At 37.6% G+C, this 72,089-nt stretch overlaps 1 long non-coding RNA gene across 1 annotated transcript; it reads right to left on the bottom strand.

The window, feature by feature from the left end:
* Nucleotides 1-29,966: 29,966 nt before the first annotated feature.
* On the bottom strand, nt 29,967-61,246 carry LOC134624425 (uncharacterized). Its single transcript, XR_010093531.1, has 6 exons — nt 61,236-61,246; nt 59,647-59,678; nt 58,662-58,693; nt 57,454-57,480; nt 55,083-55,113; nt 29,967-29,982 (listed from the first exon to the last, which is right to left on the bottom strand). It is a non-coding gene; the product is annotated as an uncharacterized LOC134624425 (long non-coding RNA).
* Between the last annotated feature and the right edge of the window lie 10,843 nt (nt 61,247-72,089).

The following is a 72,089-nucleotide window of genomic DNA, read 5'->3' as shown; positions in this document are numbered from 1 at the left end:
TGTATTTAGCACAAATCTCATAAAATAGCAGAGATAGTATGATTTAGCAGAGAAGCTATATTTAGCACAAATCTCATAAAATAGCAGAAAAAGTATGATTTAGAAGAAATGCTGTATTTAGCACAAATGCTGAAAAGCAGCAGCAATGCTATGACTTAGCACAATAGTAATAACTTAAATAGAAACATTGGAAAAGCAAAATGGACAGCTGAACAAATCCTGAACATGCTAAGGGTCCCTCAAATGTAATTGTTAAATGAAAAAAGAATCAGCAAAAAAAGGATAACAGTCACACAATCGCAAATATGGAGACATATGGAAACACACAAGCACAGAGAGACATACAGGATCAAATTCAGTCAACAAGTCTAAATATATCAAATTAAAATCATACAATAAGATGCTCCAATAGAAATTCTCTCTCGCCCTCTCTATCTCTCTGTCTTTGTCACACACACACACACACACACACACACACACACACACACACACACACACACACACACACACACAGGAAGAGAACAGCACGTTCGTAGGTCATTCAAGCAGCCTGGGAGCTACTAAATTTGAATCCACCAATCAGAGAGGCTGTGTACTTTTTCCCGCCAAAACAGGTGCAACTGCTTACACATACGCAGCATAGAGAGAGCCAAACACACAGGGTCTATGCCAGTCAACCAGTCTGAATATATTAAATTTCTATCCACCAATGAGATGCTGCCTTAAAAAGGTCTTTGTGGGTCTTTCTTTCTCTCTCTCTCTCTCTCTCTCTCTCTCTCCCTCCCTCCCTGTCTCTCTCTCTCTCTCTCTCTCTCTCACACACACACACACACACACTCACACACACACACACAGCAGCAGCAAGTGAACAGCATGTTTCTAGGTCAGTAAAACAGCTGTGAGCTTCTCAATTTGAATCCACCAATCAGAGAGGCTGTGTGCTTTTTCCCGCCAAAACTGGAGCACCAAATGCAGGCTTTTACACATGCAGCACAGAGAGAGAAAGGATTTTTGCAGTCTATTTCTCATAGTAAGGACTCCCCTCAAACAAACAGCCATAAATTCCTAACCATAGGGGCTAAAACAGTCATTCTTAGACCGTTTTGTTCAGAAGACATGGGGGAATCTTGAAATGTTGACCATTTAAAATACAAATATGAAATATTAAAGATATATGATATAGATGATTGGTTGTCTTAGAAGCCATGAATGACCCAATATGCAAATTTGAATGTGCCAGGGCTCTGATATGATTGGTTGTCTTAGAAGCCATGAAGGCCCCAATATGCAAATTTGAATGTGCCAGGGCTCAGATATGATTGGCTGGCTGGGAAGCTGTCCAGGTCCTGATAGGTAAGTTTGAATATTACAGTCCTTACAGAGGACTGACTCCCTGGGGACCTGGCAGAAATATATAGAAATACAATGATTACCCAGAAATACTGCATTTAGTAGAAATACTATGTTTTAGCACAAATACTATAAAATGGCAGAAATACTATAATTAAGCAGAAATATTATATTAAGTACAAATCCTATAAAATAGCAGAAATAGTATGATTTAGCACAAATGCTGTATTTAGCACAAATACTGTAAATCAGCAGAAATGCTATGACTTAGCACAATAGTAATAAGTTAAATACAAAAATTGGAAAAGCAAAATGGACAGCTGAAAAAATCCTGAACATGCTAAGGGTCCCTCAAATGTAATTGTTAAATGAAAAAAAATCAGCCAAAAAAAAAAGTATAACAGTCACACAATCACAAATATGAACACATATGGAAACACACAAGCACAGAGAGACACACAGGATCAAATTCAGTCAACCAGTCTAAATATATTGAATTTGAATCATACAATAAGATGCTCCCATAAAAAGTCTCTCTCTCTCTCTCTCTCTCTCTCTCTCTGTCTCACACACACACACACACACACACACACACACACACACACAGGGAGAGAAAATCAAGTTTCTAGGTCAGTCAAGCAGCCTGGGAGCTGCTAAATTTGAATCCACCAATCAGAGAGGCTGTGCACTTTTTCCCGCCAAAACAGGTGCACCTCTTTTTACACACACGCAGCACAGAGACAGGATTTGTGCTGTCTATTTTTCATAGTCAGGATTCCCCTCAAACAAACAGCCATAAATTCCTAACCGTAGGGGCTAGAACAGTCATTCTTACACCCTTTAGTTCAGAAGAGATGGGGGAATCTTCAAGTGTTGACAATTTATCATTAAAAAATGAATTATTAAAGATATTTGACTTGCAATGCACCATAACTGAGTAGAGGCGAAGAGAAAACTGCCTTGACTTGCCCTCAAACAACTCTTTGTAACTCTAAATCTATTTGGAGTCTCTATATCATTCTTTCACCGTAAGACACAGCAGGCTTTGGTGAACAGTCAGGAAATTTTCAGGTCTCAGGTCTAACATTTTTTTGTTCAGAAGAGATGGGGGAATCGTCAAGTGTTTTCTTTTTTAAAAAAAAATATGAATAATTAATAACAATAATAATATTAATAATGCATTGGATTTATATAGCGCTTTTCAAGGCACCCAAAGCGCTTTACAATGACATTCATTCACGCTCACATTCATACACTGGTGGAGGCAAGCTACGGTTGTAGCCACAGCTGCCCTGGGGCAGACTGACAGAAGCGAGGCTGCCATATCGCGCCATCGGCCCCTCTGGCCAACACCAGTAGGCGGTAGGGTAAAGTGTATTGCCCAAGGACACAACGACCAGGACAGAGAGGCCGGGGATCGAACCGGCAACCTTCCGGTTACAGGTGCCCTATGATTTAGCAGAAATGCTGTATTTAGCACAAATCTCATAAAAAAGCAGAAAATAGTATGATTTAGCAGAAATACTGTATTTAGCACAACTCTCATAAAAAAGCAGAAAAAGTATTATTTAGCAGAAATGCTGTATTTAGCACAACTCTCATAAAAAAGCAGAAAAGTATGATTTAGCAGAAATGCTGTATTTAGCACAAATCTCATGAAAAAGCAGAAATAGTATGATTTAGCAGAAATGAAGTATTTAGCACAAATCTCATAAAATAGCAGAAAAAGTATGATTTAGCAGAAATGCTGTATTTAGCACAAATGCTGAAAAGCAGCAGAAATGCTATGACTTAGCACAATAGTAATAAGTTAAATAGAAAAATTGGAAAAGCAAAATGGACAGCTGAACAAATGCTGAACATGCTAAGGGTCCCTCAAATGTAATTGTTAAATGAAACAAAATCTGTAAAAAAGGTATAACAGTAATACAATCACAAAGATGGACAAATATAGAAACACACAAGCACAGAGAGACACACACAGGATCAAATTCAGTCAACCAGTCTAAATATATTGAATTAAAATCATACAATAAGATGCTCCCATAAAAAGGCTCTCTCTTTCTCTGTGTCTCACACACACACAGGGAGAGAAAACCAAGTTTCTAGGTCAGTCAAGCAGCCTGGGAGCTGCTAAATTTGAATCCACCAATCAGAGAGGCTCTGTGCTTTTTCCCGCCAAAATAGGTGCACCTGTTTTTACACACACGCAGCACAGAGACAGGATTTCTGCAGTCTATTTCTCATAGTCAGGACTCCCCTCAAACAAATGGCCATAATTTCCTAACCATAGGGGCTAGAACAGTCATTCTTACACCGTTTTGTTCAGAAGAGATGGGGGAATCTTTCAGTGTTGACAATTTATCATTAAAATATGAATTATTAAAGATATTTGACTTGTAATGCACATAACTGAGTAGAGGCGAAGAGAAAACTGCCCTGACGTGCCCTCCAACAAAGCTTTGTAACTTTAAATCTCTTTGGAGTATCGATATCATTCTTTCACCGTAAGAGACAGCAGGCTTTGGTGAACAGTCATGGAAATTTTCAGGTCTCTGTGGAAATCCAACAAAAAGTTATGACGAGAGAAAAAAGTGGTTCATTTCCAGAGTTTGAAATCTGAAGAAATCTAAGCGAAGGACGAATTTCCTACCCTCAAACAAGTCTAACTGATTTCAGAACAGTAATAGGTGAGAAACAAATTCTTGAATTGTGAGCATCAGGAGTGTCTGAAGATATACTGGGACAAGCCTCATGTTTTAACTTCGCTTCGTTAAGGAGATATGACGATTCGAATATGCCTCTCATGACAGAAATCCAGCGGTGATTTTGAACAAACTCTCCATTGACTTTGTATGGAGACTTTTCCGAGCTTGTGTTGGTCTGAGGGGATTTGGCAAAATCCTATAAATCCCACAACAATGACAGTGACATTTTCTGAAAGCCAGCAAAAATACCTACGTTTTGATGTATAATTTGTGTGAGTTGAGTGAAAATTGAGCGAGTAGCAAGAAGTTGTTCGGACATAAAGAGAAGACTGCAAAACCTTCAGTGGCACACTGGAAGCCAAGACCATAGCAACCATAACAACGCATGTATTTTGTGAAAAATCACAAAAATTAAACTCAAAACTTTAAGAGGCATAAAAGTAAAACGGTAAAAGATTTGAAAAAGCTGACTTATACCTGAATAGCCCAATAATTTGAGAACATTTTAAAGTTTGAATGGTTGTTCTACGTGTAAATATGAGGAAGTAGTTAAGTTTCAAAAACAAGCAAAGTTTAGCAAAATTGCGGAAGTTTCCCATTCATTTCAATGGGACAAATTAAAGGAAAAAAGCTTAATATTTGAAAAAGTATAATAGCAAAAAATACCAAAAGTCATAGCACACATTAGCAGAAATAGCAGAATAGTTTAAAATTTGAACGGTGAAAATCGGCTGAAAATTGTGGAAGTAGAAAAGTGCCAAAAAAAGTGCAAAAGTGGCAACTAGAATAATAATAATAAAGAACTAGAAAAATTTGCATTTCCTGCGAAAATGCAGTGTGGATGCTTTAAAGCTGAAGCTGTCTGCAGAAACTAACTGAAAAAGCTGAAAAGTTGCAGAATTTGTAAAAACTTTGCTGAATCAAACGAACTTTGCTAAACTGTAATAACTGTAAATAAATGTAATAATAATGTAATAACTTAGCAGAACCGCAATATCTTAGAGGAAACATAATACTTGGCAGAAATTCAATAGCATAGCAGAACTTAGCAGAAATATTGTAACTTACCAGAAACATGATAACTTCTCAAAAATATAAGAATTTAGGAGAAATAGTATAAGATAACAGAAAGAATATATTTAGCCAAAAATACTTAAACATTACAGATTTAGAAAAATACTACAACATAGCAGAAATACTGTGATTTGCCAGAGACACTGTGATGAACTATGAATATTGTAATTTTAAATTAATACTATGTTTTAGAACAAATACTATAATTTGACAGAAATACTATTATTTTGCAGAAATACTATGTTTCAGCACAAATACTCTGGTTTTGCACAAATATTATAACATAGCAGAAATACAAGTATATAGCAGAAATGCTATATTTAGAAAGAAAAATATAATATAGCAGAAATACTATGATTTAGCAGAAATACTACAATATAGCATAATAACAACAGCTGAAAACAGCTGAAGAAGCTGAAGCCATTATTTGAAAAGTAGTTGAACTTTTAATCATTTTGCAAAAGCATAACAACTTAGCAAAAATGTAAAAACTTAGCTGAAATGCAACTTGTCAGAAATATTGTAACTTTGCAGAAATAGTATAATATACCAGAAGTATTGTAATTGTCAGCTGTAATGATAACATTTAGCACAAACATAACAACTTGGAAGAAATGATTTAACAGAATAGCTTATATACTGTATACCATGGCTATTCAACTGAGAAGTTAATTTGGCCAGATTTCAAACCGAGGAATTTATCTGGGCCAGATATTTTTTTGCAGCCAGTAAGCAGCAGATCATGATCAATTTCAAACTCACACAACTGTATTTAAAAACAAGTAATTTTTTTATTCCTTTTCCCCTGTAAATCTGGTGACCTCTCACAAATGCACACCAAAAGGTCCATTTAAAAAAAGGGAGCTATAACTAAACTATTTTTTGTACATTTGAAATAATAATTAAAAAAACATTTTGATAATTCCCTTTCAAATTAAAATAAATATTTTGCTGACCACTCATTTTTCCTGCCATGGATGGAGCCCCATCCGTGTACAGACACGCTTCATATCCAGACCATTTTCTTAAAAAGAGCTGAAATCTTCTCAAACATTATTTCGCCTGCTGTGTGTCCCTCTAACAGTAGTAAGCCGAGCAATTTCCCATCCAAAAATCGGACATATATGCACAACTGTGCATTATCAGTTCTGGCTGTGAACCCATCTGCTGCTATAGACATCAGTGTTCTTCAGGTCATCTAACAGCATTTCAAACTCGTTTGAAGCCAGAACTTCAACTCTACGAATATTTGAACTGTCTGACAGGGGCACGTTTTTAAATAGCAGATGTCACACTTACTTTAATTTTTTCGTCACTTATCACCGCATCCACCACGGCCAGCATGCAGTATTTCACTGTTTCAGAATCTGTGAAAGGCCTTTTCTTCTTCGCCAAGAAGCAAACACGAAGGGAAGCTGCTGCAGCTCTCTCTTGGGCTGTACAGGAGCCTCACCATGGTAGTACAACTCCGGCTGAAAGATTATTAAACTCGCAATTAAACTGTGCTTTTGCAGCCCTCTCCTGAGATTGCTCTGGAAAGTTTGTGTAGAAAGTCTGGTATTTGTCATTGTGGTGCCTGCGTAAGTACCGCAGCACACTCTCTGCAAATTAAACACATAGGTTTGGCATTTGGCGGTAAAATGAATAAGTATTTGTCAGTCCAGGCAGGGTTAAACCGACGGTTTTCATTGTCAAATTTACGCGTTTGGACTGAGAAAGACACGCTGTTGTCGCATCATATATTACGATTATTGTTTAATATGTTTACATCACGATGCATTGTGGGTTAAATATTGCTAGGCTACTAGGAGTGTTGCATTCACAGTCTACACTACGCTGTAGGAATTTTTTTTTAATTAGTTAATTAATTTTTTGCGTTTTCTCTGTGTTTCTGCCAGGACCACAGGCAGGGCCACTCGCAGGTTGCTTCTGGGCCGCATGTGGCCCGCGGTCCGCCATTTGAATAGGCTTGCTGTATACAATGGTGTAATAGCATAGTAGCAGAATAATAACATAGTAGCAGAAATAATATAATTTACCAGAAAGGTAATAACTTAAGCAAAAATACAAAAATTTAGCACAAACAACACATAATGAAATTGATCCACCTTACTCCATGTAATTGGGATATGCATTTCTCCTGAGATGATTGGAACCATGATTCCAATTTGTTTCCAATGTTCTGACACCAACGTCTGAATACTGGGACAAAATGCTTTATCACCACACACTATTCACTTGCAGTGCAAACGTCTCCTTCCTAAGTATTATCAAAACAAACCCCTGGCTAAGATAACAGCAGCTTACTATCTCACCTGATTCCTTCTTGCATGACTTGATTGAGCCTTGGTCTGGTGATGACCATTTTAATAACTAGCACTAGTTCCAACTCCTGCAAAAAAGCAATAAAAAAAAACATATCAAACAAGCATTTAACATATTATTTATAGCAGGTCAGTCCTGAATATGAATCTCAGCACTTAGTGCTGTTCGGTTTTGTGTCACTGTTGCTCTGTCTTGGTGCAGGTGTGAAGAGTCAACCAGCAGCTTTAGTTATAATTAATGTGCTGTTTGAGAGAGCAAAGCAACTGTGTGCTTAGACAACACATTGCCAGTTAGACTCAAACACCAATCAGAAATGAGGACAACAGGTTACTGAAGCTCTGTCTGCACTAAAGCATAAAGAGGCAGTCTTACCCACACTGACAATGGCTAGACACTTATTCAGAGGCAGAGCCTGTGATATCCACCAGGTAACAAGAAGACTAGATGATGGCACTGAAGATGGAGCTGGATTTAAGAGTCCGAGTCATTTATAATTTATAATCTTTTTACAAGTAGACAAACAGTAACACTGAACTGAATTGAACAACCATGAATGCATTGTTTACCAAGTCTCTCAGAATATAATCTCTCTGTCCTTTCTCAGTGTCCTACAGAGTACCCAAACAGCATATCTTTATTAAAATGTTACTGTGATAAAAGTATAACTAATTTTAATAAATAGCACTAAATACAAGTAACTGATAATAAATTTACATAAGTATCAAAGGTTTCTGGAATTTCTGAAAATAAATTTACTTACTGTGGCATTTTGTGTATGATTTATAAGAAAACAAATTTCTGCCAGTTTAATAAAAACAATATGGTAAGCTTTAGGCTTGAGGGGAAAAAATGGCATGGTTTGTGAGAAAGTGTCAATAATGGGACCTCTCATAATCACTGAGTGCTTTATTTTTCTCCCCCGAGAGGCTTAATGTCCTTGAATAGGAACTGGTGAGAACTGAACACCCAGCCCAGCCCACTTGCATAAACCTATGCAAGCGCATTATGTTTATGTGTGTGTGTGTGTGTGTGTGTGTAAGTGTGTGTGTGTGTGTGTGTGTATAGTATATGTAAAGATGCCTCCACCAAACAAAACAAGTCACAGCAAGCCTTACTATTATCATTGCTTATTAGCATGGATAACTGAAAGGTTTGCTTCATTTATGACAACTGACTATTAATCAGTGTTGAAACTACAATAAAATATACCGCAATCAAGATGTGCAGATATTTCAAATACTCATCAGTCTGATCTAAGAGGTCCAAACAAGAGAGGAAAAGAGGTGAACACACACTATATATACACAAAGAGGGAAATGAGGAAATGGCACACAGGAGAGAGACACAGCTGACACTGAACAGAGAGGAGACAGGCAGGAAGCAGAACAGATTACACTGAAGCACAGGGTGCACGACTCTCCAAAGTAAAACAGGAAACATTATTATAGAACCAACAACACTAGACACAATACAAGGAACACAAGGGATGCACAGAGAACACATAAACACTGCAAACATAACCAGTATCCATGAAGCTAATTAAATCAAAGAATATTAACAATGACAAAACATAGACATTGAGTCACCAGACTCCAGACAACGGAAGTGAGCTCTTTCGTCCGTTCTGTTTTCAGGCGACATGAAAGTGATTCACTGAAAACGTGTTATTTCACCTGCAGCTTATCTTACAAATGTAACTGCACTGCAAATACAGTCAGTGCAACATACGTGTCATTGCTGTTTCGCTGCTCACCAGATTCAGATTAAGAAAACTTTATTTATCCCCGAGGGGCAATTGAGATGGCTCACTATAAACTCATAAAACCCTACATCCCGAATTTCTGCTGTGTCTCTATAGAATTAAATTTTTATCCAAAACAAACCATGATATTATTGTTGTTGTTGTTTTTTTATTCATGGTTGCAAAAACTCATCTGGTGTAAACTCTCTCACTGTCACTGCCCCCATGGGTAAGCTGGCCAGACCAGCACACCTTGCTCGCTCCCTCATCCGGTGCATTCTGGGAGTTGTAGTTATACTTGTTTGGAAGATTTTCTTCACATCAACGCTGTTTATGATACATTTAAAGTCATACTAACTTTGACATATATCTTCATAGAGTTGCTGAATTAAATGGTTATATGAACTGAAAACTGTCTGTCTGGGCAAAATCCCGACAGATTTTAAAGAGTCTTTAAGAGTCATCTAGCCAAAACTCCAACAATGCTAACAAGCTTTTATGTGCTTGAATTTCTCCATTTCATAATGACGCAACTACACAACTATAGAACGCTGCACGTTATAGTTTAAATCTGCCCGGTTTTTTTTATCTGCCAGCAGAAAATGAACCTAAAGTTAAAAAAGTAAAGTATAAAACTAAAGATCTATTTTAGTTACACAGCACAAAAGTACAGAAGCGTGTATGAAGGATTATTTATAATAAATATGAATTCATTAGTGCAATTTCTTTAACCATAGAGAATGACTAGATCCTTCAGGACAATGTCACATCAATGCACTGAACTCACTATGTTATCCACCTAACAGAGCCTCCACTTGTTTTCACTTCAATTTCCCCTCATGGATAAATTTATGCTTGCACTAATCTGAATGTTTGGGGGAAAATCAAACGCATTTTACTCACAGTACTCGAGCTGACTTACCTTTGTTTGAATGACGGCGTATTTACAACGTGGAGTCTTAAAAATAGCCACCATTGGTGTATTGGATATGCCCCTCCAGACATTTATAATGCAAAACTGGTTCGATGTGTATGCGCTGACTCCACATGTACGAAAACATATCAGGCTAAGTCGGTTGGTCTTCACGGTTTCTTCTCCACTGCTGTAATTTCATCCATTTCCAATACACGCTATTTTTTGCAAGTACGTCTCTTTGCATCCGGACCCAATCGTACTCTATAAAGTCCTTTTTCTTTTGAGATGCCTTTAAGTATGGTTCGTAGCAATCTTCCTTCCATTACAGTGTTTCTTTTGATTCGTGGCCTGCGAAAATGATGCCACGCTCCCACAATGCATTGCGGCCTGACGTATTCTCCAAAGCCCTATAACTGATATTATAAGTCTCAAATTTTACGTTTGAGACGTATAAAACAGTAATGATAAATCCATAATTAAAATTAGAGGAGTTCACCCAAAAAAACAATAACAAAAAAAAAAAAAAATGTGAATCGAGCACAAAACCAACACAGGGTAGTCCAATCACGAAACACAACAATTGTAGTTAGCCAATCGGGGCGGGTGGTAACAGATTACATCACAAGTTGTATCGGCGGGAACCCAAGTTGATCTTTCTGAAGAGACTTCGAGAGACCCCGACACCTCTTATTGCTCTTAGGAACTTTATAAAACGTAAGTATTGAATTTTGAGTTTTTTACTGCCTTTATAGTATGTACAATACAATATAATATAGGACAAGGCACAAGATATAGCCATTTAACTTGCTGTCAATATAAAGACTGTCAAATTACCCAAATGTTTAGCCTGACTTTTCTTTTTCCTATGTTAATTTTTCTGTTGAAGAGAAATTCATTATTGATAAATTCGGATTTACTATTGATAGTAATGTGGGTGTCATAGTTTGATGAACTTGTTTCATGGGTATTTAATTGAAAAAATATCTAAATGTATTAATGAAAAATAATTTCAGTCCTAATTTGTTATATGAAATATTAAGATCTTATAGAATCTGACAAATCTGCAAGATCTATAGGAGTTTTATAAACTTTAAGATGTTAAGTTTGAGCTGTGAGTATCTAAAATTGCTTAAGGCTGGCACTCTGCCCAGACTTTCTAGCACTTTCTCAATTAAGCTATACAAAAAACTGAATAACCAATAGGAGTTAAAGAGCTTAACTCCTAATGGAAACCATATTCTGAATAACTTCATCTCCCACAGAGGCATTTCTCATTAAAAAAAAAGTCGTTTTCAGCATAGTTACAGAGGGTGGGACTGACATGAAAGCAGAGTACATTACTGTCATTCTATTGGCTCAAATGATTAACAAGGGGGACCAATAGAAAGACCCATAGCCACAGAGCATATGCAAGTGCATTATGCTTATGTATGTGTGTGTATGGGTGTATATGTGTGTGTGTGTGTGTGTGTGTGTGTGTTGGGGGGGGGGGGGGGGGGGGGGCACAAATTTAATGAAACAGCGAACATTTTAGGCATTTAAATAAAGTTTAATCATTTCTGCTGTTTACACATTCACAGCCACAGACTGCCAAATTGACTGAATTGTGAATAGAACAATGATTTCAGTGTGTTTCACATATCTCTGCTGTAATATTTGTATTTATTCAATGAAGTCTCAGAACTGTTAACTTTATTTTAAAACCAACACTGTATTTAAAATTAGAAAAATACTTGCCATACCTGTCATTTTCAAGCAGGTACCTCATAAAGGTGTTTATGAGCTTTCTTTGAATCTACAAAAGCTACAGGTGTTACCATATTATATGACCATTGGATATAGCAGTATGTATTAACTTCATAATGTTTTTGTGTTGCTTTTTTTCCAGAATGGCATTAACGAAACTTCTTAACAACCGCCCGGACACTCCATACTTCCGGCCACCCCCACTGCATTTCAGGATTTTGAATTCCTGTGACCAGCAGAAGGTGATCAGCTGGGACTTTAAAGATGAGACCGCTAAAGCTCTCATAACAAAACAAAACAAAGTCATAGCTATCACTGATGGGGAAAGTGTGACCAAGGTCACAATTTTTGAGGAATTTGCCTCAAAGGTCCAGCAGGGGGGGTCCTTTATAATGAGAGGCTATGAACTCAGGGGCACAGTGCCCCCTTTCTCCATTAATGTTACAGGTCAGACCCAGTTTTTTAGGGCTCCCACACTGAATGTAAAGGAAGACCTTTACAAACAAGCTGATGAACTCCTCCATCCTCCTGCTCCCCTCACGCCTCTGAAGATGAGTTCAGCCAGGTGCGGCCTCATCACAGCACAAGGGGAGGTGGTGGAGGTAAGTATTTGTGGTTCCATCAGAATTTACATAGCTTTAGGTTTTCAAATAACTCATTACTGCTTGTATTATTTACACTTAAAATGATCATTTTTGTTTTTGCTGTCAAGCAGACACTTAATTATGTTGTTATTAACCACAATTTAGAAAAATATATATTTTCCTCAAACCTTTCTGCTGTTTATGCAGATTTAAAATCCATTTGCATCATGTCTACATGCACTTGTATTGTATGCACTCTAGAATTGCTAGATTCTCTAAACAGATGACTGAAAAAATAAAAACCGATCACAGATCACTACACTGACTATTACTGAACTAAATTGAAATTTCAATTTACTTTTCAGTTTTCTGCTGTAAAGCAAGTGAAGGTGGGGAAACATTATGTTCCCCTTAAACATATCCAGCTGAAGGAGGTAATGTTGAAATTTAAGTTTTATATTGAAAATAGTGAAACTAATGTAATAAATTTGACATTGCTCTTACAGAATGTATGAGGCTGTGGGCTTCCCCCCTATTTACTGGAGTTGTTATTATTTAATTAATAAATCTTTAATTCTGTCATGTTTGTGATTTCAGGATGGTTTTACGATGACAGTCTGCCTCTGGAGGGAGGCAGCCATTTGCAACTTCAACGTGGGAGACCACATCACTCTCTCCCACTTGAAGCGGAGTCAGTCCTCTTATGGCATACAGCTGCAAAGCACGGCACTGACAAAGATTGAGGTATGAAGAAGCTAAACAAACAAATGTTTAGAACTAGGTTTTCAAATTTGACATAATATTAAGATAAGAGAGATAAGATAAGATAAGATGAAACTTTATTAATCCCTCGGGTGGGTACCTCCAGGAAATTCAGTTTCCAGTAGCAAAACACCGAAAGAAGTTGCATGTTACAGATACATTAAGGGGAATGAGAGTAAGGACATAAGCATAAATACACCATATATACACATATATAGATACAGAATATACAGTATGGATAAATAGGATTGCTCATTTGAGTGAGTATATTGCACAGTGATTATTGCACAGTCGAGTATAAGAAAAAAAAAGACAAACAAAAAACAAATATTGCACAGTGTAAAAAGGCACCTACAGCTCAGTTGTTCCCGCCCTCCCTCTTCCCCCTGTTTCTCCTCCCTCTCCCCTCCAGTGAGGAGTTAAACAGTTTGATGGCGTGTGGGACAAAGGAATTTTTGAGTCTGTTGGTTTTTGACTTCGGGAGAAGCAACCTGTTGCTGAATAGGCTCCTCTGATTGTTTACAACTGTGTCCAGAGGATGCCCAGCATTGTTCGTAATGTCCATCAGTTTCTTTAAGGTCTTCTCTGCCACTGTCACCAGAGTGTCCAGCTTCATGCCAACCACACAGCTAGCCTTCCTGATTAGTTTCTCCAGCCTGGATGAGTCCTTCTTTGCTGTGCTGCTCCCCCAGCAGACCACGCCACTCCAGCAACCACTGACTGGTAAAACATCATCAGGAGCCTCCTGCAGATGTTGAAAGACCTCAGCCTCCTGAGGAAGTACAGTCGGCTTTGGCCTTTTTTATACAGGTGCTGCGTGTTGCACGTCCAGTCCAGTTTGTTGTCCACCCACAGCCCGAGTATGTGTTGACCACCTCCACCTCCTCTCCCCCTATCTGTACTGGCCGTGGATCTGGTCTGGACCTCCCGAAAGTTCCTCACCAGACTTCTGTACTCCTCTTCCTGATCATCCCAGATACACCCCATGATGGCCGTGTCATCTGCAAACTTCTGAATATGGCATAATTCAGAGTTATAGCAGAAGTCAGAGGTGTACAGGGTGAAGAGAAGAGGGGACAGCACAGTTCCCTGTGGCGCTACTGTGCTGCTGACCACAGTGTCCGACGTGATGTCCCTCAGCCTGACGTACTGTGGTCTGTCAGTGAGGTAGTCGGAGATCCAAGAGACCAGGCAGGGGTCCACCTGCATCCTGTTTAGTTTCTCCTGGAGTAGACAGGGCCGGATTGTATTGAAGGCACTGGAAAAGTCAAGAAACAGGATCCTGACCGTGCCTTTACCCTTGTCCAGGTGTGAGTGGGCTCTGTGTAGGAGGTAGAGGATGGCATCCTCCACTCCGACATCTGCCTTGTAGGCGAACTGTAGTGGGTCCTGGGCATGTTGTACCTGTGGCCGGAGGAGGTTGAGGAAAAGCCGCTCTAGAGTTTTCATAAGGTGTGACGTCAGTGCCACTGGTCGGAAGTCATTCAGCTCATTGGACCGGTTCTTTTTGGGGACCGGGACGATGCAGGATGTCTTCCATAGGGCGGGCACTCTCCCCAGTCGCAGGCTGAGATTGAAGACTTGTTGTAGCGGCTCCCCCAGTTCAGCAGCACACGCCTTTAGCATCCTAGGACACGCCTTGTCTGGGCCTGCTGCCTTCCTGGGGCGAAGCTTATAATTATATATATTATCTTACACACACACACACACACACATATATATATATATATATATATATATATATATATATATATATATATATATATATATATATATATATATATATCCAGATGAACATAATTAACTATTCTGGAATTTACTTACCTGGATAATTGCGCATGCATCAAGACATAATGTGTATGTATGTGTCTTGGCGACTTAATGAAACCACTTGATGACCACAGCTTTTCTTTTTTTTTCTTGGATAAAAAAAAACTAAAGTTTTCTAAATGTGTGCCTATGCTGTCTCAACAGGCAAAAGTTGAGGAGACGGCTGACATCCTTATCATTGGCGTGGCCATAACAGACGTGCAGAACCAGCTGGAGGTGTTGCTGGAGGATGGAAAGAGCCTATACATTCAAAGTGAGCTGTGGAGTCCCTTTGACAAGGAACTGGAGGAGGCAGCAATCAAAGTTACTGTTAAAATAAAGGGAAAGGAAATTGTACATATTCAAAAATATCAGTGCGAATAATTTGTACAGTACAGTCCCTTTGTTCAATTTGTTCAAAAATGTGAGAGATTGTATTTTATAAGTTAAAAAGAATGATTTTTTTTCCTATGAGTATTTATAATTTTTGATGACATTTTGTTCTGTACTATAGTTCACAGTTTTAGTATTTTCCAGTGGTAAGTATTTATATATTAAAAATTATACATAATAATCTTATATTTGTGTTTGTTTTTAATTTTTAGAAGACTGGAAGGCTATAAAATGTTGTTTTTTAAAAAAGAAGAGTAACAGAACAGATCAAGGTTTAATGTTGAATTTTGTAGATAATAAAAGCAGCAGGTCTATCAATAATATTTGATTTCTACCTTTAGCCAACAAATTCTTTTCATTATTGATTTTAACATTCCTGCTCTTTTAATTTGTAATTCAAATAATTGTGGAAGGGCAAAATGATTAACTCTAGGTTTCTGGGTGGATATGATATCAATTAGAATAGAATAGAATAGAATAGAATAGAATAGATTAGAGTAATCATTTAATTGTCCCACAAGGGGAAATGTGGTCATATCAGCAGCACAAAACCCCCCACATATACAAGCAGAACAGTACACAGAACAGAAACACAATTGTTACATATTTACATCATGGACAATATTTAACAAAGCAGAGTACAGTACAGTTGTTAAAATTTGAGCAAAGATCGGGTGCAAACAGAGCAGGATACTGAAAAATGTTTAAATAGTTAGGAATATTTACAATAATTAGAAAACTGCAGATTGTGTATCATACTTGTGCATTAAAAAGTAGACATGTAATTCCCAATAAGTTGTCTGTACTCTCAGTATGGACAGTGGACTCCGTACAGACCTGTGATGTGATGAGACATGTGATGTGTCTCTGATACACTTATCAGAGACACAGCCCAGTGACCTCACATACTGTGTTCTGTGAGGTAGTCCAGGATCCACTGGGACATGTGGTGGTCACTCCCGATAGCTCCAGCTTGTCCCTCAGAAGTCGTGGCTGGATGGTGTTGAAAGCACTGGAGAAATCAAAGAACATATTCCTCACAGTGCATCCAGGCTTTTTAAGGTGAGTCAGAGCTTGGTGCAGGAGTTAGATGATGTCATACTCCACCCCAAAGCCAGGCTGGTAAGCAAACTGCAGAGGATCCAATAAAGACCTCACCAAGTGGCACAGATGGTTTAGAACCAACCTCCCGAGGGTCTTCATCAGATGTGATGTCAGGGAGGACAGGGAGATGTGATTAAATTGCCAGAGTTCATGAAAAGGGAGGGAGGGTGCTGTGTTTGGAGTATGCTGGTTACAGTGTGCAGCTAATGTTGGGTCATAGCTGCCAATTCATCCACTTTGTCAGGGAGAGATCTCACGTTCCCCATAATAACAGATGGAATTGCTGGCCGGTACCTCCTAACCTTGCTGCGACGCCCAATCCCGGCCCAAGTACTGTGTCTCTCCCTTCTCACCTCATGGGGGATGTTGGCTTGCTCAGTGGTAGGCAGAACAGCAGAAGCGCCGAGGGCTAACAGCTGCTGACTAACAACAGATCCCTGCTGTAAAGAATGCAAGGTTGGATCTCCACACGCTCTCCGGACACAGATGCCGTAAAAAATGCAATAAGAAAAACGATTTTCCGTAAAATTCTGAGCTCCATTGCAGGAGATCAGTCCACAATAGAAAAGCTCAGTCCACAGTCCTAAGTGGGAGCTCAGTCCACCGTCCACAATAGAAAAACAAAAACAAGATTCACAAAAACAACAAAGAAACATATATTAAATTGGAAAAAGGACTCTGTCAGGCTGGAGCTGCTGATACTGGCTGCCAGCTCGGAGCGGCGCCTGAAGCTTTTTTTAAAGGCATTCACAGGCAGTGAATTAAAACAGGCATTCACATGTGCATATTTAAAGAAACAGGAAAAAAAATAAAGAATGTTAAAGTTGTGGAATAAATAACATTGAAAATTAATTAAATAATAATTAATAAATAATTGAAAAAACTGCCCCGTGTTAGAGAGTGACTTATGATAAGTTATTGCTTGGTTTAACTTTACTACTAACAGCTTTATGGTTCTAGTCTGATCAAAACTCAAGTCAGCTGTGTCACTCAAAAGTAATGATAAACAGAAAGACATATCACTGAATGTGACCGTCATGAACTTTTCAAGGCATTCTTATCAACACTCTGATAACCACAGTTTCAAACAGATGTTTGACCAAATTAATCTAAAATCTATACAAGCAATTTAAGCATCCATTGGAATTTTGAATATATCCTTGTTTGCAATGTTTATGTTCACAGGCTATTAATTAGAAAATTTATACATATACATATATATTTATACATAGCAAGTGAGAGACAAAATATGTTCTCTGATTTGTTGGATTTTTGCCCATACTGTGTGGCAAGCATAAACAACATATTCAAATGCCACATTAAAATTTTCAAAAGCTTCTTTTTTCAATTAGTTTACAGTTTCCTGATTTGATGATAAATGTGGTACCAAACTAAGGAATACTGTTGAAATGAAGTTCACATGTGATATATTTCAGGTATGGAGAGTCACAGAGCTGAACAATTGAAAAATAATCAATGTTAGAAAGTGACTTATGATCAGATATTATTTGGGTTAACTTTACCTCTTACAGCTTTTCACATAGTACTGTGTCCAGGATGAAAGTCATCATGAAGTAGCTGTAAACAGTAGACTCATTAACATGAATATTATGGTTCTACTGTGACTCACGTCAGCTGTGTGACCTCATAAAATGATAAACAGAAACACATAGCACTGGATGACACCTTCATGAACTTTTCAAACAGACTTAATAGGTCAAACTATATGTCTGACCCATTATCTATATATATTAGAGCAGTCTAAGCACAGATGTGGAAAACCACTGTTACACCTATTCTATACTCATGTACTTACTGACCCCCCATACTAAGACAATATTCATACAAACACACTTTGAGCTTTCTTTACTTATCCTCTTAAACACTTTCTCTTTTTTGAGATTGTGTAATCTCTATAAAGAATATGTGTCTGGTTCAATAGATTCTGATTTAAATGTCCATAATAATCAAATGATCTTTATTGTGCATCCTACAATTCAAGATTTAGAGCTGTGTGTTTGTATGAATTCAGGCTGCTATACTTATAGACTAAAAGTACAGTAATCCAACCCAAACAAGTTATGTTGTTTGGGTAAATAGATTGGGTTTTTTCTACAACATAATTATTCAACAATCAAAAATTACAAAACAATATATGTGCACTTTAATCCAAAGTTTAGTTTTATATGTCCGATATTGTTTCTTAAATCTAGTGACACAAACAGAGTCAAAAATTCATTGTTGGTGTGACATGTGGCTCTATTTACCTTTGAACAATGATGTGCTGCTAAAAAAATAATATGTTATTTAAAAATGTTTTTGTTTAGTAAAAGGACTAAAATCACAAGGACACTGTTACCTTAAAGCCTCATTTTGAATACCATCACAAACAGATGTTTTCCACACAGTTAACAAAGCTCCAGCACATTGCATCACTACATCTAAATCTAAAAGAAGACAAAAACAAATAAAAATACAATAAAATTAACACAAGGGAAGACTTTTGATTTAATAACTAAGCTCAAAATAAGTGTTACCTTTGATTATTTGTGGGAAAAATCTGATGCTACCCCAAGAATACAAAGCCACACTGGAAACAATGACTTGCAGCCCTCTGTCTTCCTGAAGTAAGGTGCCTGATCAGTAGCAGTGAGTTGACAGAAGTCGGTGTCTGTAAGAGTGGTCAAACACTGATACTCTGTCCATTTGCGTAGAGTCTAAGAAGCTGGAATGCAGGCACACTGTACGAGCTTGTTCTAAAAGAAATACAGAAAAGGGAACATTTTATTTGTGTTAAGGCCTAAAAACTACAACTAAGTTATACAATGAACAATGTTGAAATACCTTATAGGTGCTGCAGGCCACATAACCAGAATCCAGAGCAATCTCACACTCACATGATGGTGAGGGGAAAGACATGAGCTCTGCAATGAGGTTTGAATGTCTCAGTTGGGACACTGAAGAACTCAGAAGACAGCAATACCTGCACAGAGAGACAGAGTAGAAAAAGCATAGATTTGTAATCCATAATGTGAATTAAAACTCAAAAAGTGTCAACAAGTATAATCATTTGAGTGTGTAATTCTTTATGCAATAAACAGGATTTTAATTAATTAATTGAATTAAAAGCACTGACATTTTTTTAATCAAAGATAAAGAATCATACCTCTCTCTGCTCTGACGATCACTGAGCATCTCTGACAGGAAATACAGTTTCCTCAGTATGAGTCATCATTGATGGTCTCAGAGGTGTGTAGTGTATCAGCATGATGATGGTCTCCAGATCAGGCAGGAGGTCAGGTGATGGGTGTGTCATCTTCTCCATTGAAGACGCACTGGTATGGCAGTTCATAACACAGCAGTCTCCTTGTGGCATGTAGTTATCTGTGCAGTCCAGCACTGATGGATCAGGTTTGGCTCAGCAGTTCATGAAGATGGTGTTAAGATGTTGTTGTTTCAGCTGAGGATGGTGAAGCTTGAAGGTTTTCCCACAAAGGAAACAGGACTGTGTGTGCCCTGTCTGAAAAAATACATCTACAAAACATAAAGTGCTTTTAACACCACCCACCCTCCCCACCCACCCATCTCAGCCCCCAAGTGTCTATGTAATGCTGGTATGGGGTGTCAGTTACTAAATCTAATTAGTGAATCAGAAAGCGTGGGCTACACCTAAAGCCCCGCTTTCTGATGTCTTTGTTTATTAGCAGCTTTTTCCAGCTGCTCAGAGAATTCTGACTTGGCCTTTATCCACCCAAACCCAAACCCACCCGGATAAAGGCCAAGTCAGAAAATGGATGCAGAAACTTTCCATGTACTTCTAAATCAGATTTAGTATATATTCTTTAAGCTGCAAAAATGTTTTTCTCTACGTAATGTATCATTATAGACATCTCTGGTAGCCTAAAGATAGTTGAAAACTTTTAACATTTTTTACCTGTAAAACATGATAAGCAAAACCTCATTCATCCCAAAAACATTTGATTCTCCAAAATTTACTATAATCAAGAAAATATAATTGTCTGTTATTATTCATGTGACCCATAATAAATACCTGCATTTATCTGGGATTTATTTATTTACTATTTCATATTTGAAAGCACTTTGAGGGGAAGATCTCGTTTGTTGAGATACATACGTCAGAGTAAAAAAAGTATCAAAAAAGGAGATGACAATTAACATCCATGAAAAAATGCATTAGTAGATTTAGTCATTTAAAACATGAGAATAAAAAATAAATTATGTCCGTTTAATACTTTTCGCAGCATATTTCAGATCTGAGGTGCATGATAACAGAAAGCAGATCTCCCGGCTCTGCATGAAGTACAGCCATGATTTGGTTGATTAATAATATTGCAATAAGAAAGGGTCTTCTTACAGACAGAGTAGGGAAGACAATATGAAGAAATATGATTTTTCAATGAAAAATCTTTTTCATGCTCTACAATCAGTAAACTCTGTAACAAACATGATCTATAATTGTTTGAAAACTCACCAGACGACTTCATGATTGGCTGGAGGACAGGACACAAAACACAGGGTTGTGGTAACTGTAATATGTCCTCAGGACACCTGAATGAAGATTCTTCTGTGGCTGAGAAATAAAAATGAGATCAAGCAGGGTGTTCTTGTCTGTAGTGGCAGAAGTGATCAGCTGTGAATACCCTCTCGACTGAAACTGCTCCAGAATCTGTTTCCTTCCACTCTGTAACTGGTTCTCATTAAAATCTCCACACACAATTATTGGGTGACAGTCCATTATTTCAAGTGAATCTAAAAGACTTACCAGGTTTTGCATGAATGGTGTCAAACTGTAGTCTGGAGGTCTGTACACAACCGCAATGAGCGCAGGGAATGGAGCCTGAACCTTTAACACTAAGTACTCAAGATCAGTGACATTGTGCAGATACTGTTTTACCTGAACCTGAAAATGATTCCTCAAATACACAACAACTCCACCACCACTTCTGCTGGCCATGTGAGGAAAGTTTGTGTAGGACAGATGTCTGTTGCGTTTGAACATGGTGTAGCCATCCAAATGAAGACTGTCTGCAACAAAGGAGCCTTGGAGGTGAGACTCTGTGAGACACAAAACATCTGCTAAGCACATTTCATGATGACTCTTGATGTCACTGATGTGAGATGGCAAGCCCTCCGTATTGTGATGGATCAGTGTAAGAGTGTCAGGTCTGCTGGCTGTTTCTCTGACCTGAAGAAGAGGCATCATTTCCTCAACACTGGCTTGTCTCATGGTTTGGAGCGCTGCAGTTACCTCAGGATTGGCATAAATCTTTTTCTCATCCAAGTCCTGTAAATAGAGTCCACTGAGAGACGTCACCCTGCTGAGAGCAACATAAGCCATACCTGGTTCGAAAATGTTCTTCATTGAAACTACAGCTGTCTGTGTTGTAAGACCCTGAGTTTTGTGGATTGTGCAGGCAAATGCTAGCTTTACAGGAAACTGTCTGCGTACCGCTCCTTTAAACTTCAGACTCTCCTCTGCTCTCTCAATGTAAACCAGATCATCAGATGCTGCATTAGCACTGTGGGTGTTTCTTACAGACTGCCGGTTGTCCATTCTGAGCCCCAGTTTAATTATGTGTCCATCATTTTCAGATCTCACCACCTTTATCAGTATACCAAAAGCACCATTGACCAAACCGTTTAGTGTGTCCAAGTTTCTGGTCAGCATCACTCGAGCTCCTTCAGCAACATTCAGGGTGTCAGGTAAATCATTTCTCCCACCTGTAAATGGTCTGTCTCTTCGTGCCATTCTGCCTGTACATTTATCCTTCTGGAAATCGTCTGCATTGATGATTATAATGTTTGAATGAAGCTTCTTTAGTGTATCTGTGTTGTGGGATTCCACATTCTTGTTGGTGGCATACATGTGTAAGACCTCAATTGGACATTGTTCTGGTACAGTCACGGCCTGTGACAACATATCTCGGTCGCACTGAGAAAGCTCATCTGTCTTTTCTTTCACTCTAATCCTGTTCAACATCTCTGCAAAGGCAACATCATCTTTCTGACGCATGATCTCGGTTAGAGTGATCATCTGAAAATGCTCCTGCCATAGGTCAATCTGTTCTGGATCGTAAACACAGAGAGGTTTAGACTGTCGCACTGGTGGCAGCTGGTAAAAATCTCCAACAGCTAAAACTGACATTCCACCAAAAGGTCTCTGAGTGCCTTTGATTTGTTTCAGTCTTGCATCCACATAGGCGAAAAGGGGTTTTGAAACCATCGAAATCTCATCAATAACAATAATTTCAGCATTTATAAGCTCACATCTGACTTCATCCAGTTGGTTACCAAGTCCTTGAATGGGTGGTTTCAGACTCCTGGGTAGTTTCAGTAGAGAATGTAATGTAGAGCCATTGATAGAAAAAGCTGCTGTCCCAGTAAATGACGTCAGTAAAACAGTTGGATTTGATATGTCAGCTTCTTCTGCATTAGCAGGCAGTCTGCTCAGGATCTTTGATGCTTCAGAGTGAATACATTTAATCAGATGTGACTTTCCAGTTCCTGCACCACCGTTGATATAGAAGAAAAACGGATCTGGGTTCAAACCACAAACGCGCTGAATACACCAGTCTCTTATAGCATAGAACACGCAGGCCTGCTTCTGGTTCAGATTCTGATACATTACACGTACCACAGCTGGATCGACTGCAGGTTGTTCTCTGATGGCTCTGATCTCTGTTACAGCATCAGACTGACGATTGTAGTCAGGGACATTTTCCTGTTCGTTCTCATCATCAGAATGTCTCTCAGGAAGATTCTCATCACATTGCAACCTCACAACTTCAGATTCAGGAGCAAGATTACACCATTCATCAATCACAACATCCCGATTTTGTTCAAACTCTTCCAGTGCACTCTCAATATCCTCAGAGTTCTTCTCATACTTGTCTTTATTTCTCTTCACAACCCCTTTCACAGACTCACTGTGGTCTGAACATGGAAGTCGTACAAAACCCGAGTTGTAGAAGGACTGATAGGTTTGGAACCCTTGTGGTTTCAGTTCCTGCTCTGATCTGTGTGGAAGGTAAAGTCTCAACAGTCGACCATAATATTGCTCAGGATCTTTTTCCTGTGAACAGTGGTAATACCTGATTATAGCTGGTTTATCATTCTTTCGCCTTTGTACAAATCCAAGCTGGTTTAGAAGAGGAAGCACATCTTTTCCTTCATTTGGACCACTCACCAACCGGCACAAGGCAGCAAAATCAGCCAGTGACATTTCCTCGTATTCTGGTGTCTCAGGTCTGCATTTGTATTTATCACTCAAACTTGTCATCCAAATACTACAACTGTCATGTGTTGTGGTTTCCAGATAGCTCATCGGGCGACTCATTTTTATTGGGTTATCATCTGTTGGTACAAATACAACACTGCGGGAACACTTTTTCATTTTTAGGCCACAGACTCGAGTCACACACTCCTGTGCGCTGATTTCTCTCTTTTTTGAATAAGCCTGCATCACAGCTCTCATTTCATCACATTCATTGACCGTGTTCTTATCAGAGTTGTCAATAACTGTCTTCAGGTATTCAGAGAGGCCAGATTCTTTCTTCGTTATATATTTACAGAGGTATTCTATACATGAATAGGCATTCAATATTAACGAGACATCTAAATTAGAGTTCCAGGCTTCAAGCAGGTCTGGGTTGTAATTGTTGATCCAACAGTCATTTGGGTCACGTTTCAGAATCAGCGCTGTTTTCTTGTTTATGTCTTGGAGGCATTGTTCATACTCATTCATTGTCAAGTTGCATCGTGACAGAATCTGCTCTATGGTGAGGGAAGCAGCTTCAGGTTCCTTCAGCAGGTTTAACAAAGGTCTGAGTTTGGCTTTTGCAGCTTCAGTGTCTGAATCCTCATCCTGTCTCACAATCATTGTTCTTGTGGATGGTGGTTTTGGAAACCCAAATCTACAACCAGAGTTCACACTCTTAAAGCATGTTTTTGTGTGGTTTTTGCTGTGCTTTTGTAGTTCAGCGACTTTTTTGTGCAGTTCAGGTTGTTTTTCTGGATCAGGGAGTTGAGCTGAGATGTATCTGTCCACAAAGTCACAGACAGTTTGGTCATCGTCCACATCTACTTCTACCTTTTCTCTAATCCACAGCAACATGTGTATATGCGGACTACCTCTGTGCTGGAACTCAACTCTGTAAAAGTAATCAATGATCTCACCAAGGGGCTGTGCAGGAGAAAAAAGCAAATCTCTGAACAAAGCCTCAACATGCTTATCAAACATTCGCATGGTGGTTACTGGATTTGATCTTAAAATTTCACACTTTTCTGACCAGTCCAGGGCTTCAAAATCAACCTCTTCACCTTGCTGTCTCTTTATTGCTTGAATCACTTCAGGCCATCTCATCTCAGCAGCAGAGAAAGTGACAAAGAACTGAGGTGTTCCTATTTGACGGACCATACTGAATAGATCTTTGGTGGTTTTCTGCCAGTAAGCTGGAGTTCCTCTGAGTGGCTGCATAAATCTGATTGCATCTTTATTTCTTACCAGCTTCTCTACTTCTGTCTTACTTTGTAACATTCCTGATGTTATTTTGCGTCCATCTTTGGTCATAGTTTTACCTTTCCTTAACTGTATTGTCATGCTGGAATTAGCCAGGTGTATTTCAGTGACAAACTGTGAGAAAAACAGGTAATTTGTATCTTTAGCAAATCTTGCATCAATGTTGAAAAGCCTTGACTTGAAGTAAGCACTTGGTGTGAGTTTAAGATGTCTCTTTTCATCCAGTGTATTCTGACCAGTAGGAAACTGCACAGGAAATGCCATGGCTTCCAAATGAGGAGTTCTGAAGAAGCTAACAGGATTGTTTCTTTCTGCAGGCGCCACACAATATGTGTTATCAGTGAAAGAGAGAATCTCTTCTGAAATGTCTACAGGCTGCAGGCAACTTTCTAGAGCAAAACCTCCATTGTTCAAATCACTTTCTGGTTCCTCAGGATTTTGTTCTTCTGGTTGTTCATCACAAGATTGCATATTAACATCTTGTTCACTTTCAGACTCACTTTCACACAAAAGGGCATCTTTTTCATAGTTGTCAATTTCCATTAAATCTTCTTCATCATAATCATCACTTCCCATGCTGGCTTCATCACTGCTGTCATCATCAGGTAACGTGGGATCACAAAGCAATGCATCATCTCTGATAACAATATCTGTGTACTGTGGATGAATCTGTTTCAGTTTACGCAGGGCTTGGATCAGTTTAGACCAGGTGACAGTCTGGAACAGCTGATGGCCTTTGTAGCACAGTCGTCTTTTCAACTTGATCCTCATTATCTGTGATTGGTTTCTGAGCCTAGGTAAAGAGTCAACTGTTTGTTGGACTTCAGATGGTACACACACAACATTACCACGTATGAGTCTTTGTCTGCCCTTTGGAAGTGGAATAATCTTTGCAAATGGTATGCATTTGGCAATCAGATGTCTCTCCAGAATGTTGAGATCACACAGTTCAGCTGGAATATCCTGCAGATCTAAACCATTGACAGCAGCGAGCCTTGGCATGCATCCACTTTTGAGGGAACTGTGACACGTGTGACAGATATACTCCTTTTTTCTCTCAACAGGAAAGCTGCAGTGATCATGACATGCTTCATCACACACATGAACAAATTTACCAGTTAGACACTGTTGAGCTACAGTTTGGTGTTTTGAGTAATTGTTTCTTTTGCAGATTTTCACCTGATTAGGAAAAGAAGCTTTTAGACAAACAGTACAAACATAAGATGGTGCTGACTTAATGTTTGATCTGAAACGAGCTATGGCCTCATTCATTAAACTGTTATCTGGATGAGACTGTAAACTTTCAGCTGGCCGATGCATCTGACGATATTTTCTTTTTATGTTCATTGCACATCTGATATTATGCATCTGTCTGAAAGAAAAACTGTTCCAATATTTTACTTTCATTCGTTCTCTCATATTGTCCTTGTGTTTCTGCTGAAATTGTCTCTCTTCTCCATAACGTTTAGTGACGTAAGATCGTTTTTTCTGTTTAAATTCTTCACTTTCTTTATAGAGTTTAGAAACATATGACCTCATGTAAGCTTTATGTTTCTCTCTGAATCCAGCACAAGTTCTGTAATTTCTTCTTATACGTTCCTTCTGCTGTTCTTTGAACATAGGAGATTGTCTATAAGATTCTTTATATGTTTTTCTCATACGTTCCTTCTGCTTTTCTCGGAAAATGGGAGATTCTCTATATGTTCTTGTTATACGCTCCTTCTGCTTTTCTCGGAAAATGGGAGATTCTCTATATGTTCTTGTTATACGTTCCTTCTGCTTTTCTCGGAAAATGGGAGATTCTCTATATGTTCTTGTTATACGTTCCTTCTGCTTTTCTCGGAAAATGGGAGATTCTCTATATGTTCTTGTTATACGCTCTTTCTGCTTTTCTCGGAATAAAGAATCTTCTTTATACATCCTTATCACACGTTCTCTTTTTCTCTCTCTAATTTTAGCACTATCTCTATAGATTTTTCTAAAATGTTCTCTCTGTTTCTCTCTATATGTAGCATTGAGTTTATACAGATTATTTTTGTACACACTCTTTTTCTTACTGTGATCAGAATCATGAGACTTTCTACTAGAATCTTTTTTCTTTGCCTTAAAGCTTTCATCAAAAGTGCACGTCTGTCTCTCTTTCTTTTTCTCATTTTCCTTTCTCTGTGGTAGTTTTTCTTGGACCAATAATCGTCTCCTAATCTTTCTCCTTTGCTGTTTATTATGCTTCAACAGTTTATGTGAGAGTTCCTCTGTTGTCTTAGTTAAACAGGAGGCAGTGTTTAAATCATTCTGAGGAACAGATTCTTTTGTTACCTGAGTGTCTCTTACAGAAGATGCAGAGGTTTCTATTTCTAAATAATCAGAAGGACGATTGTTCAGCTCAGCAGCTGGCTCATTTGAATAATCCACTCTGGATGACATCACTTCAGTGGCTAAAGTGTCGGTCACAGTTTTCTGTGTCTGCTCAGTGGATTTTGGGGTTTCAAATTCAGGTTCATTAAAAGCTGGTGCTGGAACAGTTGTAGCTGTTTGTCTGTTTTCATCAGCATCTCTTTGGTCAGCAGCATTTTCACTGTGAAACTCGACAGGCTGTAGCTCATAAGTGCAGGTTGGCGCGATGCTAAGCATTCGGTACAAGCGTTTGAGCCTGTCAATCATGTCGTTAAGACATGTGAATTTCAGCATAACTGCAGTTCCACCACTTACAGCTAGCGACAATGGCATTCCTGTAGACTTACGTGGGTGAGGGTCAAAATATGCGTATTCACCTGAAGTCAGCCGGCAAACTGCAATGACGTTTCCTCCCATGACTAGCAAAGCGTAGCGAACCGCTGAAGCCAAACACTGTAGTCCTTGTTCAAGGCTCAGAAGATGATCTGTACCATCGAATGTGCCGTAATGAGCAAACTGAGACATGTCCACTTGATACTTGTGTGTGCGGCTGGTGACCACTGAGGGAAGCTCATCGGAGGCTAGAAACACGCTGTTCACAAACCTCTTTCTGGCATCTGAATACATGGCATGGCCTTTGTCCAACACACGGTTTAGATCTGCTCTCGTAATGAATTCATCCTCGTGTAAGAATGACAGGAAAACCAAACTGTTAGCCATGCATTGATGATTCCTGTACTTTCCATACTTAGTAGAGGCCTGGCTTCGGGATGCACAGATGCTACTCACTCGTGGATGACTTTCACTGTTTGTAACCTCTACATGAGATGGTCCTGGAGCTTCTCCATCATGCTGCGTTTGCACAGTTACCTGGGGTTCAGTCTGTATTACCTGCTGTACTTTAGCATCTGGCACACATGCTGAGCGAACACCTCTCTTTACCACATCTGCATAAGACACTGCAGCTGTCTGAGCACTGTTCTGCACTTCTGGACTGGGAATACTTGTAACAGACACCTTTACCTGCTCACCGCTCTGAGAAACATTTACCTGTTCTTTCTGCTTTTGCCATCTAAGCTTCTGGGACTGCGACCTTTGACTTTTTCTTGGCATTTTGTTGAAGTACAAACTGGACCTTATATGTATTTATACACAAATGTAAACAAAACTCAACCTGTAAACACTGAAAAACTGACTCAACTTTCTCTTAAATCAGAGCTTTATCAGAATTGATGTAAAAGGCTCACTTAAATACAAACTCAATATTTAACTTATTTAAAGTTCTTTGAAAACACTTAGGTCTGTTTTATTGTAGCTTTTTCAAAAACTGTATATTATTACTTCTATTTTTTTTAACCAGACTGGATAACAAATAGGTCTATACTTCTGTAATGTAATATGCAAAATAAATCTCAATAATCAACCAACAGGCTATAATAAAACTCTTAGATTTTAAGTAGACTTTGTGTAAATCTTTCTGATAGTTAAAATTTAAAGCAAATATAAGGAGCTGGGATGATGTGGTGATCAGATGACAGGCGATGGGGATTCTTCAGCTGGATGTTCTGCAGCAGTCAGGAAACAGGAAGTCTGGGTTCTCAGGGCAGCCTCTAGATGATAACTGTGATTGAATACTTACACTGAGTGACAAAAAAGGGTTTGTCCTTAAATAATAATAGTACAAACTTGTAGTCAAATGTTATAACCAATGAAACAGACTTGAAAAATGTATTTGAATCAAATTTAATATTTATGTGAATATAACAGTCTGAATTACAAAATAACCAGATTATCTTACTACAAATATATCTCAAAAAAGGTGTATATAAGTTTATATAATTTATCAAATTGCACTTGTAAGCCAAACTATCAGTGTTTATTTCAAAGTGTAATGCCAAGTTAAAACTACAAATGTAGGGCTGTATAAGTAGTTTCTACTATAAGTTCTACTGTACTGCAATTCTGCTACTGTATATTCAACTTTCTAATTGTTATTTTCCAGCAAAATGAATGGAGAGAGAGTTTAATGACAGGAAAGGAGGAGCAGTGAGAGCAGAGATCTCTCAGAATTCTGAATATAGATTGACAAAGTTCTGGTAACTTCAATTGCCAAAAACTTGGATTTCTCAAAACTTGGATTTCTCAAAACTTGGATTTCTCAAAACTTGGATTTCTCAAAACTTGGATTTCTCAAAACTTGGATTTCTCAAAACTTGGATTTTTCAAGACTGGGATTTCTGAAAACTGGGATTTCTGAAGACTTAGATTTCTGAAGACTGGGATGTCTGAAAACTGGGATTTCTGAAAATGAGAGAGTGCTTGGGATAGATTTATACAAGATAGAATGGCTGTCAAATTAGATAGAGCAGTTGGGATAGATTGATACAAGATAGAATGGCTGTCAAATTAGATAGAGCAGTTGGGATAGATTGATACAAGATAGAATGGCTGTCAAATTAGATAGAGTTGGGAGAGTGATAGGATAGACAGAATTGCTTGATAATGATAGAGGGAGAGGGTTTTCTGCAGCAGGTCACCTGTAAGACACAAAAGCACTGGAATTAGTCATATTTCCAATATGCTTGGATTTACCATATTTTTCAGAGTATATGGCACACCTAAAATCCTGTCATTTTCTCAAAAATATACAATGTGCCTAGTGTATTGATTCTGGTTATGCTTACTGACCTCAAACTGGATTTCTGTGGTACACAGCGATCCAAATTCTGTCAAATATTTTTGTATGTCTTTGGTAAGCTACAAAGCTGTGCCGCTTGATGTATTGTCGGAGCACGGCTACCATAGTCAGCACCCTCGTAGAGTAATTCGTACTGTGCTTCAACATAATATGGTGTGTGTGTGTGTGTGTGTATAAGGGCCTGGCACCTGTTGAGAGCCATGCTTATGAAGCAGAGTTCAAACTGATCAGTCCACATTCATCAATACAAAGTCCTGAAAAGTGAGTGAATTGTTCTGTATTTTATGTCTTACAACTGAACAATGTTGAGAGTTATTGTAAATGAGTTGAATAAAGTTTGGCTTATCTGTTTTGTTTGACTTAATGTGCCTTAGAATTTAGTGCGCCTTACAGTCCGAAAAATACAGAACATGTATATCATTACACACTGAAGAGTTGTACAGTACATTATTAGATTCAACTGAATGAAAATGTTTAACATATGGTGGAGGAACATTTCTAAGGACATTTTTGCATTCTACTAACACAATAAAAACAAACAGAGTCTGTAAACCAAGATGTGGTGCTACAGTAACTTACTGTAAACATTATATGGTCAAGCTAAACCCACACAATGAAGTTAGAGCAGATAGTTTCAGACCACCTGCTTTAAACACTTCACATGCACTCAACTCAAACGTATGACACTTCACATGTTCCTAAATACCCAAAAGTCTCAAATTCCCATTTCTGTGTGTACTTACCTGGTACAACAGTATATCATAATGTCTGGGGAGCCGTTAACATAAAAGTAAAAAATAATTTACTCAGTATGACTTTTGGCAAAATGAAAAATTATATGGGGCATGTTTAATACACACTCCCCTCAATCTACAATAAATCAGCATGCCCGACATTTGGGCCTAATTAAAAATGTAGTATGATGATAAGAGAGATCTGTAAGTCTGAAAATGTTTACATAGACTTTTCTAGGATTTGATGATCGCCAAGAGCTGTGCTCACTCACAGCACTAAACTGAATCTCCTATAATGAGAAACATTTCCCAGCACTGCACTTCAGACAAACCTTTACTTACCAGACTTGAGACGTTCAGATCAGCAGTCTAGAGAAAGGAAACAATTCATCAGATCACTGTTTGATGATTCAGACTGTTGAGCCTCTTCACACACAATCCAATTTACTGTGACATAAATTAACTAGAAAAATCCTCAAATACTTTAAGGCTTTATGAGCTTACTGTAGTGTAAAGAGGAGATAAATGAACTGCAGCGTCTCAAATGGCATGTGTAATAAAAGCATTCATTACTACAGAAATGCAAAGAATAGCCACCAATATTTGTTGGCACAAGTGCAGGATATACCACATATTTCCTACACAGAAGCTTTGTGGCTTCAACATTTTCTACCACACGTTAGTGCTAATAAAGTGTGAAAACCAAAACTTGTAAGATACAAAGTAATTATATAAATCAGAAGCAACAGAAAACCTCATTTCTGACATGAATATGTAAATCTTAAAATACATTTAAATATTAACATGTTACAATAGCAGAGGTGCACTATGTTTTGTAATTAAAATTAAATGTCTTAAAATATTACACTACAAAGTCCTTTCATTGTACTCGTTGCTAGGAATATTTATGAATTTTGCAGAGTACCTTTTTGGCAACCTTTCTATTTAATTTTAAAACACATTATAGTCACTAAATAAGTAATAAACCATTTAGACACACTGGCTGTAATGTACCTAACAATGTCTACTCACACCTCTGGTTCTCTTCGTTTTTATTATTGCTTAACTGTTAAAGCTATTACTTATACCGAGTGAGGCAAAATACTTCTACAGTGTTCTGACTTTAATGTAATACATCAGCAGAATTTGAGAGACAATATAAATCAATACCTGTGCAGCTCTTAAGGGTTTGAGCAACCACTTATACTGACTCTCCTAAAACACTTTAATGTTTTGTCTGCTACTTAAATCCACAAACATAAGGAGAAAATGAACCACCGTATAAAGACACCTGACATTTGACTATGTTTGGATTTGATAAGCCATAAGAAATTTAAATCATACATAAATGGGCTATTAAACTTCAGGGACATTTTAAGGGAGACTCAGAGGCCCTGTGTGGGGGCTTTGCTGCTACAGGTCACAAAGCCTGTGTTTTTGATAATCAGTAAATGGAAACATATCACAAAAAGTCCAACTGTATTTAAGTTGCCATATGTGCTTGCCAAATGCCAGGTTCATGCTGCTTCAATTACAATCACTGTTTACTTACCAGCAAAGGCAAAACCAAAGATCTCTTTCACTCTGTGTAACAAAAGACAAAGCACAAAACTACAGAATGAGACAACTCAGATCAGCATCAGAGTCAATACTACATCACTCTGTGCAGTCCAAAAGATTCAGTACACTTCTTTATTTACCACAGCAACAAACAACTCACCTGTTTTTTCTACACCTTATTAAAGATTACTGTCTTCATTAAGGTAATATGTGGTTTCATCCATTTGTAATAAGCCACACAAGTTTCTCAGTTATGTGATAGCTCTATTAGTTTGGTGCTATTAGATAACACAGTAGATTTAATAAGCAATGATTTGCTACACCTAGCACTGCACACTTTATCAAATTGTGACATCACAATTTCAAAGCATGAACAATCATAAATGAAAGCTTGGATGATATATTTGTAGGCTTCAACATTTGAGTTGGTCTGCATTCAAATTCTGCTTCCTTAAAATATTATCACCTGCACACAGTATCATTTAATATGCTGTTGTTTTAAATATCTACGTATCATATTAATAATATTAATGATGCACTGTTGCTTTTTATTTATTTGAAGGTGTCCTTTTTTAGATTTCATTAATTTTTCACAAAGTGAGAAGTTAAACAGAGCTGCAGGTGTAGGTTTTATTTTAAAAAAACACCTGCACAAACAAGTGTTTGTTAAACAGTTCTTAAAATTTAACTAAAAAACTAAAATTGATTAATTAAAAAAAACAAACTTCTTCTTGTTAAGAAATGTTATTATTCTTATATTATATGTTTTATCCTCACTCTCTCTCTCCCTTCTGTTAATTAACCCGCACAGGCACATGAATCTTTTTCTCCCGGCCTCTGGCTCCTTTAAAGTTGCCGACCCTGCTGCTTCAGCAGCTAATCAGTGGTTCTAAAATGGCGGCTCATTACCTTACAACCTAAAGAATGAGGCCGTTTTAACTGACTGATTTATGAAGAGGAGAACTAACTTCAGCTTCCCTAAGAGACTCAGAAACATTAACACACCGAATGAACCAGATACAACACAATAACTGTATTAAACAATTAAATGAACCATATTAATTTCACACTGGGCCTATAGGAGCTAGGCTAGGCGTTAGCGCTTAGGTTGCTAGGGCTAGCATACCAAACACTCCTTTTAAATACTAAAATTACAACGTTTCACTAAAAAAGCAGCCATTGTGTTACTTTAACATGACTTATACTTCGACTGGCTTCATAAGTCACTAACAACAACTCGGTAAATCACTCAAACAGTTTATACACATTTAATTTCAGAGAAGAGAGACAGAGAGGCAGCGCTTACCGGCAGGGATCAAGCAGAGAGTGGGCGGAGATTCAGGAGTCAGCCGTAGACGTAAAAAAAGAGGCATTCATGGGTAGTGGGAAACTTCGACATTACACAAAATTGGCATTGAAAACGTGAAAAATATATGTAGATTTAAATATTATTAAACTAGATCTTTTTGCAACAAAAACAACTAGTAGAAATTTAATTCTATAAGTTTAATAAATGTTTCAAACAGGATTCTTTGAATTTGAAATAATGGTTAAAAGACATAAATAAACATAAGGTCATTATGTTAAAATGTACTGTATTATGATAGATTTATGTAACTGACTGCAGTAATAAGAACAGTCTTCAGGACAGTAGGAGCTGTAGAGGCTCATCTCACTGCTCTGCAGGACTCAAGAGGTTCAGGAGGTCCTTTAACCCCACTGCCATGAGACTTTTTAACAGTGACCCCTGAAATGTTCATTGCACTTTTGTTTTTTTTCTAAATCATAATGGTTGTAATCATATAAACTCCTCCTTGTGGGACTAATAAAGGTATATCAAATATCAAATTCTGACCTAAATGGACTTGCACCCACTTGTTCACCCACATTGCGGTAAAGCTACAGCGTGGACAACTACAGTGAGGTAAAGCTGTGGCTGTCTCCAACAAGACTCTTCAGTGAAAGTTTTAAAGAAAACTATCTAAACTATAGCTTTAACAGTTACACTTTCTGAAACCACATGTTAATGTAAAAATCATATTTGTAAGGAAATTGGTTTCATAGAGTGGAAACCTGTTAATACACAAAGACTTGTTCTGAACTATCAGTAATTAGTGCAGGGGTGGCTTTTACACACACACACACACACACAACACAGTAACAGAGAGAGAGAGAGAGAGAGAGAGAGAGAGATACACGCTTCAGCCATAATTTCATAACCATAGGGGCTACAACTGTCATTCTTGGACCATTTTGTTCGGAAGAGATGGGGGAATCCTTAAGTATTGTGTATTTAAAATAAAATTATGAATTATTAGAGATATATGACATAGATGATTGGTTGGCTTAGGAGCCAAAAAGGCATCAAAATGCAAATTTGAATGTCCCAGCCCTCAGAAATGATTGGCTGGTTGTGAAGTCGCGCAGGTCCTGATATGTAAATTTGAATATTACAGTGCTCACAGAGGATTAACTCCCTGGGGAGCTGGCAGAAATATATAGAAATACTATGATTACCCAGAAATACTGCATTTAGTTGAAATACTATGTTTTAGCACAAAAACTATAAAATGGCAGAAATACCATATCAGAAATACTGTATTTGGTAGAAATATGTTTTAGAACAAATGCTGTATTTAGCACAAATACTGAAAAGCAGCAGAAATGCTATGACTTAGCACAATAGTAATAACTTAAATAGAAAAATTGGAAAAGCAAAATGAACAGCTGAAAAAAGTCCCACAATTACAAATATGGACACATATGGAAACACACAAGCACAGAGAGACACACAGGATCAAATTCAGTCAACCACTCTAAATATATTGAATTTAAATCATACAATAAGATGCTCCCATAAATACTCTCTCTCGCCCTCTCTTTCTCTCTCTCTCTGTCACACACACACACACACACACACACACACACACACACACACATACACACACACACACACACACACGGGGAGAGAAAATCAAGTTTCTAGGTCAGTCAAGCAGCCTGGGAGCTGCTAAATTTGAATCCACCAATCAGAGAGGCTGTGTAGTTTTTCCCGCCAAAACAGGTGCACCTCTTTTTACACACACGCAGCACAGAGACAGGATTTTTGCAGTCTATTTCTCATAGTCAGGACTCCCCTCAAACAAATGGCCATAATTTCCTAACCGTAGGGGCTAGAACACTCATTCTTACACCGTTTTGTTCAGAAGAGATGGGGGAATCTTCAAGTGTTGACAATTTATCATTAAAATATGAATTATTAAAGATATTTGACTTCTAATGCACCATAACTGAGTAGAGGCGAAGAGAAAACTGCCCTGACTTGCCTTCGAACAAAGCTTTGTAACTCTAAATCTATTTGGAGTATCGATATCATTCTTTCACCGTAAGAGACAGCAGGCTTTGGTGAACAGTCATGGAAATTTTCAGGTCTCTGTGGAAATCCAACAAAAAGTTATGACGAGAGAAAAAAGTGGTTTATTTCCAGAGTTTGAAATCTGAAGAAATCTGAGCGAAGGACAAATTTCCTACCCTCAAACAAGTCTAACTCATTTCAGAACGGTAATAGGTGAGAAACAAATTCTTGAATTGTGAGCGTCAGGAGTGTCTGAAGATATACTGGGACAAGCCTCATGTCTTAACTTTGCTTCGTTAAGGAGATATGACGATTCGAATATGCCTCTCATTACAGAAATCCAGCGGTGATTTTGAACGAACTCTCCATTGACTTTCTATGGGGATTTTTGAGACTTTGCGTTGCTCTGAGGAGATTTGCCAAAATTCTATAAATCCCACAACAATGACAGTGACATTTTCTGAAAGCCAGCAAAAATACCTACGTTTTGATGTATAATTTGTGTGGGTTGAGTGAAAATTGAGCGAGTAGCAAGAAGTTGTTCGGACATGAAGAGAAGACTGCGAAACTTACAGTGGCTCACTGAAAGCCAAGTGCATAGCAACCATAACAACGCATGTATTTTGTGAAAAATCACAAAGATGAAACTGAAAACTTAAAGAGGGATAAGATGAAAATGGTAACAGGTATGAAAAAGCTGAATCATACATGAATAGCCCAATACTTTGTGAACATTTTAAATTTTGAATGGTTGTTCTAGGTGAAAGTATGAGGAAGTAGTTAAGTTTCAAAAACAAGTAAGTTTTAGCACAATTTTGGAAGATTTCCATTCATTTCAATGGGACAAAAAAAAGCATAAAAACCTTAATATTTTAAAAAGTATAATAGCAAAAAATACCAAAAGTCAAAGCGATCATTAGCAGAAATAGCAAAATAGTTTAAAATTTGAATGGTGAAAATCGGCTGAAAATTGTGGAAGTAGTTAAGTGCCAAAAACAGTACAAAAAAGTGGCAACTAGAATAATAATAATAACTAGAAAAATTTGCATTTCCTGCGAAAATGCAGTGTGGATGCTTTACAGCTAAAGCTGTCTGCTGAAACTAGCTGAAAAAGCTGAAAAGTTGCAGAAATTGTAAAAACTTTGCAGAAGCAAATGAACTTTGCTAAAATGTAGTAACTTAGCAGAACTGTAATATCTTAGAGGAAACATAATACTCGGCAGAAATACAATAGCATAGCAGAACTTAGCAGAAATATTTTAACTTACCAGAAACACGATAACTTCTCAAAAATACAAGAATTTAGGAGAAATAGTATAAGATAACAGAAAGAATAAATTTAGCCAAACAATCTGAAACATTACAGAAATACTATGATTTAGAAAAACAGTACAACATAGCAGAAATGCTGTGATTTACAAGAGACACTATAATATACTATTAATATTGTAATTTTAAATAAATACTATGTTTTAGCAAAAATACTCCAGTTTAGCACAAGTATTATAACATAGCAGAAATGCTATTCTATAGCAGAAATGCTAAATTTAGAAAGGAAAATATAATATTGTAGAAATACTATGATTTAGCAGAAATCCTACAATATAGCTTAATAACAATGATTTAGAACAGATAATATGATTGAGCAGAATAGTAATAACTTAAGTGAAAACATTGGAAAGGTAAAATGACAAGCTGAACAAAAAGGAAGATGGTTAAGTAAGCTCAAAACTAATTTTTGTTCACCTGTGAAAAAAAATAAATAAAAATACATTTAGAAAAAAACAAATACGAACAGCCAACAGATATACACAAAATCTAATATAGATACACAAATCACCAAATACACAGAAAATCAAATATGGATACACAAATGTACAGAGAGAGACACACACACAGGGTCTATGCCAGTCAAACAGTCTGAATATATTATATTTTTATCCAACAATGAGATGCTGCCCTAAAAAGGGTCTTTGTGTGTGTGTCTTTCTCTCTCTCTCTCTCTGTCTCTCTCTCTCACACACACACACACACACACACACACACACACACACACACACACACACACACACACACACACACACAGCAGCAGCATCAACAAGTGAACAGGGCTGTTAACAGCATGTTTCTAGGTCAGTCAAACAGCTGTGAGCTTCTTAATTTGAATCCACCAATCAGAGAGGCTGTGTATTTTTCCCACCAAAACTGGTGCACTAAGTGCAGGCTCTTACAGCACAGAGAGAGACAGGATTTTTGCAGTCTATTTCTCATAGTGAGGACTCCCCTCAAACAAACAGCCATAAATTCCTAACCGTAGGGGCTAAAATGGTCGTTCTTAGACCGTTTTGTTCAGAAGACATGGGAGAATCTTGAAATGTTGACCATTTAAAATAAAAATATGAAATATCACAGATATATGACATAGATGATTGGTTATCTAAGAAGCCACGAGGGCCCCAATATGCAAATTTGAATGTGCAAGCCCTCAGACATGATTGGTTGTCTTAGAAACCATATAAAAAGCAGTAAAACTGTACTATGATTTGGTAGAAAAACTATAATTAATCAAAAATACTATATTTGGGAGAAATTGTATTTTTTAGCAGAAACATTACATGTAGCAAAAATCTTATGAAATGGCAGAAACAGTATGATTTAGCAGAAATGCTGTATTTAGCACAAATACTGAAAAGCAGCAGAAATGTTATGACTTAGCACAATAGTAATAACTTAAATAGAAAAATTGGAAAAGCAAAGTGGACAGCTGAAAAAATCCTGAACATGCTAAGGGTCCCTCAAATGTAATTGTTAAATGAAAAAAAAATCAGTAAAAAAAAGTATAACAGTCACACAATCACAAAGATGGACACATATAGAAACACACAAGCACAGAGAGACACACACAGGACCAAATTCAGTCAACCAGTCTAAATATATTGAATTTAAATCATACAGTAAGATGCTCCCATAAAAAGGCTCTCCCTCTCTCTCTCTCACACACACACACACACACACACACACACACACACACACACACACACACACACAGGGAGAGACAAGCAAGACTCTAGGTCAGTCAAGCAGCCTGGGAGCTGCTTAATTTGAATTCACCAATCAGAGAGGCTGTGTGCTTTTTCCCGCCAAAACTGGTGCACCAAGTGCAGGCTTTTACACACACAGACACAGAGAGAGACAGGATTTCTGCAGTGTATTTGTCATAGTGAGCATTCCCCTCAAACAAATGGCCATAATTTCCTAACCGTAGGGGCTAGAACGGTCATTCTTACACCGTTTTGTTCAGAAGAGATGGGGGAATCTTAAAGTGTTCACGATTTATCATTAAAATATGAATTATTAAAGATATTTGACTTGTAATGCACCATAACTGAGTAGAGGCGAAGCGAAAACTGCCTTGACCTGCCCTCAAACAACGCTTTCTAACTCTAAATCTATTTGGAGTATCGATATCATTCTTTCACCGTAAGAGACAGCAGGCTTTGGTGAACAGTCATGGAAATTTTCAGGTCTCTGTGGAAATCCAACAAAAAGTTATGACGAGAGAAAAAAGTGGTTCATTTCCAGAGTTTGAAATCTGAAGAAATCTGAGCGAGGGACAAATTTCCTACCCTCAAACAAACCCAATTCATGGCCAAATGGTAATATTTGAGAAAAAAATTCTTGAATTGTGAGCGTCAGGAGTGTCTAAAGATATACTGGGACAAGCCTCATGTTTTAACTTCGCTTCGTTAGGGAGATATGACGATTCGAATATGCCTCTCATGACAGAAATCAAGCTGTGGTTTTGAACAAACTCTCCATTGACTTTGTATGGAGACTTTTCCGACCTTGTGTTGGTCTGAGGAGATTTGGCAAAATTCTATAAATCCCACAACAATGACAGTGACATTTTCTGAAAGCCAGCAAAAATACCTACGTTTTGATGTATAATTTGTGGAAGTTGAGTGAAAATTGAGCAAGTAGCAAGAAGTTGTTCGGACATGAAGAGAAGACTGCAAAACTTACAGTGGCTCACTGAAAGCCAAGTGCATAGCAACCATAACAACGCATGTATTTTGTGAAAAATCACAAAAATGAAACTCAAAACTTAAAGAGGGATAAGATGAAAATGGTAACAGATATGAAAAAGCTGAATCATACAACAATAGCAGAAAAATTTGTGAACATTTTAAAGTTTGAATGGTTGTTCTAGTTGAAAGTATGAGGAAGTAGTTAAGTTTCAAAAACAAGCAAGTTTTAGCAGAATTGTGGAAGTTTCCCATTCATTTCAATGGGACAAATTAAAGGAAAAAAGCGTAATATTTTAAAAAGTATAATAGTGAAAAATACCAAAAGACATAGCACACATTAGCAGAAATAGCAGAATAGTTTAAAATTTGAACGGTGAAAATCGACTGAAAATTGTGGAAGTAGAAAAGTGCCAAAAAAAGTGCAAAAGTGGCAACTAGAATAATAATAATAAAGTAGAATAATAAAGAATAAAGAGAAACAGGAACTCAATAGTGTGGATGCCTCCAGCATCCACACAATAAAGTATAAAGAATAAAGAGAAACAGGAACTCAATAGTGTGGATGCATAAAGCATCCACACAATAAAGAGAAACAGGAACTCAATAGTGTGGATGCATAAAGCATCCACACAATAAAGAGAAACAGGAACTCAATAGTGTGGATGCCTCCAGCATCCACACAATAATAATAAAGAACTAGAAAAATTTGCATTTCCTGCGAAAATGCAGTGTGGATGCTGTATAGCTGAAGCTGTCTGCTGAAAATAGTTGAAAATAGCTGAAGAAGCTGAAGAAATCAAAGTCAGTGTTTAAAAAGTTGTTGAAATTTTAATAACTTTGCAGAACAACATCAAGTTAACAAAAATGTAATAACTTTGCACAAATGTAATAATTTAGTATAACATAACTTAGCAGAAATGATATAATTTAGTAGAAAATTAATAACTTGGCAGAAATATTTCAACTTACCAGAACTGCTATAATTTTGCAGAAATGTAATTATTAGGAAAAAACTGTAAACAGATAACAGCTGAAAACGATGAAGTAACCTCAAAGTTACTTGTTTAACTGTGAAAAATGACCAGAAAGATTAGAAAAGGAAGAAAACCAATTCAATTCAATTTATATAGCGCCAAATCACAACAAAAGTCGCCTTAAGGCGCTTCATAGATACAGAGAAAAACCCAACAATCATATGACCCCCTATGAGCAAGCACTTTGGCGACAGTGGGAAGGAAAAACTCCCTTTTAACAGGAAGAAACCTCCAGCAGAACCAGGCTCAGGGAGGGGCGGCCATCTGCTGCGACCGGTTGGGGTGAGAGAAGGAAGACAGGAATACCAGCCAGCAGATAAACTGATGTGAAACAAAACCAAGGTAAAATTGCAGAATTTACACAGTTGGTGAAATGTAAAAATGGCAACAAAAAACCCCCAAACAAACAAACAAAAAAAAAAACCCCCACAAAAAACATTTAGATAATAAATGCACAAGATGATTTGATGAAATGAAGTCCACATTGTGATATATTTGAGGTGTGGAGAGTCACACAGCTGAACAATCGATGTGCATATTTAAAGAAATGAGGATCAAATAAAGAACATTGTTGTGGAATAAATTACAGTGAAAAATAATCACTGCTTTGCGTTAGAGAGTGACTTATGATGAGGTATTAATTGGGTTAACTTTACCTCTAACAGCTTATCACATAGTGCTGTGACCAGGGTGAAATCCATCATGAAGTAACTGTAAACAGTAGAACCATTAGCATGAATGTTATGGTTCTACTCTGATCAAAACTCAAGTCAGCTGTGTGACCTGATATAAAATGATAAAGAGGAACACATATAAATGACCTTTATGAACTTTTCAAAATGACTTTATATGTCTGACCCATTACCTCTATATATTAGAGCAGATGTGGAAAACCACTGTTAGACCTACTCTATACTAACACAAACACAGTCAAAAATTCATTGCTAGTGTGACATGTGGTCCTTTTTGCCTTTGACCAATGATATGCTGGTTACTTGGACCAGTTTAGTATTTGCTGTCACAGAGGAATGTTAACCATAAATCCAAAAGACAAAACTGAAAAAATATGTTAATTGCAAACATGTTTTTGCATAGTAAAAGGATTGAAATTACATGGAAAATGTCACCTTAAAGCCTCATTGTAAATATCATCACAAACAGATGTTTTCCACACGGTTAACAAAGCTCCACCACATCCACTCTGCATATAAATCTAAAAGAAAACAACAACAAATAAAATGTAATTAACACAAGTGAAGTCTAAGGAGCTTGGAAAGAAAAGTGTCTGGACTTCTTTGAGTTCCTTGAAGATGTTTCACCTCTCATCCGAGAAGCTGCTTCAGTTCTAAGAGTCAATGGTGGAGAGTCCCAGATTTAAACCCAGTGGGAGTTTCCCCCCAAAGAGGGACAAAGGACCCCCTGATCCCCTACCTAATCACATGAGCCAAGGTGTGAAAGTGGGTGTGGGTCCCAATCAACCAGGGTTTCGGGTGAGCTCATTGTGAAACCTGGCCCCACCGTATCATGTGATTTCCTGAGGTCAGATGGCCCAGGATGTGAGTGGGCGTTAAAGCGTCTGGGAAGGGATCTCAAAACTGGATTGTAGATGGCAGACAGTTGGTGTCGTAAACCACCGCCTCTGTTCAAAGATGGTCGCTCACAGTGGACGTAAATGGCTTCTTTCACTCCTCTTTCAAACCATCTGTCCTCTCTGTCCAAAATGTGAACTTTGGCATCCTCGAAAGAGTGACCTTTATCCTTAAGATGCAGATGAACTGCTGAGTCTTGTCCCGTGGAGGTGGCTCTTCTATGTTGTGCCATGCGCTTGTGAAGTGGCTGTTTGGTCTCTCCGATGTAGAGGTCTGGGCATTCCTCACTGCACTGTGTAGCGTACACCACATTGTTAAGTTTGTGTTTAGGAGTTTTGTCTTTCGGGTCAACCAGTTTCTGTCAGAGTGTGTTACTGGGTCTGAAGTACACTGGGATGTCGTATTTGGAGAAAACTCTCCTGAGTTTTTCTGATACACCGGCTACATAGGGGATGACAATGTTGTAGTGTCTGTCTTTCTTACCCTCCCCCGCTGGTGTCTGATGTTCTTTTCTGTGAAGCTGGAATGCAGGCACACTGGACGAGCTTGTTCTAAAAAATACAGAAAAAGGAACATTTTATTTGTGTTAAGGCCTAAAAACTAAAAATAAGTTAAAATGAACAATATTGAAATACCTTATAGGTGCTGCAGGCCACATAACCAGAATCCAGAGCAATCTCACACTCACATGATGGTGAGGAAAGACATGAGCTCTGCAATGAGGTTTGAATGTCTCAGTTGGGACACTGAAGAACTCAGAAGACAGCAATAACTGCACAGAGAGACAGAGTAGAAAAAGCATAAATTTGTAATCCATAATGTGAATTAAAACTCAAAAAGTGTAACAAGTATAATCATTTGAGTGTGTAATTCTTTATGCAATACACAGGATTTTAATTAATTATTTGAATTAAAAACACTGAGATTTTTTTATCAAAGATAAAGAATCATACCTCTCTCTGCTCTGAGGATCACTGAGCATCTCTGACAGGAAATACAGTTTCCTCAGTATGAGTCATCCTTGATGTTTTCAGAGGTGTGTAGTGTGGCAGCATGATGATGGTCTCCAGATCAGTCAGGAGGTCAGGTGATGGGTGTGTCATCTTCTCCATTGAAGACACACTGGTATGGCAGTTCATAACACAGCAGTCTCCTTGTGGCATGTAGTTATCTGTGCAGTCCAGCACTGATGGATCAGGTTTGGCTCAGCAGTTCATGAAGATGGGATTAAGATGTTGTTGTTTCAGCTGAGGATGGTGAAGTTTGAAGGTTTTGCCACAAAGGAGACTGTGTCCTGTCTGAAAAAATACATCTAACAAAACAAGTGCTTATAACACCACCCACCCAGCTCAGCCCCCAAGTGTCTATGTAATACTGGTATGGGGTGTTGGTTACTAGGTCTAATTAGTGCATCAGAAAGCGTGGGCTACACCTAAAGCCCACACTTTCTGATGTCTTTGTTTATTAGCAGCTTTTTCCAGCTGCTCAGAGAATTCTGACTTGGCCTTTATCCACCCAAACCCACCCGGATAAAGGCCAAGTCAAACTCACACACCATACAAGCATTACATAGACACTTGGGGGCTGAGCTGGGTGGGTGGTGTTAAACTGTAGTCGGGAACTTTCAGAAAACTATCCATTTACTTCTAAATCAGTTTTTATATATATTCTGTAAGCTGTACAAATGTTTTTCTCTACATAATGTATCACTATAGACATCTCTGGTAGCCTAAAGATAGTTTAAAACCTTTGACATTTTTACCTGTAAAACATGATAAGCAAAAACTCATTCATCACAAAAACTTTTGATTCTACAAAATCTACTATAATCAAGAAAATATAATTGTCTGTATTTATTCATGTGACCCATAATAAATACCTGCATTTATCTAGGATTTATTTATTTACTATTTCATATTTTAAAGCCCTTGGAGGGGAAGATCTCGTTTGTTGAGCTACATGCGTCACAGTAAAAAGATTTAGTCATTTAAAACATGAGAATAAAAAAAATGATGTTGGTTTATCAAATGTTGCAGCACATTTCAGATCAGAGGTGCATGATAGCAGATGTTCCCTGCTCTGCATGAAGTTCAGCAATGATTTGTTGAAATGATTAATAACATTGCAATAAGAAAGGGTCTTCTGACAGAGTAGTGAAGACCCTTTTTTCAATGAAAAATCTTTTTCATGTTCTACAATCAGTAAACTCTGTAACAAACATGATCTGTAATTGTTTCAAAACTCACCAGACGACTTCATGATTGGCTCAAGGACAGGACACAAAACACAGGGTTGTGGTAACTGTAATATGTCCTCAAGACACCTGAATGAAGACTTTGCTGTGGCTGAGAAACAAAAATGAGGTCAAGCAAGGTGTTCTTGTCTGTAGTGGCAGAAGTGATCAGCTGTGAATACCCTCTCGACTGAAACTGCTCCAGAATCTGTTTTCTTCCACTCTGTAACTGGTTCTCATTAAAATCTCCACACACACTTATTGGGTGACAGTCCATTATTTCAAGTGAATCTAAAAGACTTACCAGGTTTTGCATGAATGGTGTCAAACTGTAGTCTGGAGGTCTGTACACAACAGCAATGAGCGCAGGGAATGGAGACTGAACCTTCAACACTAAAAACTCAAGATCAGTGACATTATGCAGATACTGTTTTACCTGAACCTGAAAATGATTCCTCAAATACACAACAACTCCACCACCACTTCTGCTGGCCATGTGAGGAAAGTTTGTGTAGGACACATGTCTGTTGCGTTTGAACATGGTGTAGCCGTCCAAATGAAGACTGTCTGCAACAAAGGAGCCTTGGAGGTGAGACTCAGTGAGACACAAAACATCTGCTAAACACATTTCATGATGACTCTTGATGTCACTGATGTGAGATGGCAAACCCTCCGTATTGTGATGAATCAGTGTAAGAGTGTCAGGTCTGCTGGCTGTTTCTCTGAGCTGAAGAAGAGGCATCATTTCCTCAACACTGGCTTGTCTCATGGTTTGGAGCGCTGCAGTTACCTCAGGATTGGCGTAAATCTTTTTCTCATCCAAGTCCTGCAAATAGAGTCCACTGAGAGACGTCACCCTGCTGAGAGCAACATAAGCCATACCTGGTTCAAAAATGTTCTTCATTGAAACTACAGCTGTCTGTGTTGTAAGACCCTGAGTTTTGTGAATTGTGCAGGCGAATGCTAGCTTTACAGGAAACTGTCTGCGTATCGCTCCTTTAAACTTCAGACTCTCCTCTGCTCTCTCAATGTAAACCAGATCATCAGATGCTGCATTAGCACTGCGGTTGTTTCTCATAGGCTGCCGGTTGTCCATTCTGAGCCCCAGTTTAATTATGTGTCCATCATTTTCAGATCTCACCACCTTTACCAGTATACCAAAAGCACCATTGACTAAACCGTTTAGTGTGTCCAAGTTTCTGGTAAGCATGACTCGAGCTCCTTTAGCAACATTCAGGGTGTCAGGTAAATCATTTCTCCCACCTGTAAATGGTTTGTCTCTTCGTGCCATTCTGCCTGTACATTTATCCTTCTGGAAATCATCTGCATGGATGATTATAATGTTTGAATGAAGCTTCTTCAGGGTATCTGTGTTGTGGGATTCCACATTCTTGTTGGTGGCATAGATGTGTAAGACCTCAGTTGGACATTCTTCTGGTGCAGTCACAGCCTGTGACAACAAATCTCTGTCGCACTGAGAAAGCTCATCTGTCTTTTCTTTGACTCTAATCCTGTTCAGCATCTCTGCAAAGGCCACATCATCTTTCTGACGCATGATCTCGGTTAGAGTGACCATCTGAAAATGTTCCTGCCATAGGTCAATCTGTTCTGGATCGTAAACACAGAGAGGCTTAGACTGTCGCACTGGTGGCAGCTGGTAAAAATCTCCAACAGCTAAAACTGACATTCCCCCAAAAGGTCTGAGTTCCTTTGATTTGTCTCAGTCTTGCATCCACATAGGCAAAAAGGGGTTTTGAAACCATTGAAATCTCATCAATAACAATAATTTCAGCATTTATAAGCTCAGATCTGACTTCATCCAGTTGATTACCAAGTCCTTGAATGGGTGGTTTCAGACTCCTGGGTAGTTTCAGTAGAGAATGTAACGTAGAGCCACTGATAGAAAAAGCTGCTGTACCGGTAAATGAAGTCAGTAAAACAGTTGGATTTGATATGTCAGCTTCTTCTGCATTAGCAGGCAGTCTGCTCAGGATCTTTGATGCTTCAGAGTGAATACACTTAATCAGATGTGACTTTCCAGTTCCTGCACCACCGTTGACATACAAGAAAAATGGATCTGGGTTCAAACCGCAAACTCGCTGAATACACCAGTCTCTAATGGCATAGAACACGCAGGCCTGCTTCTGGTTCAGATTCTGATACATTACACGTACCACAGCTGGATCGACTGCAGATTGTTCTCTGACGGCTCTGATCTCTGTTACAGCATCAGACTGACGACTGTAGTCGGGAACATTCTCCTGTTCGTTCTCATCATCAGAATGTCTCTCAGGAAGATTCTCATCACATTGCAACCTCACAACTTCAGATTCAGGAGCCAGATTACACCATTCATCAATCACAACGTCTCTATTTTCTTCAAACTCTTCCAGTGCACTCTCAATATCCTCAGAGTTCTTCTCATACTTGTCTTTATTTCTCTTCACAACCCTTTTCACAGTCTCACTGTGGTCTGAACATGGAAATCGTACAAAACCTGAGTTGTAGAAGGACTGATAGGTTTGGAACCCTTGTGGTTTCAGTTCCTGCTCTGATCTGTGTGGAAGGTAAAGTCTTAACAGTCGTCCATAATATTGCTCAGGATCTTTTTCCTCTGAACAGTGGTAATACCTGATTATAGCTGGTTTATCATTCTTTCGCCTTTGTACAAATCCAAGCTGGTTTAGAAGAGGAAGCACATCTTTTCCTTCATTTGGACCACTCACCAACCTGCACAAGGCAGCAAAATCAGCCAGTGACATTTCCTCATATTCTGGTGTCTCAGGTCTGCATTTGTATTTATCACTCAAACTTGTCATCCAAATATTACAGCTGTCGTGTGTTGTGGTTTCCAGGTAGCTCATCGGGCGACTCATTTTTACTGGGTTATCATCTGTCGGTACAAATACAACACTGCGGGAACATTTTTTCATTTTTAGGCCACAGACTCGAGTCACACACTCCTGTGCACTGATCTCTCTCTTTTTTGAATAAGCCTGCATCACAGCTCTCATTTCATCACATTCATTGACCGTGTTCTTTGCAGAGTTGTCAATAACTGTCTTCAGGTATTCAGAGAGGCCAGATTCTTTCTTTGTTATATATTTACAGAGGTATTCTATACATGAATAGGCATTCAAAATTAATGAGACATCTAAATTAGAGTTCCAGGCTTCAAGCAGGTCTGGGTTGTAATTGTTGATCCAACAGTCCTTTGGGTCACGTTTCAGAATCAGAGCTGTTTTCTTGTTTATGTCTTGGAGGCATTGCTCATACTCATTCATTGTCAAGTTGCATCGTGACAGAATCTGCTCTATGGTGAGGGAAGCAGCTTCAGGTTCCTTCAGCAGGTTCAACAAAGGTCTGAGTTTGGCTTTTGCAGCTTCAGTGTCTGAATCCTCATCCTTTCTCACAATCATTGTTCTTGTGGCTGGTGGCTTTGGAAACCCAAATCTACAACCAGAGTTCACACTCTTAAAGCATGTCTTTGTGTGGTTTTTGCTGTGCTTTTGCAGTTCAGTGACTTTTTTGTGCAGTTCAGGCTGTTTTTCTGGATCAGGGAGTTGAGCTGAGATATATCTGTCCACAAAGTCACAGACAGTTTGGTCATCATCCACATCTACTTCTACCTTTTCTTGAATCCACAGCAACATGTGTATATGTGGACTGCCTCTGTGCTGGAACTCAACTCTGTAAAAGTAATCAATGATCTCACCAAGGGGCTGTGCAGGAGAAAAAAGCAAATCTCTGAACAATGCCTCAACACGCTTATCAAACATTCGCATCGTGGTTACTAGATTTGATCTTAGAATTTCACACTTTTCTGACCAGTCCAGGGCTTCAAAATCAACCTCTTCACCTTGCTGTCTCTTTATTGCTTGAATCACATCAGGCCATCTCATCTCAGCAGCAGAGAAAGTGACAAAGAACTGAGGTGTTCCTATTTGACGAACCATACTGAATAGATCTTTGGTGGTTTTCTGCCAGTAAGCTGGAGTTCCTCTGAGTGGCTGCATAAATCTGATTGCATCTTTATTTCTTACCAGCTTCTCTACTTCTGTCTTACTTTGTAACATTCCTGATGTGATTTTGCGTCCATCTTTGGTCATAGTTTTACCTTTTCTTAGCTGTATTGTCATGCTGGAATTAGCCAGGTGTATTTCAGTGACAAACTGTGAGAAAAACAGGTAATTTGTATCTTTAGCAAATCTTGCATCAATGTTGAAAAGCCTTGACTTGAAGTAAGCACTCGGTGTGAGATTAAGACGTCTCTTTTCATCCAGTGTATTCTGACCAGTAGGAAACTGCACAGGAAATGCCATGGCTTCCAAATGAGGAGTTCTGAAGAAGCTAACTGGATTGTTTCTTTCTGCAGGAGCCACACAATATGTGTTATCAGTGAAAGAGAGAATCTCTTCTGAAATGTCAACAGGCTGCAGACAACTTTCTAGAGCAAAACCTCCATTGTTCAAATCACTTTCTGGTTCCTCAGGATTTTGTTCTTCTGGTTGTTCATCACAGGATTGCATATTAATAACTTGTTCACTTTCAGACTCACTTTCACACAAAAGGGCATCTTTTTCATAGTTGTCAATTTCCATCAAATCTGCTTCATCATAATCATCACTTCCCATGCTAGCTTCATCACTGCTGTCATCATCAGGTAACGTTGGATCACAAAGCAATGCATCATCTCTGATAACAATATCTGTGTACTGTGGATGAATCTGTTTGAGTTTACGCAGGGCTTGGATCAGTTTAGACCAGGTGACAGTCTGGAACAGCTGATGGCCTTTATAGCACAGTCGTCTTTTCAACTTGATCCTCATTATCTGTGATTGGCTTCTGAGCCGAGGTAAAGAGTCAACTGTTTGTTGGACCTCAGATGGTACACACACCACATTACCACGTATGAGTCTCTGTCTCCCCTTTGGAAGAGGAATAATCTTAGCAAATGGTATGCATTTGGCAATCAGATGTCTCTCCAGAATGTTGAGATCACACAGTTCAGCTGGAATATCCTGCAGTTCTAAACCATTGACAGCAGCAAGCCTGGGCATGCGTCCACTTTTGAGGGAACTGTGACACGTGTGACAGATATACTCCTTTTTTCTCTCAACACGAAAGCTGCAGTGATCATTACATGCTTCATCACACACATGAACAAATCTACCAGTTAGACACTGTTGAGCTACAGTTTGGTGTTTTGAGTAATTTTCTCTTTTGCAGATTTTCACCTGATTAGGAAAAGAAGCTTTTAGACAAACAGTACAAACATAAGATGGTGCTGACTTAATGTTTGATCTGAAACGAGATATGGCCTCATTCATTAAACTGTTATCTGGATGATACTGTAAACTCTCAGCTGGTCGATGCATCTGACGATATTTTCTTTTTATTTTCATTGCACATCTGACATTATGCATCTGTCTGAAAGAAAAAACGTTCCAATATTTTACTCTCATTCTTTCTCTCATATTGTCCTTGTGTTGCTGCTGAAATTGTTTCTCTTCTCCATAACGCTTTGTTATGTAAGATCGTTTTTTCTGTTTAAATTCTTCGCTTACTTTATATAGATTATATACATATGTCCTCATGTAAGCTTTATGTTTTTCTCTGAATCCAGCACAAGTTCTGTATATTCTTCTTTTATGCTCTTTCTGCTTTTCTCTGAATTGGGGAGACTCTCTATATGTTCTTGTTATACGTTCCGTCTGCTGTTCTCTAAACATAAGAGATTGTCTATAAGATTCTTTATATGTTTTTCTCATACGTTCCTTCTGCTTTTCTCTGAATAAAGAATCGTCTTTATACATCCTTATGACACGCTCTCTTTTTTTCTCTCTTATTTTAGCACTTTCTCTATAGGCTCTTCTGAAATGTTCTCTCTGTTTCTCACTATATGTAGCATTTAGTTTATAAAGATATTTTTTGTACATACTCTTCTTCTGTCATGAAAAGTGTTCATCTGCCTTTCTTTTGTCTTCTGATTTTCCTTTCTCTGTGGTAGTTTTTCTTGGGCTAATATTCTTCTCCTTATTTTTCTTTTTTGCTGTTTATTATATTTCAGCAGTTTTTGTGAAAGTTCCTCTGTTATCTTAGTTGAACTGGAGGCAATGTTTGAATCATTCTGAGGAACAGAATCTGATGTTACCTGCGTTTCTCTCACAGAGGATGTAGGTGTTTCTTTTTCTAAATACTCAGAAGGAAGATGGTTGTTTTCAGTAGCAGTTGTCTCATCTGAATAATCCACTCTGGATGATGTCACTTCAGTGGTTAAAGTGTCTCTCACAGTCTCCTGTGTCTGGTCAGTAGATCTTTGGGAGTTTATTTCATGAATGGCTTCATTTAAAGCTGGTGCTGGAACAGTTGTAGCTGTTTGTCTGTTTTCATCAGCATCTCTTTGGTCAGCAGCGTTTCCACTGTGAAACTCGACAGGCTGTAGCTCATAAGTGCAGGATGGGGCGATGCTAAACATTCGGTACAAACGTTTGATCCTGTCAATCATGTCATTAAGACGTGTGAATTTCAGCATAACTGCAGTTCCACCACTTACACTTAGCGACAATGGCATACCAGTAGACTTACGTGGGTGAGGGTCAAAATATGCATATTCACCAGAAGTCAGCCTGCAAACAGCGATGACTGTTCCTCGCATGACTAGCAAAGCGTAGCGAACGTCTGAAGCCAAACACTGTAGTCCTTGTTCAAGGCTCAGAAGGTGATCTGTACCATCAAATGTGCCGTAATGAGCTAACTGAGACATGTCGACTTGATACTCGTGTCTGCGGCTGGTGACCACTGTGGGAAGCTCATCGGTGGCTAGAAACACGCTGTTCACAAACCTCTTTCTGGCATCTGAATGCATGGCATGGCCTTTTTCCAACACACTGTTTAGATCTGCTCTGGTAATAAATTCATCCTCGTGTAAGAATGACAGGAAAACCAAACTGTTAGCCATGCATTGCTGATTCCGGTACTTTCCATACTTAGGAGAAGCCTGGCTTCGGGACGCACAGATGCTACTCACTCGTGGACGACTTTCACTGTTTATAACCTGTACATGAGACTGTTCTGGAGCTTCTTCATCATGCTGTGTTTGTACAGTTACCTGGGGTTCAGTCTGGATTACCTGCATAACTTCAGGCTCTGGGACAGACACTGTGGGAAAACCTCTCTTTACCACATCTGCATAAGACACTGTGGTTGTCTCACCATTATGCTGTGTTTGTACAGTTACCTGGGGTTCAATATGGATTACTTGCATAACTTCAGGCTCTGGGACAGACACTGAGGGAACACCTCTCTTTACCACATCTGCATAAGACACTGTGGCTGTCTGAACACTGCTCTGCACTTCAGTGCTGGGAAAAGTTGAAACACACACCTTTACCTGCTCACTGCTCTGAGAAACATTCACTTGTTCTTTCTCCTTCTGACGTCTAAGCTTCTGGGACTGAGACCTTTGACCTTTTCTTGGCATTTTGCTGAAGTACAACCTGGAGCTTATATGTGGTTATACACAAATATAAACAAAACTGAACCTTGAAACACAGAAAAACGTATAACTCCTCAAGTTACTGTTAAATCTGAGAAATGTACTATTATAATACTTTAAAATGTTTTTATGAATATATAAATAGACGTTAAAAAGCTGATTTGTACTCCAAACTCAAAATAAAGGAAATTCAAAGTTCTCTGGAAACAATTTGGTCTGTTTTATTGTAGCTCTTTTAGAAACTGTATAATTTCACTTATATTTTTTTTTAACCAGACTGATAAATAAGTACAACTTCTGTAAGATGATATGCAGAATAAATCTCAATCAACAGGCTATAATAAAAGTCTTAGCTCTTAAGGGAGTTTATGTAAATCTTTCAGATATCTAATATTTAAATCAAATAGATGGAGCTTTGGTGGTGTGGTGATAAGATAACAGGTGATGAGGATTCTTCAGCTGGATGTTCTGCAGCAGTCAGGAAACAGGAAGTATGGGTCCTCAGGCACTTCTCGATGACAATACTAACTGAATACTTACACTGAGTGACAAAATGGGTTTGTCCTTAAATAATAATACTATAAACTTGCAGTCAAATGTTATAGCCAATGAAACAGACTAGCAAAATGTATATTGATCTAATTTAATATTTATCTGAATGTATGTATTACAAAAGAACCAGATTATCTTATTACAAATAAACTTATAAAAAGGTGATATTTTATACAATGTATCAAAGTAAGCCAAACTAGCAGTGTTAATTCCAAAGTCTAATGCAAAATTAAAATGACTAATGTAGGGCTGTGTAAGTAGGTTCTACTATAAGTTCTACTGTACTGTAATTCTACTACTGTATATTCAACTTGTAATTTCCAGCAAAATGACTGAATGTGAGAGAGCTTAATGACAGGAAAGAAGGAGCAGTGAGAGCAGAGATCTCTCAGAATTCTGAAACAGATAGATCAAGTACTGGTACTTGGATTTCTGAAAACTTGGATTCTGAAAACTTGGATTTCTGAAAACTTGGATTCTCAAATTAGATGGAGCAGTAGAGGATAGAGGGATACAAGATGGAATTGCTGTCAAATTAGATAGAGCAGTAGAGGATAGAGGGATACAAGATGGAATTGCTGTCAAATTAGATAGAGCAGTAGAGGATAGAGTGATACAAGATGGAATGGCTGTCAAATTAGATAGAGTCGGGAGAGTGATAGGATAGACAGAATTGCTTATAATGATAGAGAGAGAGGATCTTCTGGAGCAGGTCACCTGTAAGACACAACAGGCCTGGAATTAGTCGTATTTCCAATATGCTTGGATTTACCATATTCTTCAGACTATATGGCACACCTAAAATCCTGTCATTTTCTCAAAAACATACAATGTGCCTAATGTATCGATTCTGGTTATGCTTACTGACCTCGAACGGGATTTCTGTGGTACACAGCGCTCAAAATTCTGTCAAATATTTTAGTAAGCAGATTTCAAACTGATCAACCCACGAAGAGTTTGATGGATTTGTGGATGAGGAATGAACTGAAAAAGTGAGTGTATTGTTCTGTATTTTATGTGTTACAACTGACCAGTGTTGAGAGTTGTTGTGAATGACTTGAATAAAGTTTGACTTATCTGAATGTTTTGTTTGGCTTAATGTGCCTTACAAAGAGACTTGTTTATTGACATTATGCCTTATAATCTCAAAAATACAGTAAATGTAGGGCTTTAAATACTAAAGAGTTCTACAGTAAATTATTAGACTGAACAGAATGACAATGTTTAACAAATGATGGTGGAACTGTTATAAGGACATTTTTGCGTTCTATTAAAACAATAAACTAAGTCTATAAACTCAAACCAAGACGTGCTGCTACAGTAACTTACTGTAAATATTATATGGTCCAAATAAACCCGCACACTGAGGTTACAGCAGACAGTTTCAGGCCTCCTGCTTTAAACACTTTATATCCATTAAACTCAAAATTATTTATTGACTGGCCAAAAAGAACAAAAACTTTCTCACATTTGCCTAAAAACATCTTGATGATCAGCAAGAGCTGTGCGGACTCACTGTACTAAACTGAATCTTCTAAAGTGAGAGAAATATTTCAGAAAAATACCAGCATTAAAGTCAAACATGGTGCCGTTACTGTGATGGTCCAGAGTTCCCTTACTACTTCAGGACCTACATCAACCTATCAGGTCCTGAGCTTAAGTTTAATCACACTTGGGATCTGAAGCACACAAGCAAGTCCAACTGAATGTCTTGGTGTAGCCTAATCAGAATATTGACTTTAATGAAATTGAGATCCTTGAAATGATTTCAAAACACTATTTTGGACCTTAATTAAGACAACGGAAATTCAAACAGCAGTCGCTTTCTAAACTATCGGATTTGTGCCGTTCACACTGTCATACCATGATACCATCACTGATACCAACATGACAAAAAAATCTGATTTGATGCGCTTTCGCCTGCAGTGTGAACTGCACTCAGGCCAGTCACTCACGCAAAATACTTCTAGCGTTTTGACTTCATGCTAATTCATAAGTGGAATGAGAGAGAAAATAAAAATCGATAGCTGTGGTGCTCTTAAGTGTTTAAGGTACCACCTATACTCACACTTAAATCCACAAACATAAGGAGAAATCAAACAACTGCATAAAGATATCTCTGACATTTAACTATGTTTGGACTTGATAAGCCATCAAAAATTAAAATCAGACACTGATGGGCTATTAAACTTCATTGACATTTCCTGGGGCAGTCAGTGATCCTGTGTGGGGGCTTTGCTGCTACAGATTCTAAATCCTGACTATTTGTCTTTGCCCATGAGTGAATGGCAAGATAACACAAATAGCCAAACTACTGTAAGTAAATTACTAAACATTACCATTACTGTGTACTTACCAGCAAAGGCAAAACCAAAGATCTGTTCACTCTGTGTAACAAAAGACAAAGAACAAAAATACAGCATCAGACAACTCCAATCAGCATTAGAGTCAATACTGCATCACTCTCTGTAGTCAAAAACATTCTGGAAACTTCTTTGTTTACCACAGCTGGAATACAAACAACAACAACAACTCTCCTGTTTTCTTTTTCTGCACCCTAATAAAGATTATCATCTTCATAAAGGTCATATGTAGTTTTATCCATTTGCAATAAGTCACACAAGTTTCTGAGTCATGTAATGCTTCAAAGTTTAGGTTCAGTTACATAAGAGAGTACCTATCGTAACCAATGATTTGCTACACCTAGCACTGCACACATCATCAAATGGTGATGTTACAATTTAAAAGTAGGCAACAATCACAAATGATAGCTTGTATGGAATGTTTGTAGGCTTTAACATTTGAGGTGGCCTGCATTCAAATTCTATTAACACAATAAAAACAGAGTCTATAAACTTACACCAAGATGTGCTGCTACAATAACTTACTGTAAATATTATATGGTTCAACAAAACCAACACACTGAGGTTAGAGCAGACAGTTTCAGGCCACTCTGTATGAATTTTGGCAAAATGAGAAATTTGGAGACAGCTAGTTTCTACACAGCAGTTTCTACATATTTCAGTCACATTTGGGGCATGTTTGATACACAGCAATAAGCACTCCACTAAATCTATGATAAACTTATCATAGCTGATATTAAGGCCTAATTAGCAAAATTTAGTATGATGATAATTTCTTTGTAGATCATGTCATGATAAAAAGAACAGAAGTGAGTGCTGTATCTGAGCTGTTGCATGTAAGATCTTTGCTGGAGATTCCCACATTTCTTAAACAAACAAACAAAGAAACAAACAAATATGACTTTCAGACACAGTTCATCTTTTGTAAATTAGGCCAGGATTATTTTCAAAAAACAGCCTTGATAAAAATATCAGGCCATTATAAAATTTCTGATGTTTATGTTTTCATCCCATCTATATTTTGCAGGTCATTATGACAACTTACAAAAAGCAGTTTCTAGGCAGTGATTTAAGGGAAGAAGCTTTTGAAATCCACAATGCCCTACCACCAGTGTCTCAAACTCTGGTCCTTAAGGCCTGGTGTCCAGAACCTTTTGTATGTGTCCCTGTTGCAACACACCTGCATAACATTAGTAGGTCATTAGCAAAACTCTACAGAACTTGACTGCATGCTGAGGTGGTAATTCAGCCATTTGATTCATGTTATAGCAGCTAATGAGCAAATGAACATGATGTAATGAAAGTACTTTTAGAAGTACATTTTTCCAAACACTTAAATTACTTAAATTTGAGTAGTCTTAGGGGATGTCACTTCAGCACACAGTCAAATTCTATACTCTTACTAATGACCTACAAATGTTATTCAGGTGTTTTGTAACAGGGACACGTGGAAAAGCTTCAGGACACCAGCTCTTGAAGAGTGGAGTTTGAGACCCTTGCCCTATGTGAATATTTAATTGTCCCTAAACTGCTAGTCGTGAGCTGCTGTAATGTGAAACAAACAGATATAGTTCTGTAAAGGTTAACAAAGAGATTTCTAAGGATTTGGAGACCCCAGAAAACAAAAACCCTCCCAGATGTTGTAGCTGAACAGGCAAAAACAAGTTGCCTAATAATATCTCGATGATAAACAAGAGCTGTGCTGACTAACTGCACTAAACTGAATCATCTATAGTGAGAGAAAAACACCAGCATTACAGTCAAACATGGTGCTGTTACTGTGATGTCCCAGAGTTCCTTTACAACTTCAGGACCTTCAGGACCATCAACTCATCAGGCTTAAGTTTAATCACACTTAGGATTTGCAGCAGTAAATTGATCTGAAGCACACAAGCAAGTCCAATTGAATGAATGAAACAAAACTCTTGGTGTAAACTAATCAGTCTGGACTTTAGTGAAATTAAGATACTTGGTATGAGTTGAAAACCCTATATTGGGCCTTAATTAAGACTTTTTTCTTTTCTTGACTGTCCTGTTTGGATCTAATTAAGGCAATTCTGAAATTATAGTGGACCTAAATCCCCCAGTGATGTAAACCAGTCATTACCAGTTACTGTAAATGCTTGATGGTAATTGTTGCTATCAGGGCATCCACAGGTGGGTATTAGAGACCAACATGTTTTTACATTAGACCAGGTTGTTCTGGTTCAAAAATGAAATCATCACTTTAAAACTGCTTTTTGTATTTATCCAGGTGATCCTTGTTAGATGATTTCAAACATGTGAAAAAAGCATAAACAAAATAAATCTGCAAGGAAGAAAGACCTTTCTCAGCACTGTATCGCAGACAAAACCTTTACTTACCAGACTTGAGACGATCAGATCAGTATCCTAGAGAAAGGAAACACATCAGATCACTGTTTAATGACTTACACTGTTGAACCTCTTCACACACAATCCAATTTACTGTGACATGAAATAACAAGTAAAATCCTCAATTTCTTCAAGCCTTTATGAACTCACTGTAGTCTGAAGAGGACAAACTTTAGTTACAGACTCTCATATGGCGATAACATGTGTAATAAAGGCATGCTTACTACAGAAGTGCCAAAAAGAGGCACCAATATTTGTTGGTACAGATTATGGCTTTTTAGCTCCATCATTTTCTGTCACAAGTTAGTGCTTAATAAAGTGCGGAAAAACCACAACTGTTAACCGCATTTCAGATTAAAAATGTTGAATACCATTTAAAAAAAAATAAAATAAAAAATAGGATCAATGGAAAACCTCATCAGGTTTTAGTTCTGATCTGAATATGTAAATCCTAAAATACATGTAAATTTTGACATGTCATAGTAACAACAGTGGCACACCATTTTTGCAATTAAAATTTCATAAAAATTATAATAAAAAGTCATTCCATTGTACCTGTTGGCAGGAATCTTTTTGTATTTTGCAATATTTCCCTTTTATATATAATTTTCAAACACATTGTATCAAGCAAATTATTAAGAAACTAATTTAAACTTAGTGTATATAAATTACACACAGGCTTAACATACAAAACATTGCCTACTCACAACTCTGGTTCTCTTAGTTTTTTATTATTGCTTAAATGTTCAACCTACCACTTCTATTCACTCAGGCAAAAATACTTCTATAGTGGTCTGACTTTAATGTAATACATAAGCAGAATATGAGTAAAGATATAAATCAACAACTGTGGTGCTCTTAAGTGTTTAAGCTACCACTTACACTAACTCACCTAAAATGCGTTCATAGTTGTGTCTGCTACGTAAATCCACAAACAAATGGAGAACATGAACAGCTGTATAAAAACAGTTGTTTGTGTTCAAACATAAAAATCAGACTTAAATGGCCTATTAAACTTCAGGGACAGTCAGAGGTCATGTGTGGGGACTTTGCTGCTACAAGGTATAAATTCTGACCGTTTGTTTTTGCCCATCAGTAAATGGTAATGTCACAAAAACCAAACTATGTTAGGTAAGTTGCTAAACATGTTACACAGTGACAATGTCATATTACTGCAGTTACAATTGCTGCTTACTTACCAGCAAAGGCAAAACCGAAGTTCTGTTTCACTCTGTAACAAAAGAACAAAAATACAGAATCAGACAACTGAAATCAGCATCAGAGTCAATACTGCATCACAATCTGTAGTGAAAAAAAATCTGTTAAATTCTGTTTACAACAGCTTTACTATAAACACCCCATCTTCTCTTTCTGCACCTTATTAAAGATTTGCGTCTGTATTAAGGTGATGTGTCGTTTTATCAATCTGCAATAAGCCACAGAAATTCCTCATTAACGTAAAGCTCTTATACGTTGGTGCTATTACATAACACAGCAGATACCACAAGCAATGATTTGCTCGCACTGCACACTTGATCAAATGATAACATCACAGTTTCAAAGCATGCAACAATCACAAATGATACTTGATACTATAAATGCTTGATGGTAGTTCTTGCTATCAGGGCTTCCACAGCTTGGTATTAGAGACCAGCATGTTCTCACATTAGAACAGATAGCTCTGGTTTGGTTTTCTCTGCTTCATACGTGAAATCATCACTTTAAAAATGCTTTTGTGTATTTATTCATATCATCCCTGTTAGATGATTTGAAACATGTGACAAAAAATCATGAACAAAATAAATCTGCAAGGAAGAAAGACTTTTCCCAGCATTGTACCTCAGACAAAATGAACTCACTTTAGTCTAAAGAGGGCAAAATTTAATTGCAGAGTCTCAAATGACCTTAACATGTGTAATAAAAACAATAATTACTACAGAAATGCTTTGATAAGCCTTTGAAATTAAAATTAGATATAAATGGCCTATTAAACTTCAGGGACATTTTTAGGGACACTCAGAGGTCTGGGGGGGGGGGGGGGGGGCTTAACTGCTTATAAATGTGTTTTTGCCCATGAGCAAATGGCAAGATATCACAAAAAGCCAAACTATTGTATGTAAATTTATAAACATGTTACACAATCCCAATTTCATATTGCTTCAGTTACAATCACTGTTTACTCACCAGCAAAGGCAAAACCAAGCTTCTATTTCACTCTGTGTAACAAAAGACAAAGAGCAAAAATACAGGATCAGAAAACTCAAATCAGCATCAATACTGCATTACTCTCTGTTGTCAAAAAGATTCACTAAACTTCTTTGTTTACTACAGCTGGAATACAAACAACAACTCTCCTCTGTTTTCTTTGGTCTACATCTCATTTAAGATTGCAAAACACTCATACATGAAAAACTGCACGATATATTTTTAAGTCTTTAATATTTGAGGTGGTCTGCATTCAAATTCTACTTCCTAAAATATTATTAACTGCACATAGTATCATTAAATATGCTGTAGTTTTAAAATAAATATCTATGTACCATACTTATAATAATATACTGCCATATTTTATTTATGTGAAGGTGGGCTGTTGTTTATTTCATTAATTTTCCACAAAGTGAGAATTTAAACTGTGCTGCAGATTTAGGTTGGCACAAACAAGCCTTTGTTAAACAGTTCTTAAAAATTAAAGTCTCCTGTTTAGGAGTTCTTATTATTCTTGAGCTATGTACACAGGTACTTTTGAAAATGGAGATTTTTCTATGCGTTTGCACCTTTCGTCCACACTTAAACGGCGTTTTCGGTGACTGAAAACGGAAATTTCTAAAAACGTCTGCCAGGATATTTTCGAAAACTACGTTTTTGCATTTGCATAAAAACGGAGAAAACGCAGTGTCAAAGATGTGCGCCTGTTTTGATGTCACGCTGTGCGCCACTTTATTGTTTCGCTGAAATGCATTTCTTGAATACGGTTACTGTTAATTGTACTCTCTGCAGTGTTTAAATGCGTACATATACACACACAGTTACTGTCCCTCCACACACATGACTGGGTTCTGCTTTTATGCCCCATCTTTGTTTGCTATTTCCCACCGAGGCTTCTAGACTTCTGATCGGCCAACATTTCTACACGGTTAGGAATATATCGCCACCTGTTGCTTTGTTTTTTAAAACGAAAACGGAAAATCTCAGTTTTCCATACCCGTGTATGTGGGGACATAGCCTATGTTTAATCCTCAGTTTCTCCCCCCCTCCTTTCTCTTAATTAACCCACAAGACCTGCACACAAGTGACTCTTTTTCTCCCGTGTTCGGCCGGTAAAATGGCTCCTTTGATCTTGCCGACAGCTGACACTGAATCTAAGATGGGGGTTCTTTAGAAACTTTACAGCATAAAGAATGAGGCTGTTTTAAGTAACTGATTTGTGAAGAGAGCTAACTGCACCTTATTTAACAGAATGAAAAACGAACACACCAAATGTAATTAATAAAACAACACAATAACCATGGTTTACAGTCAAATGAATTATCTTCATTTCACACTGGGCTCATAAGAGTGCTAGTCGTTAGCATTGGGTTGTTAGCGTTAGCTCATCAAACACTGCTTTTACATACAAAAATGACAATTTTTCACTAAAAAGCAACCATTGTGTTACTTTAATGTGAGTTATACCTCGGCTGGCTTTATAAATCACTAACAAGAACTCGTTAAATCGTGCAAACAGAGTATAGACACTTAGGAGAGGAGAGGAGAAGCAGAGGCGCAGCACTCACCGAGAGCAGACTCAACGAAGTGTGCGGAGAGACGGATGTCTGGCAGTCAGGTAAAAAAAGAGGCGTTCACGGGTAGTAGGAAATTCCAGTATTACACACAATGGGCATTGAAAACATCAAAAATGTAGGTAATTTTAAATATTTTATACAATATTTATTTGCTACAGAAAAAAACTAGCAGAACTTTAATTCTATAAGTTGAATAAATATTATTAGAAGGCTCTTCTCCTGAACACCAACACCAAATAGCTGGTGATAGAGTTCACCAGACCTAAAAAACAAACAAACAACCAGTCCAGGACAGTCGTCAAAGATGTTTTAAAGACAATATATTAATATATATATAAACCTTATCCAGTAAGGATTCCCTTTAAACAAATGGCCATAATTTCCTAACGGTAGGGGCTAGAATGGTCATTCTTACACCATTTTGTTCAGAAGAGATGGGGGAATCGTCAAGTGTTGACAATTTATCATTAAAATATGAATTTTTAGAGATATATGACATGGATGACTGGTTGGCTTAGAAGCCACGAAGGCCCCAATATGCAAATTTGAATGCCTCAGCCCACATATATGATTGGCTGGCTGTGAAGCTCTGATTTGTAAATTTGAATGTCTCAGTCCTCACAGAGGATTGGCTGCCTTGGGACCTGACAGAAATATATAGAAATAGTATGATTAAGCATAAATACTACATTTAGTAGAAATACTATGTTTTAACACAAATGATATAAAATTTCAGAAATACTATAATTTAGCAGAAATACTATATTAAGCACAAATCCTATAAAAAGCAGAAATATTATATTAAGCAATATAAATATCTTATAAAAAGCAAAAAATACTGTACTATGATTTGGTAGAAAAACTATAATTAATCAGAAATACTATATTTGGCAGAAATACTATTTCCCCTGCCCCTCTGTTGGTCTTCCTTGGTCTCTTGTGTTCTGGGGGCCTCTGGATGTCTGGAGTCTTGATCTCCTCCATACCTGCTTCATGCCCTGGAGGTCGGGGCAGTGGCCCCCCACAACCTCTAGCAGATCATTACATGAAGGAACCTTTTAAAAACAAGCGCGTTCATGCTCACAGGTGTACACACGGGTGATCACACACACAAATTACACCCTTTTTGGCTCCTACCTCAAAGCACACTGTGCGCTGTCGATCTCACGTGCTGCACAATAATGTTTAATATTTAGTATTTACTGTCATATTCCCATATATCATTGTGATTTTGTTTATTACTCTCGTTTTCTTCTGCTTGCTCTCTTTTTTCTTTCTCAACAGGTGATCCAGGTGATCGATATATGTATTTTTTGTCTGCTTATTCTGTTGGTTTTTGTTTTTTGCCCTTTTTCCCCGTCCCTCTTCTCAGGTTTTTTTCTTTCCCTCTTTCTTTCTCCACATTCTCTCCTCCAGTCAAGTCTGTCCCGTATTCAGCAAGTGAAAATAAAATAAACAATAAAAAGTTGAATCAAATGGACCATTACGGCAAGGCTGGGATGGTCCATTTGGTAAAGTAAATCCGTTGGGCATCTTTCTTCGCCTTTAGACAATAATTCTGATGGCAAAAGAACCAAACGGGACAGGTTAAAAAAAAAAAAAAAAAAAAAAAAAAAAAAAAGAAATATTATTTTTAGCACAAATCTTATAAAATAGCACAAATAGTATCATTTAGCACAATAGTAATAACTGAAAAAGAAAAATTGGAAAAGCAAAATGGACAGCTGAAAAATGCTGAACATGCTGAGGGTCCCTAAAATATACTTGTTAAATAAAAAAAGAAAAACGGCAAAAAAAAACCCACTATAACAGCCACACAATCACAAATGTGGACACATATGGAAACACACATGCACAGAGAGACACACACAAGATCCAATTCAGTCAACCAGTCTAAATATATTGAATTTGAATCTTACAATGAGATTCTCCCATAAAAAGTATCTCTCTCTCTCTCTCTCACACACACAGGGAGAAAGAAGCAAGTTTCAAGGTCAGTCAAATGGTAAATGGCCTGCATTTGTATAGCGCTTTTTACTCAGTCCCTAAGGACCCCAAAGCGCTTCACACTACATTCAGTCATTCACACACACATTCACACACTGGTGATGGCAAGCTACATTGTAGCCACAGCTGCCCTGGGGCGCACTGACAGAGGCGAGGCTGCCGGACACTGGCGCCACCGGGCCCTCTGACCACTACCAGTAGGCAAACATGAGGTTAGTATCTTGCCCAAGGATATTTGGTATGCAGCCAGGAGGCAGCCTGGGCTGCAGCCTGGGATCGAACAGCCTGGGATCAAACCACCAACCTTCTGATTAGTGGCTGACCTGCTCTGCCACCTGAGCTACAGCCACCCCATTAGTCAAGCAGCCTGGGAGCTGCTAAATTTGAATCCACCAATCAGAGAGGCTGTGTACTTTTTCCTGCCAAAACAGATGAACCTGTTTTTACACACACGCAGCACAGAGAGACACAGGATTTTTGCAGTCTATTTCTCATAGTGAGGATTCCCCTCCAACATATTGGCCATAGTTACCTAACCTTAGGGGCTAGAGAGGTCGTTCTTAGACCGTTTTGTTCAGAAGAGATGGGGGAATCATCAAGTGTTGTCTATTTAAAATAAAAATGTGAATTTCTAGAGATATATGACATGGATGACTGGTTGGCTTACAAGCCGTGAAGGCCTCAATATGCAAATTTGAATGCCTCAGCCCTCAGATATGATTGGCTGGCTGAGAAGCCGTGCAGGACCTGATTTGTAAATTTGAAGGTCTCAGGCCTCAAATAGGATTGGCTGCCTGGGGACCTGGCAGTAATTAATGGAAATAGTATGATTAAGCATAAATACTACATTTAGTAGAAATACTATATTTTAGAGCAAATACTATAAAAAGCAGAAAGAGTATGATTAAGCATATATACTACATTTAGTAGAAATACTGTATTTTAGCACAAATACTATAAAAAGCAGAATTACTAAAATTTAGAAGATATACTATATTAAGCACAAATCTTATAAAAAGCAAAAATACTGTACTATGATTTGGCAGAAAAACTATAATTATTTAGAAATAGTATATTTACTATGTTTTAGCAAAAATACTCCAGTTTAGCACAAATATTATAATATAGCAGAAACACTATTCTATAGCGGAAATGCTATATTTAGAAGGAAAAATATAATATAGTAGAAATACCATGATTTAGCAGAAATCCTACAATATAGCTTAATAACAATGATTTAGAACAGATAATATGATTGAGCAGAATAGTAATAACTTAAGTGAAAATATTGGAAAGGTAAAATGATAAGCTGAATAAAAAGGAACATGGTTAAGTTCGCTGAAAACTAATTTTTGTTCATCTGTGAAAAAATAAAATAAAAATACATTTAGAAAAAAAATAAGAACAGCCAACAGATACACAAAATCAAATATGGATACACAAATGTACAGAGAGAGACAAAGTCTCTCTCTCTCTCTCTCTCTCTCTCTCTCTCTCTCTCACACACTCACACACACTCACACACACTCACACACACACTCACACACACACACACACACACACACACACACACACACACACACACACACAGAACAGCACCAGCAAGTGAACAGGGCATGTTAACAGCAAATCTCATAAAATAGCAGAAATAATATGATTCAGCAGAAATGCTCTATTTACCCCAAATCTCATAAAATAGCAGAAAAAGTATGATTTAGCAGAAATGCTCTATTTACCCCAAATCTCATAAAATAGCAGAAAAAGTATGATTTAGCAGAAATGCTGTATTTAGCACAAATCTCATACAAAAGCAGAAAAAGTATGATTTAGCAGAAATCCTCTATTTAGCACAAATCCCACAAAAAAGCAGAAAAAGTATGATTTAGCAGAAATGCTGTATTTAGCACAAATCCTGAAAAGCAGCAGAAATGCTATGACTTAGCACAATAGTAATAACTTAAATAGAAAAATTGGAAAAGCAAAATGGACAGCTGAACAAATGCTGAACATGCTAAGGGTCCCTCAAATGTAATTGTTAAATAAAAAAAATCTGTAAAAAAAAGTATAACAGTCACACAATCACAAAGATGGACAAATATAGAAACACACAAGCACAGAGAGACACACACAGGATCAAATTCAGTCAACCAGTCTAAATATATTGAATTTAAATCATACAATAAGATGCTCCCATAAAAAGTCTCTCTGTGTGTCACACACACACGCACACACACACACACACGCACACACGCACACACACACACACACACACACAAGGAGAGAAAACCAAGTTTCTAGGTCAGACAAGCAGCCTGGGAGCTGCTAAATTTGAATCCACCAATCAGAGAGGCTCTGTGCTTTTTCCCGCCAAAACAGGTGCACCTGTTTTTACACACACGCAGCACAGAGACAGGATTTCTGCAGTCTATTTCTCATAGTCAGGACTCCCCTCAAACAAATGGCTATAATTTCCAAACCGTAGGGGCTAGAACAGTCATTCTTACACCGTTTTGTTCAGAAGAGATGGGGGAATCTTCAAGTGTTGACAATTTATCATTAAAATATGAATTATTGAAGATATTTGACTTCCAATGCACCATAACTGAGTAGAGGCGAAGAGAAAACTGCCCTGACTTGCCCTCGAACAAAGCTTTGTAACTCTAAATCTATTTGGAGTATCGATATCATTCTTTCACTGTAAGAGACAGCAGGCTTTGGTGAACAGTCATGGAAATTTTCAGGTTTCTGTGGGAATCCAAAAAAAAGATATGACGAGAGAAAAAAGTGGTTCATTTCCAGAGTTTGAAATCTGAAGAAATCTGAGCGAAGGACAAATTTCCTACCCTCAAACAAACCCAATTCATGGCCAAATGGTAATAGATGAGAAAACAATTCTTGAATTGTGAGCGTCAGGAGTGTCTGAAGATATACTGGGACAAGCCTCATGTTTTAACTTCGCTTCGTTAAGGAGATATGACGATTCGAAAATGCCTCTCATGACAGAAATCAAGCGGTGATTTTGAACAAGCTCTCCATTGACTTTGTAAGGAGACTTTTCCGACCTTGTGTTGGTCTGAGGAGATTTGCCAAAATTCTATAAATCCCACAACAATGACAGTGACATTTTCTGAAAGCCAGCAAACATACCTACGTTTTGATGTATAATTTGTGGGGGTTGATTGAAAATTGAGCAAGTAGCAAGAAGTTGTTCGAACATGAAGAGAAGACTGCAAAACTTACAGTGGCTCACTGAAAGCCAAGTCCATAGCAACCATAACAACGCATGTATTTTGTGAAAAACTCACAAAAATGAAACTCAAAACTTTAAGAGGCATAAAAGTAAAACGGTAAAAGATTTGAAAAAGCTGACTTATACCTGAATAGCCCAATAATTTGAGAACATTTTAAAGTTTGAATGGTTGTTCTACGTGTAAAAATGAGGAAGTAGTTAAGTTTCAAAAACAAGCAAATTTTAGCAGAATTGCGGAAGTTTCCCATTCATTTCAATGGGACAAAAAAAAGGAAAAAAGCGTAATATTTTAAAAAGTATAATAGTGAAAAATACCAAAAGATATAGCGTAAATTAGCAGAAATAGCAGAATAGTTTAAAATTTGAACGGTGAAAATCGGCTGAAAATTGTGGAAGTAGTTAAGTGCCAAAAAGTGTACGGAACGCAACTAGAACTAGAAAAATTTGCATTTCCTGCGAAAATGCAGTGTGGATGCTGGAACGCTGAAGCTGTCTGCTGAAACTAGCTGAAAAAGCTGAAAAGTTGCAGAAATTGTAAAAACTTTGCAGAAGCAAAGGAACTTTGCTAAAATGTAGTAACTTAGCAGAACTGTAATATCTTAGAGGAAACATAATACCTGGCAGAAATACAATAACATAGCAGAACTTAGCAGAAATATTTTGATTTAGCAGAAATGCTGTATTTAGCACAAATCTCATAAAACAGAAGAAATAGTAGGATTTAGCAGAAATGCTCTATTTACTCAGATATGATTGGCTGGTTGGGAAGTCGTGCAGGCCCTGATATGTCAATTTGAATATTATAGTCCTCACAGAGGATTAACTCCCTGGGGAGCTGGCAGAAATATATAGAAATACTATGACTACCCAGAAATACTGCATTTAGTAGAAATACTATGTTTTAGCACAAATACTATAAAATGGCAGAAATACTATATGAAGTACAAATCCTATAAAAACAGAAATAGTGTACTATGATTTGGTAGAAAAACTATAATTAAATCAAAATTAGTATATTTTTTTTAGCAGAAATACTAATTTCTGCACAAATCTTATAAAATAGCAGAAATAGTATGATTTAGCAGAAAAGCTCTATTTAGCACAAATCTCATAAAAAAGCAGAAATAGTATGATTCAGCAGAAATGCTCTATTTAGCACAAATCTTATAAAATAGCAGAAATAGTATGATTTAGCAGAAATGCTGTATTTAGCACAAATCACATAAAATAGCAGAAATAGTATGATTCAGCAGAAATGCTCTATTTATCACTAATCTCATAAAAAAGCAGAAATAGTATGATTTAGCAGAAATGCAGTATTTAGCACAAATGTTATAAAATAGCAGAAATAGTATGATTTAGCAGAAATGCTCTATTTAGCACAAATCTCATGAAATAGCAGAAATAGTATGATTTAGCAAAAATGCTGTATTTAGCACAAATGCTGAAAAGAAGCAGCAATGCTATGACTTAGCACAATAGTAATAAGTTAAATAGAAAAATTGGAAAAGCAAAATGGACAGCTGAACAAATGCTGAACATGCTAAGGGTCCCTCAAATGTAATTGTTAAATGAAAAAAAATATGTAAAAAAAAGTATAACAGTCATACAATCACAAATATGGACAAATATAGAAACACACAAGCACAGAGAGACACACACAGGATCAAATACAGTCAACCAGTCTAAATATATTGAATTTAAATCATACAATCAGATGCTCCCATAAAAAGGCTCTCTCTTTCTCTGTGTCTCACACACACACACACACACACACACACACACACACACACACACACACACACACACACACACACACAGGGAGAGAAAATCAAGTTTCTTGGTCAGTCAAGCAGCCTGGGAGCTGCTAAATTTGAATCCACCAATCAGAGAGGCTCTGTGCTTTTTCCCGCCAAAACTGGTGCACCTGTTTTTACACACACGCAGCACAGAGACAGGATTTCTGCAGTCTATTTCTCATAGTCAGGACTCCCCTCAAACAAATGGCCATAATTTCCTAACCGTAGGGGCTAGAACAGTCATTCTTACACCGTTTTGTTCAGAAGAGATGGGGGAATCTTACAGTGTTGACAATTTATCAATAAAATATGAATTATTGAAGATATTTGACTTCTAATGCACCATAACTGAGTAGAGGCGAAGAGAAAACTGCCCTGACTTGCCCTCGAACAAAGCTTTGTAACTCTAAATCTATTTGGAGTATCGATATCATTCTTTCACCGTAAGAGGCAGCAGGCTTTGGTGAACAATCATGGAAATTTTCAGGTCTCTGTATGAATCCAAAAAAAAGATATGACGAGAGAAAAAATTGCCTCATTTTCAGAGTTTGAAATCTGAAGAAATCTGAGCGAAGGACGAATTTCCTACCCTCAAACAAGTGTAACTCATCTCAGAACGGTAATAGGTGAGAAAAAACTTCTTGAATTGTGAGCGTCAGGAGTGTCTGAAGATATACTCGGACAAGCCTCATGTTTTAACTTCGCTTCGTTAAGGAGATATGACGATTCGAATATGCCTCTCATTACAGAAATCAAGCGGTGATTTTGAACAAACTCTCCATTGACTTTGTATGGAGACTTTTCCGACATTGTGTTGGTCTGAGGAGATTTTCTAAACTTCTATAAATCCCACAACAATGACAGTGACATTTTCTGAAAGCCAACAAAAATACCTACGTTTTGATGTATAATTTGTGGAAGTTGAGTGAAAATTGAGCAAGTAGCAAGGAGTTGTTCGGACATGAAGAGAAGACTGCAAAACCTTCAGTGGCACACTGGAAGCCAAGTGCATAGCAACCATAACAACGCATGTATTTTCTGAAAAATCACAATTTTGCAACTCAAAAGTTTAAGAGGGATAAAAATAAAATGGTAAAAGATTTGAAAAAGCTGATTTATACGTGAATAGCGCAATAATTTGAGAACATTTTAAAGTTTGAATGGTTGTTCTACGTGAAAGTATGAGGAAGTAGTTAAGTTTCAAAAACAAGCAAGTTTTAGCAGAATTGCGGAAGTTTCCCATTCATTTCAATGGGACAAATTAAAGGAAAAAAACGTAATATTTTAAAAAGTATAATAGTATAAAATACCAAAAGATATAGCTGGAATTAGCAGAAATAGCAGAATATTGTGAAATTTGAACGGTGAAAATAGCACAAAAATTGTGGAAGTAGTTAAACGCCGAAAAACGTACGGAAGCAACTTGAAAAAGAACTAGAAAAAGTTTGCATTTCCTGCGAAAATGCAGTGTGGATGCTGGAACGCTGAAGCTGTCTGCTGAAACTAGCTGAAAAAGCTAAAAAGTTGCAGAAGTTGGAAAAACTTTGCAGAAGCAAAGGAACTTTGCTAAAATGTAGTAACTTAGCAGAACTGCAATATCTTAGAGGAAACATAATACTTGGCAGAAATACAATAGCATAGCAGAACTTAGCAGAAATATTGTAACTTACCAGAAACATGATAACTTCTCAAAAATACAAGAATTTAGGAGAAATAGTATAGGATAACAGAAAGAATATATTTAGCCAAACAATCTTAAACATTACAGAAATACTATGATTTAGAAAAACAGTACAACATAGCAGAAATACTGTGATTTACCAGAGACACTGTAATATACTATGAATATTTATATGAATACAATGTTTTCACAAAAATATTCCAGTTTAGCACAGATTATAATATAGCAGAAACACTATTCTATAGCAGAAATGCTATATTTAGAAAGAAAACTATAATATAGTAGAAATACTATGATTTAGCAGAAATGCTCTATTTAGCACAAATCTCATAAAATAGCAGAAAAAGTATGACTCAGCAGAAATGCTGTATTTAGCTCAAATCTCATGAAAAACTAAAAATAGTATGATTTAGCAGAAATGCTGTATTTAGAACAAATCTCATAGAACAGGTGAAAAAGAATGATTGAGTAGAAATGCTGTATTTAGCAAAAATCTCATAAAATAGCAGAAAAAGTATGATTTAGCAGAAATGCTCTATTTAGCACAAATCTCATAAAATAGCAGAAATAGTATGATTTAGCAGAAGTGCTGTATTTAACACAAATACTGAAAAGTAGCAGCAATGCTATGACTTAGCACAATAGTGATAAGTTAAATAGAAAAATTGGAAAAGCAAAATGGACAGCTGAACAAATGCTGAACATGGTAAGGGTCCCTCAAATGTAATTGTTAAATGAAAAAAATCTGTAAAAAAAAAAGTATAACAGTCACACAATCACAAAGATGGACAAATATAGAAACACACAAGCACAGAGAGACACACAGGATCAAATTCAGTCAACCAGTCTAAATATATTGAATTAAAATCATACAATAAGATGCTCCCATAAATAGGCTCTCTCTCTCTCTCTCTCTCTGTGTCACACACACACACACACACACACACACACACACACACACACACACACACTGGTGGAGGCAAGCTACGGTTGTAGCCACAGCTGCCCTGGGGGATACTGACAGAAGCGATGCTGCCATATCGCGCCATTGGCCCCTCTGGCCAACACCAGTAGGCGGTAGGTGAAGTGTCTTGCCCAAGGACACAACGACCAGGACAGAGAGGCCGGGGATCGAACCGGCGACCTTCCGGTTACAAGTGCCCTATGATTTTGCAGAAATGCTGTATTTAGCACAAATCTCATAAAAAGCAGAAATAGTATGATTTAGCAGAAATGCTGTATTTAGCACAAATCTCATAAAAAAGCAGAAAAAGTATGATTTAGCAGAAATGCTGTATTTAGCACAAATCTCATAAAAAAGCAGAAAAAAGTATGGTTTAGCAGAAAAGCTGTATTTAGCACAAATCTCATAAAAAAGCAGAAAAAAGTATGATTTAGCAGAAATGCATAATTTCGCACAAATCTCATAAAAAAGCAGAAAAAGTATGGTTTAGCAGAAAAGCTGTATTTAGCACAAATCTCATAAAAAAAGCAGAAAAAGTATGATTTAGCAGAAATGCTGTATTTATCACAAATCTCATAAAAAAGCAGAAAAAAGTATGGTTTAGCAGAAAAGCTGTATTTAGCACAAATCTCATAAAAAAAGCAGAAAAAGTATGATTTAGCAGAAATGCTGTATTTATCTCAAATCTCATAAAAAAGCAGAAAAAAATATGATTTAGCAGAAATGCTGTATTTAGCACAAATCTCATAAAATAGCAGAAAAAGTATGATTTAGCAGAAATGCTGTATTTAGCATAAATCTCATAAAAAAGCAGAAATAGTATGATTTAGCAGAAATGCTGTATTTAGCACAAATGCTGAAAAGCAGCAGCAGTGCTATGACTTAGCACAATAGTAATAACTTAAATAGAAAAATTGGAAAAGCAAAATGGACAGCTGAAAAAATGCTGAACATGCTAAGGGTCCCTTAAATGTAATTGTGAAACGAAAAATAATCAGCAAAAAAAGTATAACAGTCAAACAATCACAAATATGTACACATATGGAAACACACATGCACAGAGAGACACACACAGGATCAAATTCAGTCAACCAGTCTAAATATATTGAATTTAAATCATACAATAAGATGCTGCCATAAAAAG

The sequence above is a fragment of the Pelmatolapia mariae genome, linkage group LG3_W, assembly GCF_036321145.2.
Source record: "Pelmatolapia mariae isolate MD_Pm_ZW linkage group LG3_W, Pm_UMD_F_2, whole genome shotgun sequence".
Classification (NCBI taxonomy): Eukaryota; Metazoa; Chordata; class Actinopteri; order Cichliformes; family Cichlidae; genus Pelmatolapia; species Pelmatolapia mariae.
The sequence above is the reverse complement of the archived record's forward strand: the minus strand, read 5'-3'. Positions and strand labels throughout refer to the sequence as shown.